Consider the following 72,089-nt stretch of genomic DNA (forward strand, 5'->3'; position numbering starts at 1 on the left):
TTATGCAATGTTGAAAGTAAATTGACTATGACAAACTATAGCTGTACATAAGTTAATTTACTCGAATATAAAAGCAAATTTGGAATGAAACCGCTTCACTGAAAATATGTCATCAGCCCTTATGTCCCAAAAGACAAAACTTTTAACAGATGATTGAATATAAATTACAAAACATCGGTAACGAAAAGCCATCTTATTATGTTTTCTGGTCTGTTTGTCCATTTGTCCGTCCGCCTGTCTGTCTGTTCGTTCGTCCGTTCGTGCGTCCGTTCGTCCCGATTCAGGTTGATGTTTTTGGTCAAGGTAGTTTTTGATGAAGGTGAAGTCCAATCAATTTGAAACTTTGTATATATCTTATGATATGATTTTTCTAATTTAAATGCCAAATAAGAGTTCCGACCCCCCAATTTCACGGTCCATTGAACATAGAAAATGATAGTGCGAGTTGTGCATCCGTGTACTGGGGACACATTCTTTTTTTTAACTCTTAATAATGTGAATTATTTCAAGCAACATGATAAATGGAGAAGTTTAGATCGCAAAATTGGTTTCAATTTACGGAGACTCATTTCCATACAAGGGTTCATGGAGTAAAACAACAATTACGTATGCTATCATTCATCGGAAACATAATTTTCTAGCACGTAATGCTTAATGACATGTCCTTCATAATTTTATATGCTTAGGTATTAGATGAAAGCTTCTCACATCTGAGGGGCTTTAACCCGGAAGATACGAGGCAATTACATCTGAATTACAAATATGTGAAACGATCTCTTTTCTTTTGTTCTAAAAATAGAAATTAATTTTAATAAATCAGATACAGGGTCACTGTTCCAGTAGCAAAATTTCTTCATGCAGAAGCACTTTTAGAAGATGTTTTTGAATTATTGATTTGCGTATTTTCCTATCATTAAATTGATACTTAACCATTCCTTTTGTATGTCAATATGAATTGCAAACTTACAATTTAGAAAACTTTTGAATTTTTGAAATGCTAAAGCATTTTCTACCTCAGTAATACATTACCTTAGCTCTATTAGGCAAAAATGTTAGGAATTTTGGTCCTCAATGCTCTTCAACTTCGTACTTTTTTTTTACTTTTGTGGATTCGAGCGTCACTGATTATTATTTTGCAGACGAATCGCACGTCTGATGTGAATATAAAATTTAATCCTGGTATCTATGATGAGTTTATCTATATAACGATACTAGTTGTCTGTAACCCTTATCATAACTCACTCAATGTTTTCATTTTGTCTTAAATACCTACTTCTCTAAAAGAGAGCCAAAAGTTACTAAAAGGACATTGAAACTTGTAAGTAAAACATAAACTTGAAAAAGCCATGTGTACAAAAGGAAAAGAATAACATTCAAACAACAGTTCACAAAGCATAGCATAGGAAATTAAAGACCAAAACTTTGGCAGATCTTAGGTGCTCCTAAAGGGTGATTCCCATTCGCTGCCTTAATTTTATATTATAAAATAGGAACAAAAAGAATATTCGGAATCGATCCATAACGACAAATCATTACTCAGTAGACAATCAAATAAATAGCTTTAATTGCTATTCTATAATAACGTCTTTACAAGAAGAGAAAACATTTCAAAATCTATATTTTGGTTAACACTGTTAAGTGATTAGTTTTTATTGTGCGGAGGTAGACACATTTTAATTAAACTCGATGTCGTATTATTTCACTTAGATCAATTAAATACAAGGAAGTTTCAAATCTGATTAAAAGGGGCTTTATTTTCAATTTCCTATTTATTTTCAGCTATTCAGAAGCCAGATGTATTTGTTATGACATGTATCTTGTTTCCCTTAATTTGAAAGTTAAAAGCCTATGGAGTACAAAAAAACACATAAGAAAAAATAAACAGATACAATTTGAAAAAAAAAAGATTATTAAAACTAGTTAACATTTGTTAACATAAAATAAATATTTGAAGTTTTCCAATTTCTTTAATGTGGTCTAAAATATCAGTGGATAGACAAGAAATTGTTCAGTGTGTCCTCGTTAGCAATCATACAATATATCGTTTTTTTATATTTGAAACGTGAAACACAATTATGATGTGTCAGCTAAGATTTGAAAAAAAAATCTGATTGCAATATATAATTTTTTTTTTATATATAAAAATGACATATTTGCCTTGAATAGATAGACAATTAATCAACTTTAATAAATATCAGAGAGTATATCAATAGGAGATACGATGGAATGACTGAAATCACTTTAATCGTTGTCTTCAATAAAGTTTCTTATCTTTTTCCTCTCTTGTCACTTTAGACTAATTGATTGTTTTAAATATTATTAATGTAATGTTGACGTTCATTGGAGTGCAACAAATAAACCGATAATAAACATATTAAATGAACTTGACAATTTCCTCATTTAAAATTTGTTCTTCAGTAAACCGCTATAAAAACCTGATATAGAGATTCAATAACTAGTTTTAGGTAGTACCTTACACTACAGGGAGATAACTCTGTAAAGTCATCTAAACGTTTTAATTACGTTGTGTTGTTAAAGGAATATTAAGCTTCTCAATGATCAAAATTGGTGTTTGTCAAACTGCTATATAACCAGCGTAATTTTTCTGACAAAACGGTTAGTTCAAAATTTTTGAAATTTTCATATTTTTGTTAAAGGGTCAAAGTAAATATGAAAATTAAACAAGCTGAATTAATTTTAGTGAAAGTGTTCGGTACCACCTCAAAGCAATAACCTTTATATTGTAACATTGTAATAGATTTCGTCGTTATTAAGCCCTTTAGTCACATTTCGACGTGCAATGTCCGTTTTTTTAATTTGTTAGACATCTTTGAAGTGTGTCACTTGATAAGCTGACATTTTTAACGAACTACAAAGTTAAATCCAATTAATTACTTGTTTGAAGTATCACTATTCAAAGGTAGAAAACGATTATAAAAGGAGATGTAACAGGAACTAACATATCATGTTTGTTATACAGATCTTAGATGAAGGAGAAGAGGTATTAAGGCCTGGTTTTGGTCCAAGAAAACAAAATGTTTGATATTTATTTTAAATAAGCACATACAGTTGAGAAATACATAGGGTCAAGAAATATAAGTGAAGAACATAAAGATTTCTATTTGATGACGACACAATAACGTTATAATGAGTACTGTTTAAAAGAAAGATACAAAATGCAGAATTTATGCAGTTTTCCGTCTTAATCATTTTTTATCTCTTTGTGGAAACAGTGTTCGCAGCCAAGAAACAACAAAATAATTTAACAGCTTTATTAAAACTATTGACAAAATCTCATCAAATTGCTTTTTTGGGTGCGAACATACTTCTCCAATCTAAAATATACTAAAAACATTTCATGAGCAAATAAGGAAAATAATGAAATTTTACAAAATATGCAAATGAAGTCATGATTTTTTGCCATGGTATCTCGTTTAATGTGAAACATGTTTTTATTTTACGAAAACCTTTTACCTTAGTGAAGTTTTCAGTGATTAAAGGATATGTATGATATCTTTCTGATTTGCAGTAATATTTGGTCAAAATAAGGTCTTTATTGAGTCTACTCCAAACATGTGTTATAAACTATTGTAAAGGTAGTACACACAATTCTTTTTGGCAGATCGTGATTGTTGTTGTACATTTTGATTTTTTAACAACGCTTTAAACAACCAGTAAAGAATAGTACAAAGTCGACAATTATGGAACAGTTTCCACATATAGTTTGCAGCGTTCATTTGTAAATTTAATATCTATTTAACTTGTAAATCTCGAAACCAATAGTATAATAAGTTACACATCCATCACTTTTTCTCATCCTTTTTTTATATTGTTTATTTTCTTTAAAACATGAATTTTATTTTCTACTATGTTTAGAATAACATTTGTTATCACCATAACGATCTTTGCTAATTTCGTTAATTGCTATTACGTGCAATGACATAATCTAACATAACATATCAAACGAATGTTTGAAAATCAATGACAAAACAGATAATATTGATAATATTAAGCTTGTTTCTACATTCTACAGTTGATAACCACTTTTTCAATGAAACACTTCATAAATTCATGAATCTGTTTGTATACAAACTGGCAAACATTGTCAACATTAGGTGCATCCATCAAATGTTTATTACATGAACTAAGAGCATTAAGGATGTACAACTCTGAGGAGCCAATCATTTCTAGAATTAAACTTTTTTTCTAAACATGATTTTGAGGTTTATAAGAGTGAAAAAAGTAATTGTTGAAATAAAAACATGCAGTTGAAAGACGCCTCCGGATGCGGGAATTTCTCGCTACATTGAAGACCTGTTGGTGACCTTCTGCTGTTGTTTTTTTCTATGGTCGATTTGTTGTCTCTTTGGCACATTCCCCATTTCCATTCTCAATTTTATGTATGGTGTGCACTTCTTTTTTTGCTACGACTCTTTAAAAATACCAAATTTTGGTGATTTTTCAATTTTTCATCACTTTTTACCTATTTTGGGGCTATTATCGTGAAAGAAATCACAGTTCCAAATTAAACTTTTTTTTCATACTTTTAATAAAAAAAAATGATAAAGATGAAGTAGAGCAATCTGAATAAATTTAACTTAAAAAACTATAGGAAGGTGTTAATATAAGAAAGTTTTATCATATTTTGATGCTTGTTCGTGTCAAATTTACAATTCTGTCAAATTTGTAAATTTGTAATTTTTCTCTGTTTTAAGAACAAAATGCAAATTATCTTTTTTGTTATAAATTATTGAAAAAAAATACATATCGAAGAATTTGGATAGAAAAAAAGGGTTTTAGATGTTCATGTACCTGGTAAAATCATTTATTGCTTCTTTACCCTTTTTCTCAAAATTTTGGCTAAAAAGAATGACTTGTTTGGTAATAATACTTAAAATATTTAACACTTAAAAAATGCTTATTGTAAATGCACAATTTTTTCACATAGTTAAGTTTGAATATGACATTTTTTAAATTCATTGCCTTTTTTTCCATTTGTATCACATGTTTTGAAAATAATTCAAGACCGAGATTTCAACGAGACTGAAACGTCAGAAGAATACATCAAGAGACTTCCTCAAGAAAAGTGGAAATTATTGTTTGTATGTTTAAATCTTTTTTTTTGCTACACATTTAAGTTTCAACGTTCATATTTAGCTTTGAAAGGAGTTGGTATTCAGTTCATCAGATGAATTTTATTTCAGTTACATATTTTACACGGTGGGTAAAGTGTCCGGCTAGGATCGTGGTTTTTCGAGTGATTTGATCGGGCTTTTTCAAGTGGGATCACTTTTTACGAGTGATTAAGATAAAAAATGTATACACACAGACTTCCTTCCTTTCTGACAAGATGTGAAATAGACGCTTGAGTTTAACATACACAGATATACAAGGTGTGTTAGTTTTTAAGATAAAAAAAAAATATAATATCAATCCAATATTATTTTTTGTTAAAAAAAGTTGAATTTAGACTTACAATTCGTATATTCCTAAAACAAAAACCAGAATATAGTAAATGTTATAAACACATGAAACATAACAATGCAAATTTCAATAAAAAACTACCCAGCGAAGCCTTATATCCTTAAATATACAGTCACTTTACAAAAATTCTTGTTATTGCATTGAAAATGACATTTTGAGACTAAATTCTGTTCTATGCATCCGTTTATTTTCGAGAGCAGTCCGGGCTTTTTTGAGTGCGTCTGTATTTTAATGAGTGATTATACAAATTTTATAGCTTTAAATGTTAAATGTCACTGTATTTACGTTTTTAAAAAAACAATATAACAAAGTTCAAGTAATGTACTTTTTAAGGCATACCTTTTTTTTAAATAAAGTTTTCCACTGGCCATGTGTGAAATAGTTGTTACAAGAAATTACAGAAAAAAACACTCATTGAGCTTTATTCGGGGACCTAATTTAAAATTTATTCTTTAATTGATTATCTCTCATTGTACACAGGACGTGTCTCTATTATATAGATAATTAAGATCTGTAATCGAAACTTTAGCACATTAGAAAAGTTTGCATTTTACTTTTACATATAAGTTTTTAAGTCGTCTACACTTATGGATTTTACATACGATTGAATGCAACGTAAGAAAAACTTTCTTCTTCTTCTTCTTTCGTTAATCAGCAGCGGAAAATACCATCACGCTGATACTGTGTCATCAAGTGCATGTGCTGTATAAGTTTTGATCAACAAAACCTGAAAAGTAAATAAATATATATATACAAGTTTAAAATTGTGATAGGTGTAGGATAACAACAAGGATGATCTTCACAGCATCACAGAGGCTCTCCTTGAAAGTGTAAGAGCCGGTGTCAGTTGCAATGTTTCCTGGTAGATGGTTCCAGTCTCGGATTGTTCTCGGGTAGAAGCTGTATTATGGTGTGTTGCATTGTGGCTGCATGATGCTGACTGTGTGGCTATGATGTGTTTTCCTGTTGTTGATGAGATAGTCTTTGTGAATTTCAGTGGCTACTTGATGGTACAGTATTTTCTGAAATAATAATAAGCGATTTGCTGTTCTTCTCGTTTCAACGGTAGGCCAAATCAAAGATTGTATAATTGCGGTCATAGAGCCGGGTTGTAAGTTGTAGTTCTTGGTTACAAATCTTGCCGCTCTGTGTTGTACCATTTCTATACGTTTATGTCATTTTTCCAATGGGGGTTCCATACTGAACTTGCAATTGTTTTGTTCAATTTCTTGAGGGCATCTACATGTATATAAATTTCTTCATACACAATTCAGTTGTTGGGAAGTTTTGTTAACTTTTGAGGTTATGTTATGGTTTCAATTGAGCTTGCTGTCCAGCTCCAACCTTATAAATGGGTTATGTTCTTTTAGTTCCAGCTTTGTAGAATGTAAGAAGAAGTAGTATAGTCTTATAATTCTATAACGGATGTTATGTGTTGTCTGTAGAACGTGGCATTTATTTGGATTGAATGACATTTTCCAATCAATAGACCATTTTTTTAATTCATTAATTCTTTCTGTAATGTTTCTGTATCATTATGAGTTTTAATGTCTCTGTATAGTAAGCAATCATCTGCAAAGAGTCTTATGCTGGCACCAGTTGTTAAATTATCCCCAATGCCATTGATGTAATGGATAAATAGAAGTGGACCAGGTACGGTACCTTGTGGAACTCCGGATCTTACGGTTGCTGGTTGTGATTTACAGCCATCTAGGAGTACTGTCTGTTTTCTATTTCGGAGCCAGTTATCTATCCAGTTCACTGTGAACTTATCAATACCCTTATTCCTAAGTTTGTGTACAAGATGGCGATGTGGCACGGTATCGAAGGCCTTACTGATGTCCAGTATCAGTACATCTGCTTGGCTTTTATTATCTCTTATTCTAGCTGATCTTCTGCGGTGTGTATGAGCTGTTGTTCGCAAGAGTGTTTTTTCCTGAATCCATACTAGTATGATGACAGGAAATTGTTGTTATCCAGATAGTTCATAATACTACTAAAGATGATAATTTTGCAAGGGACAGATGTAAAGGAGACAGGACGGTAAGTTGCTGATTCTGTTGTATCGCCCTTTTTTAAGATCGGGATGACATTACCGATGAGCCAGTCTGATGGTACTGTTCCTAATTTGATGGATTTATTGAATATTACCTCTAAGTATGGTGCTATTTGTTCTGCTGTCTCTTTCATGACTCTGCAAGGTATCAGATATTGTCCTGTTGCTTTGTTCGGATTTATATTTTTCAGCTGTTTGATAATATCAGGTAACGATATATTTATTGGTTTCATGTGTACAATAGGTCTTGGTAATTTTGGTAGCCTAACTTACATTTGTGAATCAAAACAACCGTCTTGTACTCAAATCAGTTTAAATATGTTTCAATAGTCATTTCACAGTCAGGTTGTGACTTTAATTCATTCACATTTGGTTTTTACGTTAATATTCATATTCGAAAATATAGATGAAAAGGCGTCCAACGACTTAAAGGTTGACTGATTAATATTAGATGTTTACTTCCTAGTGATAGAATCATACTGAATATGTATTCGTGTTTCCTTCTGGAGCAAACATTTTTTTAAATTTTATCTATAGATTTATTCGTGTAAATGCCAGCTGGGTTCTCCTTTATATGTTTGCTTGAAGTGTTATTATTTATTTTGTAATTGTTGTCATCTGTATTGTTTGGGTTTTGTATTTACCTTTCGGAAAACAACTTGTTCACCTCGCATGTTAAATTAAAATAAAGTTGTAAAGAATGTAGGAATTGAAAAACATAACGTTTTGTTTATGACAGTGTCCAAGCGTCTTTCCTCTCATTTATGAACAAAATCACTGCTGAAGGCAATAAATGGACAATTATAGAGTCGTCTTTACCTAGTTTTCAGGTTAACAATTATGTATGCTTCAGATTTTTAAGTGTCAATAAACAAAGAAAAAAAATTACCGGATAAGCTCAAACAATCACTGACTATATTTTTGTCTGTAGTTTGATATATACACATGTGAATGGCTACAACTATTTAGTTGAGTTCACAATATTCTTCTTAATTATCTTGATTGACCAAGTGCATGTTGTAAGAATATGCGAATACTGAAAAAGAAACAAGGTACTTTAGGAAGTGACATACTGTACCGTGTGTTAAAAATGGGACTCCCATGATAGGCATTTTATAAAAATTACGATATGGGCTTTGCTTATTCTTGAAGGTCGTACGGGTGACATATAGTTGGTGATTTTGTGTGTCATTTTGGTCTCTTGTGGACAGCTGTCTCATTGGCAATCATACCACATCTTCTTTTTGATATTTATCAGTATATATTTCTTTCAAAAAACATAGGTACTTAGTTTCAAGTAAAAGAGGTTGTCAGCACTTCGTTTCCTGCCCGAATTCTTTTTCAAAATAATAACTTAAAGGTTGATTCGTTAATTACCTATCCAGATGGTTAACGTTTTGTTTTTCGTGAAACAGCTGTTCATTGTTTTTTTCTTATTGATAGACAGCATGCACGCGTGTCGATTTATACAATAACAATAATACTTTTTCTTAAATCCTAATATATTAAATCAATTATTTGTTTGAAGTAACAATACTCGCAGAAACGAGCACAAATGCTTAATAATTATATAACCTTATGACAGGTTGACTCGTAGACTGTTTACAATTACGCAAAAGAATACAATTGATAAAAGGACGTATAAATCTATTTTAAGAACATTAATTAACAATTTTTGTAGTTATACATAGTTCTAAGGTACATTCTAGAAATCGTGACATAACAAAGAAAGACAGAAAAGTGCACCTATTAATTAATGATTATATAACCTGCTGACAGTTTGAAATTATCTGATTACAAACGTCATGTCAATGTCATGTTTAAGAATGAAAAGCTATTGTTCACCAAATGATATCAGACGCTGGCCTTATATGTTACGTTAACAGATTTTGTTGTATTTCAAGTCAAATAGTTTGCCGGAAGTCCGTTTCCTTTCCGAGCTCTTTTTCAAAACAATAACTTAAATCTGGTAAAGGTTGTTTGGTTAATACCACATCCACATGATAAACGTTTTGTTTTTCGTGGAACATTTGCTCGTTATTCGTGTAACATCTTTATAATGTCTTGAAATCGATAGTATGTGCGATTTTGAACACATCTTGATTATCGCGATTGATGTCGCCGAGGGTATTGGTGAATTTTACAGTTAAACAATATCTGTCAAAATGTTTCCTAATTGCATTGACAACGCTGTACAGCGACAACCACAAAGTCATTTTGTCCTTGTCTATCAGTGTCATAGTTATATACACGAAGGGTCACCCAAAATTTCGAATAAAATAGAATCGACTTGTTTAATATTCATGAAATTTTGACAAAATGTTTACTTGAATAAGTTGACAAAAGTTTAAAAATTTCAAGTAATTTAAACCATCCAGTTGAGTTAAACTGTAAATTTGATCTTTGAAAAGCTTGAAATCTCCTTGCTACAGGTGATAGAATATTATTGTTCAAAGAATTAACAATATTCTGTGTTTTGATCCCAATTGCCTCAATATCCAATCCCTTATTCTATTCATTCGTTTTGTAATCGATATTTTATTTAATATTTTGATAAGAACGCTTCTGTGACAAAAAAAATAAATTCAAAATATAGTACGAAGTAAATGACAGATAAGAATACAATCATCATTTACAATAATTCGTTTTGCGCTGTACTATTTTTGTTATATTTGCCAGTATTCCATATCTTGTTTTGTGGTATCGTATCGCTTTTACGTCAAAATACGTTATGACATTATACTCATGCACATTTTAAGTCAATTTGGCATATTCTCTTATTATAAAGACAATGAATCAATTGTTCAGAGAATATCAATTTGATCGGTTTGATGAAATGAATGAAACACTATTATTATTGTCTTCAATGACAATGGTTTATTCTCCATTTCCGCAATTAACACTTTATTGTTCAATCTATTATAAATGAAATGTCAATGCGCAGACACTGTACCGGAAATGTAAATCTAAATTGACAATTTCCTTTTAAAAATGTGTTACTGAGTCAACCGGTATGAAAACATGGTATACAGATTTTCAACAGGTTCATATATTGGTTTGAAGCTGTGATTTTATTTTCTAGTCATTATAGAAAAATGTTTAGCGTGATTCCACCATTTAGTTCATTAATTTTATATTTGTTTTTTCGTTTTGATAGACATCTTGGAAGCATATCGTTTTGTCTGTTAATATCAATATTATTTTCTTAATCCAAAATCTAATCAATTATTTGTTTGAAGTAACATTACTCGTACATATCGTAGACTATTATCAATTAATCAAAAGATCAACTAAGCAGACTTAAAAATATATATGATGTAAAATATATATTTCTTAGATACTAGTAACTTGATCGTTATAAAATAACTGTTTCGCAGAGGATATCGGATATGTTCCTTACGTCGTAACTACAATCCTCTTCCCTTTCATGAATGTGTCCTACCGAATAAGACTATTTATCGGATTTGTTTAAACATCAGCAACACGACCGTTCCCACATGTGGATCAGGATCTGCTAAAGACCTATGTCTTTCTTTTTAGAATTTCTGCGGAAACACATTAACCGTTACACATGTATGGAAATGGAAGCAGTTAACATACTATTGATCAGGGTCTCCGTGGTTATTATAAAACATGTTATTGTCTGGCAAACAAAAAATGACGTTTCTACATGCACATAAGCAATAAAAAGCGTCTTTTCAAACGCAGAAAACCAGTTATTAAATGTTCTATATCACCACTGACTACTGACATAAGTATTGTGCACTTGTTGCTTCGAGGAAAACAGTTTTATTATTCAATTCAATAAATAGTATTCTATTAAGCTTTGTCATCCCTAAATGAAACTGAAAAGGCATCTAAGACGTAAAACTTTGCGGTAAGGATGAACTTTTATAATCACTAAAAGGCCAACACAAGATTATTGAATGTCACTTCAGATTTAACAATTAAGCAGCCTATATGCACTGATCGAACATTTTAAAGTTCTTATCCCATCACTCTCAAATTTGCGAAGCAACACTTTTATACAGATTATCTATCCATGCATATGCATTTAACAGTCTGTAAAATGCTGAAATCTTTCCTATCAGGCGAAATTAATGAACATTAAAAGCGTATATTGCACTTGCTCGACTAAGCTGTTTTCAAATAATCTTAGAATTTTCAATTGATTCATAAGTTCAATTAAAGGGAATGTGTTGCTAAAACGTAAAATAAGGCCATAATAGAGGCAGTAGAAGTTAACGGCTGTTCAAATGTACCCAATAGGCTAAAAGAAAACATAATATAATTCACCACTAGTAATAACTGATGTAAGGATTACAAGGGTATGTTGCATGGTGATTTAATTGGGAACACAATATAACACATATCTACATCATTCTCAACTGTGATTGGAAATCCCTGACAAAAAACATCCTTAAAGATTTTTGAGTGTCTATAAACAAAGAAAAAACATTACCGGATGAGCTCAAACAATCACTGACTATATGTTTGTCTGTAGTTTGATATAAACACTTGTGAATGGCTACAACTGTTTAGTTGAGTTCACAATATTCTTCTTAATTATCTTGATTGACCAAGTCCATGTTGTAAGTATATGCGAATACTGAAAAAGAAACAAGGTACTGTAAGAAGTGACATACTGTACCGTGTGTTAAAAATGGGACTCCCATGATAGGCATTTTATAAAAATTAAGATATGGGCTTTGCTTATTCTTGAAGGTCGTACGGGTGACATATAGTTGGTGATTTTGTGTGTCATTTTGGTCTCTTGTGGACAACTGTCTCATTGGCAATCATACCACATCTTCTTTTTGATATTTATCAGTATATATTTCTTTCAAAAAACATAGGTACTTAGTTTCAAGTAAAAGAGGTTGTCAGCACTTCGTTTTCTGCCCGAACTCTTTTACAAAATAATAACTTAAAGGTTGATTTGTTAATTACCTATCCAGATGGTTAACGTTTTGTCTTTCGTGAAACAGCTGTTCATGGTTTTTTTTCCCTTATTGATAGACATAATGCACGCGTGTCGATTTATACAATAACAATAATATTTTTTCTTAAATCCTAATATATTCAATCAATTATTTGTTTGAAGTAACAATACTCGCAGAAACGAGTACAAATGATTAATAATTATATAACCTAATGACGGGATGACTCGTAGACTGTTTACAATTACGCAAAAAAAACACAATTGATAAAAGGACGTATAAATCTATTTTTAGAACATGAATTAACAATTTTTGTAGTTATACATAGTTCTAAGATACATTCTAGAAATCGTGACATTACAAAAGAAAGACAGAAAAGTGCACCTATTAATAAATGATTATACCATTTAGTTCATTAAGTTTATATTTGTTGTGAAATGTTTGCTTTTTCGTTTTGATAGACATCTGTTAAAATCAATATTATTTTCTAAATCCTAAATCTAATCAATTATTTGTTTGAAGTAACATTACTCGTACATATCGTAGACTATTATCAATTAATTAAATGATCAACAAAGCAGAATTAAAAATACATATGATGTAAAATATATATTTCTTAGATACTAGTAACTTGATCGTTATAAAATAACCGTTTCACAGATGATATCGGATATGTTCCTTACGTCGTAACTACAATCCCCTTCCCTTTCATGAATGTGTCCTACCGATTAAGACTATCGGATTTGTTGAAACATCAGCAACACGACCGTTCCCACATGTGGAGCAGGATCTGCTAAAGACCTATCTATGTCTTTCTTTTGAGAATTTCTGCGAAAACACGTTAAACGTTACACATGTATGGAAATGGAAGCAGTTAACATACTATTGATCAAAGTCTCCTTGGTTATTATAAAACATGTTATTGTCTGGCAAACAAAATGACGTTTCTACATGGACATAAGCAATAAAAAGCGTCTTTTCAAACGCAGAAAACCAGTTATTAAATGTTCTATATCACCACTGACTACTGACATAAGTATTGTGCACTTGTTGCTTCGAGGAAAACAGTTTTATTATTCAATTCAATAAATAGTATTCTATTAAGCTTTGTCATCCCTAAATGAAACTGAAAAGGCATCTAAGACGTAAAACTTTGCGGTAAGGATGAACTTTTATAATCACTAAAAGGCCAACACAAGGTTATTGAATGTCACTTCAGATTTAACAATTAAGCAGCCTATATGCACTGATCGAACATTTTAAAGTTCTTATCCCATCACTCTCAAATTTGCGAAGCAACACTTTTATACAGATTATCTATCCATGCATATGCATTTAACAGTCTGTAAAATGCTGAAATCTTTCCTATCAGGCGAAATTAATGAACATTAAAAGCGTATATTGCACTTGCTCGACTAAGCTGTTTTCAAATAATCTTAGAATTTTCAATTGATTCATAAGTTCAATTAAAGGGAATGTGTTGCTAAAACGTAAAATAAGGCCATAATAGAGGCAGTAGAAGTTAACGGCTGTTCAAATGTACCCAATAGGTTAAAAGAAAACATAATATAATTCACCACTAGTAATAACTGATGTAAGGATTACAAGGGTATGTTGCATGGTGATTTAATTGGGAACACAATATAACACATATCTACATCATTCTCAACTGTGATTGGAAATCCCTGACAAAAAACATCCTTAAAGATTTTTGAGTGTCTATAAACAAAGAAAAAACATTACCGGATGAGCTCAAACAATCACTGACTATATGTTTGTCTGTAGTTTGATATAAACACTTGTGAATGGCTACAACTGTTTAGTTGAGTTCACAATATTCTTCTTAATTATCTTGATTGACCAAGTCCATGTTGTAAGTATATGCGAATACTGAAAAAGAAACAAGGTACTGTAAGAAGTGACATACTGTACCGTGTGTTAAAAATGGGACTCCCATGATAGGCATTTTATAAAAATTAAGATATGGGCTTTGCTTATTCTTGAAGGTCGTACGGGTGACATATAGTTGGTGATTTTGTGTGTCATTTTGGTCTCTTGTGGACAGCTGTCTCATTGGCAATCATACCACATCTTCTTTTTGATATTTATCAGTATATATTTCTTTCAAAAAACATAGGTACTTAGTTTCAAGTAAAAGAGGTTGTCAGCACTTCGTTTTCTGCCCGAACTCTTTTACAAAATAATAACTTAAAGGTTGATTTGTTAATTACCTATCCAGATGGTTAACGTTTTGTCTTTCGTGAAACAGCTGTTCATGGTTTTTTTTTCCTTATTGATAGACATAATGCACGCGTGTCGATTTATACAATAACAATAATATTTTTTCTTAAATCCTAATATATTCAATCAATAATTTGTTTGAAGTAACAATACTCGCAGAAACGAGTACAAATGATTAATAATTATATAACCTTATGACGGGATGACTCGTAGACTGTTTACAATTACGCAAAAAAAACACAATTGATAAAAGGACGTATAAATCTATTTTTAGAACATGAATTAACAATTTTTGTAGTTATACATAGTTCTAAGATACATTCTAGAAATCGTGACATTACAAAAGAAAGACAGAAAAGTGCACCTTTTAATAAATGATTATACCATTTAGTTCATTAAGTTTATATTTGTTGTGAAATGTTTGCTTTTTCGTTTTGATAGACATCTGTTAAAATCAATATTATTTTCTAAATCCTAAATCTAATCAATTATTTGTTTGAAGTAACATTACTGGTACATATCGTAGACTATTATCAATTAATTAAATGATCAACAAAGCAGAATTAAAAATACATATGATGTAAAATATATATTTCTTAGATACTAGTAACTTGATCGTTATAAAATAACCGTTTCACAGATGATATCGGATATGTTCCTTACGTCGTAACTACAATCCCCTTCCCTTTCATGAATGTGTCCTACCGATTAAGACTATCGGATTTGTTGAAACATCAGCAACACGACCGTTCCCACATGTGGAGCAGGATCTGCTAAAGACCTATCTATGTCTTTCTTTTGAGAATTTCTGCGGAAACACGTTAAACGTTACACATGTATGAAAATGGAAGCAGTTAACATACTATTGATCAAAGTCTCCTTGGTTATTATAAAACATGTTATTGTCTGGCAAACAAAATGACGTTTCTACATGGACATAAGCAATAAAAAGCGTCTTTTCAAACGCAGAAAACCAGTTATTAAATGTTCTATATCACCACTGGCTACTGACATAAGTATTGTGCACTTGTTGCTTCGAGGAAAACAGTTTTATTATTCACTTTAATACATAGTATTCTATTAAGCTTGTCATATCTAAATGAAACTGAAAAGGCATCTAAGACGTAAAACTTTGCGGTAAGAATGAACTTTTATAATCACTAAAAGGCAAACACAAGGTTATTAAATGTCACTTCAGATTTAACAATTGAGCAGCCTATATGCACCGATCGAACATTTTAAAGTTCTTATCCCATCACTCTCAAATTCGCGAAGCAACACTTTTATACAGATTATCTCTCCATGCATATGCATCTTACAGTCTGTAAAATCCTGAAATCTTTCCCATCAGGGAAAAGTAATGGACGTTAAAAGCGTATATTGTACTTGCTCGACCAAGCTGTTTTCAAATAATCTTAGAATTTTCAATTGATTTATAAGTTCAAAGAATATAAGAAATACTCGATTATATTAAAGGGAATGTGTTGATAAAACGTAAAATAAGGCCCTAATAGATGCAGTAGAAGTTAAGGGCTGTTCAAATGTACCCAATAGGTTAAAAGAAAACAAAACTTATATTGAAACTAAAACCGAGGGCAACACGTCACCCATAAGAGGAAAATCCGAAATAACTGAAACGGTTAACTGCAACAAAACACAAAGATAAATAAAGATTTATAAAAAGCTTACATACATTGAAACAGACTATTGGTAATTGCCTTATGCCAGACTTTGTGCAAGACATTTTAACAAAGAAATTGGTGATCGAACTATAACCAAACCTCCCGCTTATATGGTAATGTTAAATATATATTGCGCTAAAATGAAAATACTATGTGAAAGGACTATAGTATAATTAGACAGACAAACATTCAGCACAGAAAAACAAGTTCACTATATTCGGCTAGTTAGATTGCAAGCAGGAGATGACTTCAATGCATCCTGACAATTAGATTTTCAGCAAATTTACACATCCAGAATGAAAGATATAGAAGGATGGAATGACGAACTCTGACTTAAACGTCGGCTAATTATTATTCGATATTTAAAACCCATTTGTGTACTCACGATACCGACATTGTTTCAAAGCGGATTTTTAATTTATACTACTGTTTTATGTTTGATCACACATATTTTAGCCCATAGATTTGTAAATTATCTTGTAAAAGGATAAAAGCTACCTTTTAAGGTCTCGCAATTAAGCAACACAATAATATCTATCATGGCTTCTTTTACAAACTGGGACTCTGATGAAGAGTTGTGTCATTGCCACTCATACCACATCTTCATACATCTATATTTATGTAATTATATAATTTTGGAAGTAAGATAACTTTAGACTATCTACAGATGTACATATCTGTATAAGTGTCTCCGAATCCTAACAAAAAGTAATCAAAAAAGCTTCTCATACAATTTATGCAATACACACAAATATTTGAAAGGACATCACATTTAGAGATAAACAAATAAAATAGGAGCATTGAAAAGCCAACATCTTCTTTAATTCCTTTTAAAAAATTGATATAATGTATGTTTGTATGTGTTTGCGATTAATTCATTGAACTTATATGATTTCCGCTAGACAAACTGTTAGTCACAGAGTTAGTTAGTAAGATAAACACACTAAACAAATTAGAACAAAACATAATTTTAGAAAATACCCTACCGGTATCTCAAATCCAAGTTGTTGTTTTTAAATTCTGTATTTGTAGTCTTTCAGTATCTGATCTCTTTATCATGACGCTAATTCAAACCTTGTTTGTTTTCAAAAACATGTCCTATTCCGGGACAGCTGGTAAATGTCTTGGTAATGGTTTGCTGAAATTTCAATAGTTTATACCGTATGTATATCGATAAATGTTGCCAAGGTAATTGATTGCTTTTACATACAAACAATATACCGTTTGCTTTCTCTCATAACCTGGAGGGAAAAACTCTATACAATGACAATAACCCAAGGATAAACATATTCAATATGTATTGTACAGTGTTTTTTCTCTCGCGGTTTTCCTTTGGTGATTATCATTGTTATAGGAAAAAGCAAATGACATATTTTGTTCATCAGTTATAATCATCAGTTACCCCGACAACAGATGTGTTATTGGTGTCTGCTAAAATCATAGTTATAAGCAACCCAGCATCAAACGGGAACTAAAAGATCGATGCTAGTAATCTATACTGCAAGCGCAGTCTACAACACAGTCAGTGATGGATTCATTAGTTGCCCTTCTTATTGTATTCGTTCCTTATGCAGTCATGTATGATATTGTCATCAATATTTTAAACTATGGAACGCCTAAGCTGCCTTACGATAACAATAACCATATCATTACGAGTACAGATATATCATGAAGCAAATGTTCTATACTATAACGACATTTAACTATTATACTCTGTCAATTTGCTATATCGCTAAGATAAATTTATATACTATAAAGAAACCTTGATACAAAATGGAGCTACCTTTTCATACTATTCTGTCATTTCACTTTGTTATGAAGATAATATATCATACTATGAAGACATCTTGATATAACATGAGCTACATTTTCATACTGATTTGTCATTTTACTATACTGTTATGTGATATTATTATGTCATAAAGATACATTTTATACTATAAAAATATCTTAATACAACATGAAGTAACGTGTTCATATTATTTTGTCACCACAGTATATATCTTAACGATAAATTTGTATACAAAACAATCATCTCGATACAACATGGAACAATTTTGTCAACCTATAAGGTCATATATCTATCTTATAAAGACATATTTTAATATCATGCTAACAGTTCTTATATCACGAGGTGTCATCTATATACCAGTAGACTATTTGATAACACTATAAGACCATTTGGTCATACCTTATTATCATTTCACCATATCATGAGACCATTTCACCATATCATAAGACCATTTCATCATACCATTATACCATTTCATCATGCATATCAAATGGCCGTTTTATCATATCATAATACCAGTACATCATATCACAAGACCATTTAATCCTACCATAAGACAAATCCATTAATATGTATGTGCCTGTCCCAAGTCAGAAGCCTGTTATTCAGTGATTGTCGTTTGTTTATGTGTTACATATTTATTTTTTGGACATAAATTAAGCCGTTAGTTCTCTCGTTTGAATTGTTTTACATTGTCAGTTCGTAGCCTTTTATAGCTGACTATTGTGTATGGACTTTGCTCATTGTTGAAGGCCGTATGTTGACCCATAGTTGTAAATTTCTGAGTCATTTGGTCTCTTCTGGAGAGTTCTCATTGACACTCATGCCACATTTTTTTTTTTATATTGTGTATAAGTTTTGTAGTATTTCCAAATATTGGTCGAGGCAAACTAAAGTTAGGAGAACGGAACTCATTTTTGGGATGTTCGGGAAGGACGGACTAGGGTAACACCTTATGCCTCTCCACTATGGCACCAACACTGAGGTTCTGACTATTGTGCTGGTAATACTCATCCCACTGGCACTGGCATTAACACACACACACACATACTTTTATTATAAAATATTTAATATTAATTTTGATTTCTTAGTTTGGGGGGCCGAATGATTATAAGCATCCCCTTCACAAGAAGTCTCAATTTTGACAAATTTATTGTACATATACATTTTTGTAATATATTATAGCTTATTTTTTAACTAAGTAAAGCTTACAAACTTAAATTGATCATCTCTTTATTTTTATATGTCTTTTAACATTTTGTTTTGAACAAAATGATTTGTTACACATACTTCACATGTATTTCTATCAAATCTGGCAATATTACAAAGCCAATTAAATAAAATTCATTCGAACTTGAAAATAAATATGCAATCATTCAAATATATATGCAAGTCGTTAACTGGTCAAGTGGCTATAGATGCACATATCGTCGGAAAATTGAACGACATGTCGTTTTAAAACTTCTAGAAATATTAACGGAAATAAGGGATGATTAAAGAAAAATAAATGGAAACAGAAAGAATGAATTAAATAAAAGGATGTTCGATATACTGTATATTCTGGTTTATTTCTAAAATCTATACGATGCTTTATTTTTATCTAGTTTTCTAATGAAAATAATTAAAAGAGAAGATAAATACCTTACAGCTTCCTTTACCGCTGATGCTGAAATGTTTAATGTTATAAAACAATTTTAGCGTCTTTGACCTACTTTATCTTTTTATTCGGATACTTGCGATTATCTTCTCCAAGTTCAACGGGAACATTAGAATGATCTAGAATAGAACCCAGATGGAACCAAGAAGTTGGGTTGATATAACCAAACAACCCGGATGTTGAACCAGTTACCATGGTTTCGAACCAAAGAACCAAGGTTCAGAACAAAAAAACCCAGATGGAACCAAGGTTTAGAACCAGAGTGCCCGGATAGAACCTAATTTCATTCAGAATTATCTTGACTTTTTATACCTTCAACGTATTTTCCAAATCATTTATTTATTTAGTATATTTATATATAATTTTATTTTCAATAATGATACGCAACGCAGTGCATCATAAGCCTATTTGGCTTGCTGAAAATAACTTGTCTATATGAACGTCATTGTTTGTTATAAATCAGGTTGCACTTTAATATTGAAATATTCATTCATTCATATACGAAAAGGATAGCGCACAAGAACCCCAGCGGCACCCCCTTCTGTCGATAAATTAATTCATCTTGAAAGCGATACCATAAGGCCCGCAAAAAAGATTTCCTTCATGGACAATTTTTTCTATAACAATCAATGTTGCGAATGAATTTCGCGGGAAAGTTCGCCACTATTTATATATATGTCTTATGTTATGATGAAAATGGTCTAATGATATGGTATACAAATTTATCGTTATAATATACTGTGGTGACAAAATAATATGAACAAGTTGCTTCGTGTAATATTAAGATATCTTTATAGTATAAAATGTATCTTTATGACATAGCAATATCACACAATAGTTTAGTTAAATGACAAATAAGTATGAAAATGTAGCTCCATGTTATACCAAGATGTCTCCATAGTATGAAATGTTATCTTCATAACAAAGTGAATTGACAGAATAGTATGAAAAGCTAGCTCCATGTTGTATCAAAGTTTCTTTATATCATATGAATTTATCTTAGTGATATAGCAAATTGGCATAGTATTATAGTCAAATGTCGGTATAGTATAGTATGATATACCTTTACCCATAATGATATGGTTATTGTTATCATAAGGCAGCTGTGGCGTTCCATATTAAGAGGCAATGTCAGAGAGCACCAGGCAGGACTGTTCAACTAAAAAAATTAATTTGGTCAAACATATATTTTACCCTTTCAGTATAACATACTGACTGGGAATATATATTTTGTTTTACAATTTTTTGTGAATTTGACATTTTTTTTTAATGAAATTCAATATAAGCACTCAAACTGCGAATTTTCATTGAAATGAATGGGGAAAAAGCCAGTTTCTAACTGTTTTCAATTATCCCTCATCGGCGAAAAACAACACTTATGACTAAACTACCTATATGGAAGTCTTGTAATATGTTGATGTAAAAAATAATGAAAATAAAATTTTTGGTATCTTTTTATTTAAAAAAAAAATAAGGTAAAAAATGCTAAAATAGGGAAAATTGAGAAAATTGAGAAAAGCCAGTTCCTTGCTGTTTTCAATTATCAACCACCAGAGAAAAACAACAGTTATGACTAAACTACTTATATGGAAGTCTAGTACTATGTTAGTGTACAAAATAATGAAAATACAATTTTTGGTATCTTTTTATTTTTTTTCAAAAAATTTGGTTAAAAAAATGCTAAAATAGGGAAAAATTGAGAAAAGCCAGTTTCTTACCGTTTTCATTTATCAACCATAAGAGAAAAACGACAGTTATGACTAAACTACGTATACGGAAGTCTAGTACTATGTTGGTGTAAAAGATAATGAACATAAAATTTCTGGTACATGTATCTACATGTATTTTTTTTATTTTTTTCAAAAATTAAGTATGAAATTGCAAAAACAATTGAGAAAATTATAAAATTGAGAAAATTATTCTTGGCAAACCAAAATAGTATTACATGGATTAAGTTGCAAAATGCCATATACTTTTGCATCTTTATCATGCTTATTGTATTTATCATGTTTAAGTGATAAGTTTTGATGAAACAAAATAAAAGGAAAAAAGGTGTAGTCATTTCTTCTTTTGTACACATTTTCACCATGAAATTACTTAGTTGGGAGATGTAAGAAAATTCACTTGAATTAGCCAGTAGATCATAAGTCAATGCCACAAATACATACAATACAATTTTTGCTGTACCTTGACCTTTGACCTCAAAGTCAAAAGATGATTTTTGTTTACAAAAAGTGTCAGGAGCAGATCTGTTTGTTCTGTGACAAAATCTTTTAATATTTGGCATATGTGTGCAACACCTCAAGACAATGTGTTGTTTTCCATGGATGATTACCTATGACTGATGTTTATCCTTTAACAATTTTTAAGGTATATGTATATGAAAGAGGTTTATAAGTCCATTTCAAAATCATATACTTTGACATAACGTATTGCAGCTGTTTGACAATCAACACACTTGCTACTTTTGTGATTGCAATTTCCTATAATGCTGCGTATAGATAATGCTTTCAAATTGTATGATGATTTTTTTCACTTCCCCTACCTATTTGCAATTTTTTGCAATAACAACATTGCACACATTTCTGAATAAACAGTATTATTTTGATTGACAACATCTTCTTAATGCAAATGTGTACCTTCAGATCATGCCATGCAGGAACCTCACATAAACAAATGAGACAGATCTCATTCCCAAACCATCATAATTTAATACTCAATGACATGCTCTGCTCTCCCCATACAATAACCTAATATATTCTGAACTGCCAAGTGGCATGACCATAATGATCATAAATCTTGTCCATTTTTTTGTAATTTCTGTGTATGTGTGTGTGTGGGGGGGGGGGGGGGTAGGATTTCTTATTATTTTTCTAAATGCAACTTTATGTAATGGAACTGACACCACGCGAATACATTAGTACATGCACCTATATACTTGATAGTGACAAAATCTACAAATAAGCATGCCCTTGGTTGTTGCAAAATCAAATATGATATGCAGATTGGTTTTATAATAGTTCTTCATTGACGGCGCTGTACCTATTGCTATAAACTTTTACATCGTTTGGTCTCTTAAAAAATGGAGAGTTGTCTAATTACAATCATACTTCATTTTCTGATTTGTTTGGTGTTCCAAAGCAATTTCTTAAAAACCTTTGGAAATAGAAGCACTGTTTATCTTCATCACTTGGTTTGTATAAAAGTCAGATTATGACAACAAAGAATTATTCCAATATGTCACAATGATTATAGCGTAAAAAGAACTGTGATATTTACATGTAGCTGTGAAATTAGCAATCATATCATATCTCCTTTTTAATAAGACGGATTGACCTGATTAAATGTTACATATACTTAGCTGCAGTGTGAACATATCAATTAGTTTATCATGTTTATTCAATCGAAAAATTTTGAACAAATGCATGTACTGCACAAAACAAAAAATAACAAGGGCATGTCACATTGATACTTATCAGAAGTTTAATTCTTTTTGGTGCACATATTTCTGAATAACACAGAAATATTAACACTATTATTTTGAAAAATACAACTTTTGACTTTTTTTCCCTTTAATAGATTTTTTTTATATAAATTGATTCGTGACAGTAATAAGTTTGATTTTTTTTATCAACACGGGTGCGGGAGTTTCTCTCTACATTGAAGACCCATTTGGTGGCCTTCGGCTGTTGTCTGCTATATGGTCGGGTTGTTGTCGTTTTGACACATTCCCCATTTCTTTTCTCAATTTTACATACACAACTTTTTTTAATTTATAAATACCCTTGCTTAAAATAAAAAAATAAAACATTAATGAATATTTGCATATAAACACATGAAACATAATAAATATCTATATAGATTCAGAAAAAAATGAAATATTCTTTCAGATACCCAGTACGCTTTTAAAAGATATAGATACATGAACAATAAAATTAAAATTTTAAAATTGTGCTCTATCAAAATTGACATTTTCAACATTGAGGTCTCTCAGTTACTGTAGTAACTGCCTAAATATCACCAAAAGTCAAATATATACATAAAAAACTAAAAAGGTATTGAATTGTTCTTTTGGTCACTTTGAGGGTCCTAAACTGGTTAAAGTTTCATGTGTGTTTTTCTTTTAGCTCAGTCATGTCAGTCACCTGAAATAAATTAAAGGAATAGTCAAGCTATACATTTATACATCAGTTTTTTCAGAATGTTTTCAATTAATTATATTAAATAAGATGCATTTGAATATTATATACATGAATATCATGTATGTAGTATAACATTATTCAAGTACACATATTTGAAGTTTAAAATAATTTTTTAGAGGATTTCACATTCAGGACTCTGAGGACTTAATAAACATTTGTAGTGGGAGATTAAAACCCTTCTGGCATATCTGTAGTACATGGTCTCATTAATATTTTTGTGCGGTTATTTTTTTTTTTTAAACTAGTTAATATCTAATAATGTTTAAAGGTTCAATTGCTATGTGTTCTTATTCTGATTTGCATTATGTATGTACAAAATTATGTACTGATGTAATGTCTAGTATACTGGATTTAAGATTTCACATACTTTATCTTATACATGTTATATGGTACTTAATACAATACTTAATAAAGATAAACATTCCCCATTTCCATTTTCAATTTTATGTAAAAAAAATGTACTTTAAGAGATACCGGTACTCACTTTTGAATTTTCATATCCATGCAGTAAATGTATGTTAACTTCAAAATCAAGTTGATCCATTTCTCTAACTATAGGCTCCTCTACATTTTGTGTACATGTAAGTCTGTCATCTGATGTGTCTTTTATCTGTCTAAAAGAAATAACAGATTATAAGGTGATCAATTATTCTTTGAATTAAATTCTGAAAATTGTATTTAAAATCAAATTAGTTATTCTCTTATCCTAAGAACCCATGGAAAATATAAAATGATCTGTTTAATAGCATCTTACTACATTAAAACATAGAAAACTTATTCAACCTTTCAAAGTTTCATGACTTTTTTGTATGATTAGTTCTTTTGTTAAATGGACAGGTTAAAATATAAAATGATCTACATTAAATTAACACTTTAGTGCAGAAAGGTCAATTGTGATTTACTAAACAAGTTTACTTCATATATTTGAGTCCAATTAACCTTATATGCTCATCATGATCATATATGTTCATGTACAAATGTATCGAAATACTAATGACAAGATCTCAAAATGAGCTACTAGTATTTTGGTTTTTTTTTGCAGTTTTGTATTAAATGTAAAAAGTTTGAAATCCTTATATCATAGACATTTTGTTGTACATGTCTAAATTTAGTTTCTAAAGACATAAAGGACAATAAACAACAAACTTAAGAAACAAAAAGTATTGCCGTCCATAAAGATCCCATCTAAATAGTGAGTTAAGGATCTAATAGTCTTGAGATTTGATTTACAAGTTTTATTCTTTTAAACATGTTAAATATGCAGTAACCAATTTACAATGTATCTTTCATACATGTATGTAATATTAAAGGTCATGTAAAATATAGGTATATGTTCATGTACATGTACGTAGCAATCAAAATTACAGAAAATTTAAATTTGACTCTCATACATGTCATAAATTAAAAAACAATGATTTACTCCTGCTTTTTCACAAATTAAGATTACTGTTTACATGTACAAAGTACAACACATATCTGACATAAATATATATGACTATCCTGATAACTGTAGGATTGTCTTTACTTTTATAAATTGTGACTTGGATGGAGAGTTATCTCATTGACTTTCATACCACATCTTCTTATACATGTATCTATTCTACAAGTATATACAAAAGGTATTCATTTGTAGTTGCTAACATTCATTTTTGTACATGTACTATACATTATGTACATGAACATATTAAGGATAAACATGATAAGGTGACAGACATGTATGGTCTATTATGTATATGGCGATAGTGGTACATGTGATTTTCTCATTGGCAATTATCATAATCATACTACAATAACTACATTTATCGGTAATTTGTATATTTTTCCTTTGATGTGTACTCGCTGATAATTTCAGTATCAGTGGACTGGCCGTGATATAAGAATTATTGGGTTAGTACGCAAATGACATGCGCGAATGCTACGCGTAAGGATCTACTTTCCCCTTTCATTCAAAAATTGTGCGTGATTTTTATCGCGTTTAGCCGTTTTTGTTGAAAATGCATGAAAAAGCTGACAGACGGAGAAAAAAAATGCGTTATCTATAATTGATATATGAAGACTGAAGTACAACTAACACATCGTCCATGGTGTTCCAATCTGAGTTTTTAACCGGATTTTTGTGACAAAAATGTCGGTTATTGATTTGGGGATGTACGGCGGGCTGTCGGGCGGGCGGCAACCAAATGTTGTCCGTGCATTTACTCATGAACCGTTCATCCAAAGCATTTAAAATTTTAATATGATGTTACTGACAACAAAATGAAGGTCAACTTCAAGAATGACGATTTTGACTTTTACCGTTCAGGAGTTATTGTTCTTGACAGATTGAAAAATGGCGTTTCCAGTCGTGTCCGTGCATTTACTCATGAACTGTTCAAACAAAGCTTCCCAAATTTTAATATGTTGTTACTGATGACAAAATGGAGGTCAAGTTAAAGAATGATGATTTTGACTTTTACCGTTCAGGAGTTATTGTTCTTGACAGATTGAAAAATGGCGTTTCCAGTCGTGTCCGTGTATTTACTCATGAACTATTCAAACAAAGCTTCCCAAATTTTAATATGTTGTTACTGATGACAAAATGGAGGTCAAGTTCAAGAATGACGATTTTGACTTTTACCGTTCAGGAGTTATTGTTCTTGAAAGATTGAAAAATGGCGTTTCCAGTCGTGTCCGTGCATTTACTCATGAACTGTTCAACCAAAGCTTTTCAAATTTTGATATGTTGTTACTGATGACAAAAAGGAGGTCAAGTTCAATAATGTCGATTTTGACTTTTACCGTTCATGAGTTATGGTTCTTGAAAGATAAAAATAATGGCGTTTCCATTCATGTTGTTGCATTGACTCATGAACCATTCAACCTAAGCTCTTTAAAATTTTAATATGTTGATACTGATGACAAAATGGAGGTCAAATTTGAAATTGACGATTTTGACTTTTACGGTTCATCAGTTATGGTTCTTGTGATATTGCCAGAACACAAATAAATGTTAATAAATCCGAGTTGCTGTCGTTGTGACAGTTCTTCTTATTCATATAATACAAATACATAGCCTGGTGCCGTTTCAAGTAGTTTTCTTTTTCTTTTTCTTGAGAAGTATTTGTTTTACCTGTTCAGTCACTATAAAGTGTTACAATTCATATTTAAACGCAACACATAAATAGTGACCAAAAAGGTACCGCTATCGCATGAGAGAAGCTAAAAACAAATGAATTTACGCATTTTCGACATTTTTGTGGGACCATCATATACAATTTTAAAAGATGTGGTTTCATTGTCAATTTAAAGACAGATATTCATAGAACAAAGAACAAAAAAGTGAACTTATTCATATGCGTATCTTGGATCAATGTTAAAAAGGGGGTAACCGGAGCACCATCTAATAAAATGTTTGAAATAATTATGCAGTAGACAAGACATGAGCTTGTTCAGAAAATTTACAAATTACAGTCAGCTTTAAGTAAAATATAATTATAACTTGACGTCGTTGAACTTAAAAATGATGATCAATGATGATCGATGAAAAATCTACTGATTCATATCGTATCGTTCTAATGTTCTGACTTACTATGCTCGAGGGGGATAGGACCTTAATGGGGACTCTGGGATCGGACGTCTTGAAGCTAGTGATTTCGGGATATCAGGATTTACTTTATTTAAATCACATGAGTTTGAAATCCTATCAATAAGGGGTAAAAAATATACCAAAGTCGACTATCACAGTAGAGCTTTTCTCGAAGAGGTTAAACATATACCAAAGGTGACTATCACAGTAGAGCTTCTCTCGAAGAGCTCTTTCTTCGAGAGAAGCTCTTCTGTGAAAGTCGACTTTGGTATATTGTTCTCTTCGAGAGAAGCTCTACTGTGATAGTCGACTTTGGTATATTTTTAACCCCTTATTGATAGGATTTCAAACTCCTGTAATTTAAATTCGGGACCTCGTGATTTCGTGTTTCTAAACCAGGGATTTTGGGATCAGGACCCTCCTATCCCCCTCTATGTTGATGCTTTGTGAAAAATAAAGAAATCTGACTTAACGGTATGCTACCATTATATTTGCCATTGTTAGAGTCATTTCCAAAGCAGAATATTAATGAAACACATGCAATATTTCCTTTTTAATACTTTGTGCAAGAGAACGCCATGTTTACTGTACTTTGACAAAATGTCAAATGACGTAATGCAGCCTGTGACGTCAAGTGTGATTCGCCGTGATTCGACGCGAAAAAGAAGTTCGTTTGTTATTTGCTCTATTATTGAAGTAATTTTTATTTTTTTTTAAATTACCGATAAACAGAATAAAGGACTTTTGTTTTTGATTCTGATTTTATCACAGAAAATATCAGGATCGCCCTTCGGGCTCATCTGATATTTTTCTGTGATAAAGTCAGTATCCTATTCAAATAATGTTTGAACATGATGAATTAAAATGTATAAAATTGCGTTCAGCACAGATCATACATATGCAGATAAGAATTTCCCATTATAACTCACAAATGGGAAAGAGGGGGGATTTATTGAAATAATTGAAGAGGCCTCATGATAGTCAGTTGGGAAAATATTGTAATTGGAAAATGATTTCTAATTTCAATCAAACAGAAACAAACAACAATGTGTCTGGAAAATTCTCACAGAAATTTGATTTTGATTCCATTAAAAAGACATTTTGAAAAATGTTTATTAAATTCATTTAATCTTTTGAATACTTTGATCTGGGAGTATAATAGTCCCAGCTTTGATTGATGCCTTTTTTTTCAAACTCCAATAATTTCAACTATTACCTGTTCCAACTGGTATAAATGTGATAAAGAATTATTTTATACACTATAACTATCATCTGCTTCAAAGTGACCTCCTTTCCAGTTTTCAAGATGCCCAAAATTATGGCATTTGGATCTTTCCTTGGTGTCCATGATATACTGTTTTAAGATGGGAGCAAACTGTATGATTTCCAGCTGAATCATCAAAAACTACTCACGGATGGCTTTACATTCCTAATATTCCACATTTCCAGCAAACAAACAAATTGTTTCAGTCTTTTGTTAAATCCTATCAAAATGTTCAATTATGTATACAAATATACAACAGAAGTTCATTTTTTCATCACAACATTACAACCTTATCGGTTTTGAAATTGAAGAATATCACTTTTGGTATGTCTAAACACCAAAAAGTTGAAAATAAACCGCTGTTTCCAGACATTTTACTGCATTAAACCATTTACATATCAACAAATACCAGAGATATTATTATCATTTCCTGTTGTATTCATGGTCATCTCATGGAATATATATCAATTGTTATATTGTAGGCTGTTTTTATTGAGAAATTAATATCCGTATTTCCCTATATACGCAGTCAAATTTACTGAAAAATCAAATTCATTTTTTTAAACATAATAGCCCAATATGACTTTAAAAAGTGTCATTTCCCAACTAAACAAGGTGCATACAATACAAAAACACATTTATCTCAAAAAGGTTGTTAAACAAAATTTCCAAGTTCTGCCTGGTTTTCTCTGGCATTGCCTCTTAAACAGTTGTTAGACAGAACATATTAGTAAAAATGTAACAAGACTAATAGCAAACGATAGTACAATCTGTCAATAATTTACAATAATTCGTGCAGTTCTGCCTTTTTTTCATTTCTTTCGATATTTTATATCTCATTTTTTGTTTTTAGTACCGTTTCTTACTGACATCAAAATACGTAACATTTTTAAACATCAGTACATTAGACGTCAGTTTGCCTCACTGACAAAAACTTTCTAATTTTGTTCAAACAATATATAAATAACAGTGTTGAGTTCTTTCATTATGTAAAAATAAGCGCAGCTTTCAAAGCTTAATATGGTAATTGTTTCGTATGACACTCTAAGAAGAATTTCAAATCATGACAATGATTTGCAAATAGAGGAAAACATATAACTTTACAACGCTGAAAGTCTGCATTTTGTAATATATACAATGTGATATGTATAGGTTTCATAATAGAGTGATAATGAGATATCGTTTGATATCAACTCGAGTCATTTAATTTCAATATAATTTAAAAACGAACCTTCGGCGAGTTTATTATAACTATTTACAAAATAACGTTTGTTGATATCAAGCGAATTTCAATTTTCAAAAGTTGATACTGTAGATTCTACCACTGCATCGAGTGTGATACGATATCTATTAACTCGTGACAGTGAATATTTTCCTGTTATGTGTCCGTCCGTTGTGTTCGTTGTCATCTCGATACTTGATTAGATGTAGTCTAGACTTTAATACACCCAAAGCGAAGCTTAATATATAATGTTGCCGCTTTGACACATTCCCCATTTCCTTTTTCAATTTTATTAAAATGTTATATAGTTCTATATAAATATAATCGTTGGGTTTAAACACAGAAGGACTGACATATCACGCACAACCAAAACTTTTCCTTTTTAATGATTAATTCATTGTTCTTCTCCAACCTGATGTCGTTGACATGAATTTAATTACCAGATAATTTCAGATATAACATTAGTGCAAACTTTTAATCATTAAAAAGGAAAATTACACAACATTCATATAACGTTCGAGTTCTTTTTGTCTAGAAGATCGATTATAATTGTTAAAACTACTGCACGTGATCTAAGCATACATCAGTAATATAATTTGCCTTTTTTTTACTACATCTACATGTATGTTACAATCTGTAAAAATATATAAGATGATGTAGTAAGAATGTCCAGGTGACACCTCTCCATCCAAGTCACATTTTGTAGAAATAACCATTACAGGTCAAAGAACGGCTTTCAACACGGGGTCTTGTTTCACACCGAACAGCAAGCTTTAAAGGGCCCTACAAGTTATAAGTGTAAAACCATTGAGACAGGAAAACAACGGCCTTATCTATATTATACACGAGAAACGAGAAATACTTATGAACAACATTAACAAACGACAACCACTGATAAAAAATTCCTGACATCAGACAGATACAAACACATGCAGCGGGTTGAACGTTTAAACAGGCATCAATCGTAAATGTATAACATTGTGCAGTTTATTGGCCACCTTTTATCATTGGTTTACACATTTTTTCCCACTATTTTACAGGTACGGCACGTAATGATTATTAGTATCTAGTTGTTGATATACATTCTGGAGTATTGTTCATGAGGCAACACAAGGTGCATATATTTTGGGGGAGCTGTTTACAAGAGCGACCTTTTAAACATTACCACCAAAAATATTTCCCAAAAGTCAGCATTCAAATGCGTCAAAATTGTTTCCCAACTACGCCAGTTCATTTTTACAATCCTAAAAATGGGCAACCATTGTAGGGATGAGGCGCTGCCAATTTAGCTCCTGAAACCCGATAGCTTTATCCACATAGCACCTTTTCGATCCTTATATGCCAGTCGTTTTTTAAAAGACAAATGTATCTACTAGCGAACAAGCATCTCCTAATGAACTTGTCTGCATTCAGTCAACTTAAAACTATTATCTGATCGGTTGTCAAGGGGAAAATTTTGAAAATTCATAAACATTTAAAAAAAATCTTATTTAATATTTCGTGAAAGGGCAGACCAAAGATTTTTCAATGGTTTAAAACAATAAACCCTAATTATCACTAACACACATTGATTTTTGTTTGGAAGATATGCATTTTTAAGATCCAACTTTAAAATCTGTCGTCAAGTAGAAATCTGATGTACAGTAGTTGTCGTTTGTTTATGTAATTTATATGTGTTTCTCGTTTCTCGTTTTGTATATAGATTAGACCGTTGGTTTTCCCGTTTGAATGGTTCTACACTAGTAATTTTTGGGCCCTTTATAGCTTTTTGTTCGGTGTGAGCCAAGGCCACGTGTTGAAGCCCGTATATTGACCTCTAATGGTTTACTTTTATAAATTGTTATTTGGGTGGAGAGTTATCTCATTGGCACTCATACCACATCTTCCTATATCTATTAGTAAAAAATTGCTATTCGAACACAACTACTCTGGTATTGTGATTCATTGGAAAGTTATTTTTCTTGTACCAATTTCATATATTAGTATCACCAGCCCAGTAGTCAACACTTCGGTGTTGACATTAATATCAATAATGTAGTCATTCTTATACATTTCCTGTTGACAAAACTTTATATTTTTCGAAAAACTAAGGATTTTCTTATCCCAGGCATAGATTACCTTAGCCGTATTTGGCACAACTTTTTGGAATTTTGGATCCTCAATGCTCTTCAACTTTTTACTTGTTTGGCTTTATAAATATTTTGATTTGAACGTCACTGATGAGTCTTATGTAGACGAAACGCGCGTCTGGCGTACTAAATTATAATCCTGGTAGCTTTGATAACTATTAGTACTGTGAATTTTTGCAGTTACAAAGACATCCTGTAGCTTGGATATATAAAAATTTGAAGCGAGATGATGTATCAAATACTCTTGCTTTATACGTTTTCAAGACAAATATTCAACTGAAACACGCCTTAAAATTAAAAGATGCACTCGATTTTGTGTTTACGATGCTATTGTCACCCATTTTATCGACTTTGTTTCTTGAGTCACATAATGAAAGAGCAGAAAAAAAAATTTAAGGAACAAATACATTAATATGTTCTTCGTCCGTGGCATTTTTTTTTATAGATCCAACTGAATAGACAGTAGTCGTCGACTTGATATTAATTGTTCTACTTAATTTAATTATGTAATGGATAAATTAAAAACGTATGCAAACGGTGTTTTAATGATAAAATACTTCGTAATTTAGTCGAAAACTGTCATTTTATTTGTGTTTATTAACTTTTAAAGATTTTGTTACTATAGTAAACATTTCAGTAAGCAGTAAGTTATTGGGTTATATATCCATCAGTTTTTGTCATCCCGTTTTGAGATTTTATTGCATTTTGAAATACACGACCATAATTTATACCAAGTATGGAGGGATACTGTTGATAACAAAAAGTGTCTTTGCAAATTTCTGACTACAATGAAATAAATGTAATACTATATATCAACCAGAAATTGAAAATCAATATTAAACTGTTACTTGATCTTACTGTTAATTTTGTAAATGAAGTTATCTATAAATATATGAATTAACTTGGATACAAATTGGCATGTTCTCTCACTAATAGATGAACTTTATTTCAGTAACATTTTTACACAACAATATCTGTGCAATTTGTTAACACATATGTACATCACTTGTTCCGCTTTTTATAATTAAAATTTAAAATATTTTTGAGACATAGTAAAATCCAACTAATTTTGTTTTGAAGTCGTCATATAATTTTATAATACCCATTCATTGAAGTGTGTCAGCTAATACTAACTTTTCTTTTTTTATTATATATGTGTCATTACCATTCAGATTATTAGATCTGTAATCTCAGTCAAGGTCTACTGACTTTGAAACTGGTGTTTTTTACATTTTTAAATGTCGGTTTAAAGGGATATATTTATATTGGGTTGATTGTATTTAGTATGCAGTTGGACTGGTAGGTTGTTTTGCATTGTATGGTGCATTGAATATTAATGTTCAGCATAGTTTAGGTGTTATTCTCTTGGTGTTTTGTCTGATGCTTGGTCCGTTTCTGTGTGTGTTACGTTTCGGTGTTATGTCGTTGTTCTCCTCTTATATTTAATGCGTTTCCCTCGGTTTTAGTTTGTTACCCCGATTTTGTTTTTTGTCCATGGATTTATGAGTTTTGAACAGCGGTATACTACTGTTGCCTTTATTTAAAGGATCGCCATTGTTTTTTTTTATGACAATGTTGTATTTGAGAATTACATGAGAAACCTGTTACTTTTGCAAAGGTATAGAAAACCAGACAACACTCAATATATCAAGATTTAAATGGTTATTACTACACGTCCTATGTCTGGCATATATAACTAATGGCATTTATGCATGAAAGTGAAGGATTTAAGTTCTTAACACAACTCGGAATTTAAGTAATTGATTTTTCCCTATCATGACTAGCTTTTTACATAAATGATGATTATTTTCACTTGCAGTTTTTTGCCCTAATACATGATCTTCTGTAAAGCTGCTTCTTTTTGAAAAGAAACAGAAAATAGTATTTGACGTAAGGTATTTGTGTAAGGAAACATTGGATTGATAAACCCTATATTGCACAATCAACACCAAACATATCAATACTTAGGATTTCTCATCTGAGGAAACATATAAAAAAAGACAACAGTAGTATACCGCTGTTCAAAACTCATAAATCCATGGACAAAAAACAAAATCGGGCTATAAAACTAAAACTGAGGTAAACGCATTAAATATAAGAGGAGAACAACGACACAACTTTAAAATGTAACAAACACAGAAACGGACTAAGATACTAGGAATGGATTACCTTAGCCTTAGTAAGCACAACTTTTTGGAATTTTGGGTCCCCAATGCTCTTCAACCCTGTATTGTTTTGGCCTTATAACTATTTAGATCTGAGCGTCACTGATGAGTCTTATGAAGACGAAACGCGCGTATGACGTATTAAATTGTAATCCTGGTACCTTTGATAACTAGTTACACCACGGGGTCGATGTCACTGCTGGTGGACGTTTTGTCCCCGAGGGCATCACCAGCCTAGTAGTCAGCACTTCGGTGTTGGCATGAATATCAATTATATGGGCATTTTAGTAAATTTTCTGTTGACAAAACTTAAAATTTTTCGTAAAACTAAGAATTTTCTCATCCCAGGAATGGATACCTTAGTCGTACGATTTGGCACAACTTTTTGGAGTTTTGGGTCCTCACTGCTCTTCAACTTTGTATTTGTTTGGCCTTATAACTATTTAGATATGAGCGTCACCGATGAGTCTGATGAGGACGAAACGCGCGTCTGGTTTATTTAATTTTAATCCTGGTACATTTGACAACTATTAGCATTAATCAAAATAATTTCTGTCCGTATTCCATCAACATCAAATAAACGAAGCAACACTTTTCATACAGATTATCTACCAACGCATATGCATTTTATTATCTTGTTACGATCAGAATATTGTTGTATAAGGGAAAACACACGTATTACACTTGTGACACTCATCATGTCAATGCATTGACATCATTGAAGTTTCAATTGATCCAAAGACTTTGAAAACTAAATGACTTGGCTTTAAAATAACAAATGGGTTGATAAATTGTAAAATAAGGTCGAATTACCAGGTTGATAATCTGATTGGTCAAAGATTACCCAATTCCGATGTAAATTCACAAATGATGAAGACCATGAAAGCTGAAAAAATCAGACGTTACACTCTGTCATTTATCGTAACGATGGACAAAAGTGGCATATTCCTGGCTCAGTACAGGCGTTTGTAGTAAAACATTGTGAGAGAAACAACCTGGTTTTCAGCAAGCTTAACCTTCCTCGTCTATGACTTTTTTTTTATGTAAACCAGTTCAAAAACATGAACATCACCGCCTCAATAGGTTTATATACAAAATAATAACATAATATCATAAGATACTTCTACGGATCCATGATTACTGTTTTCTGTCTGTATACCACAATATTCTATTTATAAAGAAGTGGCTTTCATAGATTTTCTTAAGGTAATAGTCATTAATAAACTTCATTCTAGCAAAACATACGTCATACGTTCTGCCTCATTTGAACGTACGTTTTGTCAATAGATAACCTTCGAAAAACTTTAAAAGAACAATGTGTTAGTTTATTTTAAATGATAATTTTCCCCTGGACATCTGTGAACTAGTTGCTACAAGAAATTACAGAAAAAAGACGCATTTTGGCTAAATCCGGTGACCTAATATGAGATTTTATTCTTTAATTGCTTATTTTTCATTGTGGTCAGGATGTTTCTCTATTATATAGTTGATAAAGATATGTAATCAAAACTGTAGCACATTAGGAAAGTTTGCATTTGTCTTTTACATATAAGTTTTTTAAGTCGTCTTCACTTGTGGATTCTTCATCGATTGAATGCAACTTAAGAAAAACTTTAATTTGTGAATCTTAAATTTGCACTTATCAGTTTAAATATGATTCATTAGTCATTTCACGTTCAGATGGTGACTTTTATTCATTAACATTTGGTTTTTACGTTAATATTTAAATTCTAAAAGACAAAGATGAAATAGCGTCCAACGACTGAAAGGTTGTCTGATTATTATTAGATGTTCAAGTCCTAGTGATAGAATCATACTGAATATTTATTTTTGTTTCCTCCTAGAGCAAATATATTCTCTTTTGAATTTTATCAATTATAGATTTATTCATATGTAAATGCAGCTGGTTGTTGCTTTATATGTTTGCTCGTATAATTGTTTATTTTTGTAATTTTCGTCTGATGTATTGTTTGGTTTTTGTATTAAACCTTTCGGAAAACAACTTTTCACCTCTCATGCCAAACTAGAATAAAGTTGTAAAGAATGTAGGCATTATAAAACATATTAACGTTTTGTTTATGAGAGTATGCAGGAGTCTTTCCTCTGATATATGAACAATTTAATTGCTGAAGGCAATACATGAACAATTATAAAGTAGTCTATACCTAGTTTTTAGGTTAACAATTATGCATGCTGCAGAGAAAAAGTAATGATGTTTAATGATTATAAAAAATATTAATTGGTTTTATTAGAAATTAAGAATATATCTGTTGGTTATATACACTAATTGGTAGACTAACTAGTAATAACTGATATAAGGATTACAGAGGTATGTGGCATGGTGATTAAACTGGGAAAACAATATAGTACATCTCGACATCATTCTTCACTGTGATTGGAACTCAACGACAAACAAAATATCCTTAAAGATTTGTTAGTGTCTATAAACAAGGAAAAAACATTATCGGATGAGCTCAAACAATCACCGACTAATTACAAGTAATAACTGATATAAGAGGTATGTGTTATATTAAATGTATCTGGGAAACAAACACAATAAATCTCCACACCATTCGTTACTGTGATTGAACTCAATGACAAAATAACAGTGTCATTGTATTGAATTTATTTTTCCTGACGAACCAAATCTCTAAATCAATGTCCAAAAGGATAAAACATTATTGGATGAGCTCAAACAATCACTGACTCTATTATTGTCTGTTGTTCGGTATATATACATGTGAATGGCTAAAACTAGTTAGTTGAGTTCACAATGTTAATCTTAATGCTCTTGATTGACCAACTGCATGCTGTACGTATAAGAAAATAATATAATAGAATCAGGGTACTTTAGGAATTGACATGCTGTACAATGCGTTAAATAATTGGACTAAAATGATTGACATTTTTGAAAATTAATATGTAGTTACATTAAAAAAGAAATTTAAAAGAAATGTTTTTAAAGGAAATGCTATATCAGTATTTAGTTTTTTTCAAAAAACTTAAAATACTTCGTTTCAAGTAAAATATTTTGTCGGCAGTTCGTTTTCTGTCCGAACCTTTTTTAAAAAAAATACTTTTTAGGTTGATTTGTTAATAACAAATCCACATGATAAACGTTTTGTTTTTTCGTGTAAAAACTGTTCGTGTTTTTTTTATTGATATACATCATGGAAGCCTGTCTTCCTAAATCCTATATCCAATCAATTATTTGTTTGAAGTAACAATTCTCGTAGACTTTTATCAATTAAGCCAAAGATCATCAAAGCAGACTTACAAATATAAAAGTACGTAAGAACATAATTCTTAGATAACTTCAAGCAATCTTGACACAACATAAAAAAGACAGAAAAGAGCTAGTTCAAACAATGCTTATTAATTATATAACCTTATGACGGTTTGACTAGTAGACTGTTATCAATTACGTAAAGGAAACAATAGATAAAAGGACGTATAAATCTATTTGCAGAACTAAAATTAACAATCTTTATAGTTATACATAGTTCTAAGATACATTTTAGAAATCGTGACATAACAAAAGACAGACAGAAAAGTGCACCATTATTAATGATTATTTCACCTTAAGACAGTTGGACATCATCTAGTTACAAATATCATGTCAATGACATGTTTGAGAATGGAAAGCTATGTTTACCAGCTCAAATTAGAAGCTGGCTTTATTTTATATAACGTTAACTTTTGTTGAACTTTTATACGAATATTTGTAACGGCTAAAGCATTTGATCTCATCTGACATCAGTGGCATAGGCTGCCGTCTCATTGGTCAGGGTCTTAATTGTTATTATAACATGTATTATTGTCCGGCCAAAATAAATACATTGATACATAAAAAAGGCATATACATTATCATTACAAACGCAGGAAATCAGTAATTAATTGTCTTTATCATATGTTTAGTAGTAAATACAGTAGTTTTGCATATTTGATAAATTGCCTGCTGTTTAATCCATATCGCGCAACTTTGATGCGCACCCTTTATCGCATACCCTTTATCACAACCCTACGCTTTATCACACCCCTACTTTTTTTTTTAACATAACGTCAGTTTTTTTTTGTTTTTTTTTTGCTAAAGAAAAATTTTATGAATGACGTCATTGTTTGGTATGCGACGTCACGAACGTCAAGTTTTCATATTATATGTGACGTCACGAACGTCAAGTTTTCATATTTTTTGGCACACTAAATGCAACTATAAAAAATACAAAACACATAAATAAATACAATAATAAACACAATATTTTTAAAACAAAAGCACGCAAATTGTAAGGCAACCCAGGTGCTTCGGATAAGTAATTGAGCAGTGTTAAGGCCTTTTAAACAAGACAAAAGTAGAACTGAAGGTAACCCAGTGCTATGGATCAGAAAACAGTTCATATTATATAATACTCTTCTGTTGAAATATATTATAAAGCGTATCATACATGTATTATTCTCTATATATCACGACTAGCTTCTGACATACATGTAAGTATTTTGCACTGATTGCTTCGAGGTTTAAATTTTTATTATTCACTTTAACATGTTTAATAAATGGTCTTCTGTAACACTTAAGCTGTTCATACCTAAAAAGAAACAGAAAAGGAATCTTAAACGTGTAACCTTACTGTTAGGATGAAGTAATTCTATAAGTTTCCCCAAACATATTTGTGATACAGCCATTACAAAAAATTAGAAGTGACTTGTAGAATGAACTAGTATTTCTCATTCATATAACAAATACTAAAAAAATTATAATACTTTTTATATTACAATCAGTTGCCTTAACTATGATTTTTCTTCGATGTACTGATTATTTGAAGAGAAGGGGTTAAAGAGTTTATGAATCAAAACAAATTTACAGTTTATAAATTTGTTTAAAAAAATCTTTATTTTTATATTCCTCGAAGCCCCACTAGCTACGAGATCCACACAAACTTTAAATTATATTGTATTTTGTTAAATCATTTAAGAAAGTGAAAAAGTGAAATGATAATTCGACTTTATCAGCCAGTATTGTTGAATTTTGTCAAACTAAGCTTACATCGATGATGGATTAGTCACTAACAAGTGAATTATTCGACCTCATTGAATCCGTATTCATGATAACTTCAATTTAACCCTTTAACTAGATATGGAGTATGCATGATTGATGCGTGTTATGCTATTAAAAGAAAAGTATGTCAACATTGAAAGTGACTCAAAGGTAAATTGTTTGATTGTCTGATTCGATCCACAAAAAAAATCATTCTAATACAGGTAAAATTGATAATTAATTTAATTTTTCTTACCTTAAAATTGAAATCAAACAGACATAGAAAAATGGATTTAAACGTGGTTCATAAATTTATTTATATTAATGTTTATGTTTATGTCGTGTTGTGTCCATCCGTTGTTTTCGGTGTCATCTCTATAATTAATTAGATGGCGTCTAGACTAAACCATACACGAAACGAAGCTTAATACATTTAATCTATTTTAGACTTTTTATAATTTAAATAGATATTTTACATTGTTATAAATCTAATATGAGAATTTGTGTCAATTCGGTGAACCTGATTTCAACAGCTAATGCTTCTTTAAAGACTGCAAAAATGTTAGTGTGAGTCACTAATGACACAACAATCAAGCAGTCTGTGTGAACTTATCGAATCACTTTCAAATTAACGAAGCAACACTTTTATACAGATTATCTATCCATGCCTATGCATTTTACAGCCTGCAAATTTTTTGAATTATACCTATCAGGCAAAATCATTGAAGATTAAAACTACATACTGTACTAGCTTAAACGATCTAATGTCAAATAATCATTGAATTTTCATTTGATCCCAAAAGTTCAATGAATTTGAACAATACTTTTTGTTGTTGCACATCTGCGTTTCAGTTATTCCGTTGTTTTCCTCCTATAGTTGTTGTGTTTACCTCAGTTTTAGTTTAATTCCATGTTGTGTTGTCTCTTATCCGATTGGTGACCTTTGAGCAACCGTATACATGTACATTTATTTTACATGTTAAAGACAAAATCCCTCAATATGATTAAAAAAGGGAACATACATAGAAACAGACTATTGGATAACTGCAATATTCCTGACTTGGTACATGACATATTAAGTTAAGATAGTGAGTCGAACCTGGTTTACGGCTATTAAGACTCCCAGCTAATATGGGTATGTTAACAATTGAAAACACTATGTGAAAGGAATACAGTACAAACAAACGGAATAACGCTTAGTATAGAAAAATAACTGCACTGTATTCGGGTAGTTAGTTGCATGCAGGTTCATTCTCACAATTTTGATTTTCATTAACAGTTAACATCCAGAATATGGCAGGGTTTAATGAAGTTCTCTTAATTACACGTTGGCTGACTAGTATTCGATGTTTAAAACCCATCGATGTATTTATAATACTGAAATGGTTTCAAGAAAGAGCATTTGTTTATGAATATTTGTTCCCTCAGTTTTTTCCCCAAGAACAAACAGATTTGTTTTTGCATTTAGATTAATAATGTTTGATGTATACGATTTGTATGAATTCCAGCTTGGGAATCAATTTTGTTTTGGCGTATGCTGGGCAGGTTTAGATGTTTCTTTCGAGGATACCAGCGTATTCACTTGTAATGCTAGAAAAAAAGGATATGTTTAAATTGTTGTAAGAATTAAAAACATTTGAATGTTTAGGTTATAAAAAATGAAATTGTCCTTCAAACTTTTTTGACAAAAGTAACTGCTGACGGCAACACTTGAACCATTGTATACAAGTCTTAAGCAGAATATATCATTTATTTGCCACAGACAGGTCGTAAAATGCTTGGTGATTATCAAAATTTACAATTAATACTATTAGAAGGTACGACATCAACATATTTCTCTTGGGTAAATACCAGATATAGCTCAGATAAACTTTTCATAAAAGAAAACTGATCAATGACGTATGTATTATGCACGTCGGAGGTTCAGCTTGCTATGAACCTAGGTTTAATCCTCCATTTTTTACATTCGGAAATGTCTGTACCATTTTGTTGTTGTTCAAGTCAAATATTTTGCCGTCAGTCCGTTTTCTGTTCGAACTCTATTTTCAAAATAATAACTTGAAGGTTGATCGGTTAACTATTCACATGATAAACGTTTTGTTTTTCGTGGAACAACTGCTTGTTATTCGTGTGACAACTGCATAATGTCTTGAAATCGATGGTATGTGCGATTTTTAATTGAGCATGTCTTGTCCATCGCGATTTATGTCGCTAGGGTATTGGTGTTTTTTACAGTTAAACAATATATAACACTTTTCCCTATTGCATTGACAACCATGAACTCGTTTTCCCCTGTCTATAAGTATCATAGTTATATACACGCAAGTTCTAAATTTGCTATTGTCAATAATGTGTTTAGCGAGGTATTATTTGTTTCATTATTTTCAATATTTCATATCTTGTATTACGGTGCCGTAACATTTTGACATAAAAACACGTCCAACCATTCAACTCCACTACATCAGACGTCAATTTAACTTACTGACATCTTCTTCAATATACAGACAATAAATCAATTGTTCAGAGTAGACCTTTTTGAAAGCTACGATTAAATAAATGTAACCACTATAATTGTTGTCTTCAATGACAATGGTTGATTCAATTTCCTAATTTGACATTTATTATTTAATTTATTATGAATATAATGTTGGTGCCATTTTTATGCGGGGACATTGTATAGGAAATATTAAATTAAATGGAAAATTTTCTATTTTAAAATTTGTTACTGGAAAAAACCGCTATGAAATCATCATTTGCAGAGTTTCAAAAGGTAATTAGAAAACGTTTTTTACAAAAAAAAGTTTGAAAATATTGTACGATGAAATTGACAAGGAAAAGAACATTTCGTTTTTAATTCATAATAATTCGTTAAGTTCTGTACCATTTCTTTCTTTCTTCAATATTTTGTTTTTACAATAATTTTTTGGCATCAACATACGTCATAACAGTAGACTCCAGCACACGAGACGTCCATCTTTAATTACTAACATATTATTTTAATATACAGACAGTGAATCATTTGTACGGAGTAGATCCGTTTGAACACTTCGATGAAATGAGTGCAACCACTATAAATATTGTCTTCAATAACAATGATTTATTCTCCATTTCCTCATTTGACACTTTACTGTACAGTCTATTATGAGTGGAATGCTAAATGTCATTTTAATGCGAAGATACTGAATCAGAAATATAAAACGAAATTGACAATATTTCCTGTTTTCAAATTTGTTCCTGAGGAAACGGCTACGAAAACATTATATGAAGTTTTTAAAAGGTTCATATATTGGTTTACATCTGTGATCTGTGTTGTTTTAATCATAATAGAAAAACGTTAATTGTGATCTAACCAGTCAGTTCATTGAGGTCATATTTGTTGTGTAATGTTTGTTGCTAATTATTGATAGATATCTTGGAAGTGTGTTGTTTAATCTACAAACATTAACATCATTTCCTAAATTCTTAATCCAATCAATTATTTGTTTGAAATAACAATAACAAGATAATCAAAGCAGACTAAAAAAAATATGACGTAAAACATATTTCTTACACAACTTCTACATGTCCTAGCATTCGTAACATAACATTGATGGTTATATAACAGTAGGACAGATTTTCTCAAAAGTAATGTCGATGTCAAGTTTGAGAATGAACACCTATTGATCACAAATGCAAATTAAAATCTAGCTTTATTTTATATTACGTTTGTTTGTGTTGTTGTATTTAAGATAAATGAATCATTGTGATGGATACACGCAAAGCATTCGATCTTAGTTGACATCAGTAGGATAGGCTGCCTTCTCTTTCAGGAAATGTTGACTTCTCCTTTTCATATTTTATGTATACCACGTTTATACATCTCAACATAGCGTTGTGTTCATAATTGTTCCTCTATTTTGTATGGGTTTCTTGCAATTGTTGTTTAGTTTATTCAAATTATAATCGAAGTTTCTGGTACATGTGGTAGTTGTAGGAGTATATAATGGATTTTAGTTCATCCCATCTTTCTAAATCAATTAGGCCAACATTATTTGTTCGTCAGGTTTTAGAAGTTATAAAGATATATGTCCATCGGTTGAAGATTTTGTTTTATTATATCTGACCTTTTTAATATTTTATCATTTCTTGTATTCCAATATTATGTTCTACCACTTATATGACATTAATGATTAGGCAAACGATCCTCGAATGTTTCTTTATTTGCTCTTGCAACAGTAAACAAATGTTATATTCAAAAATAAATATTCCATATCTCGTTTTGTGAGGCATTACTTTTTGATATAAAAAAGTCCTACTATTATACTTCAGCTATCAGAGGAGAATTCAACTTACTGGCATATTCTTTTGGTATACAGACCATGATTCAATTGTTCAGAGCAGATATAATTGAACGCTACGATTGAATGAACATGATGAATGAAACCACTATAATTGTCGTCTTCAATGATTTATAGTATAACTAATCGCCGTATTTGAATATCAAAAATAAGACAACGGCGTTCGGTCACAAGTTGTCTTATTTTTAATAATTTAATAATTCGTTTAGTTCTGTACCATTTCTTTCTTTCTTCAATATTTTGTTTTTACAATATTTTTTTGGCATCAACATACGTCATAACAGTAGACTCCAGCACACGAGACGTCCATCTTTAATTACTTACATATTATTTTAATATACAGACAGTGAATCATTTGTACGGAGAAGATCCATTTGAACACTTCGGTGAAATGAATGCAACCACTATAAATATTGTCTTCAATAACAATAGTTTATTCTCCATTTCCTGTACAGTCTATTATGAATGGAATGCTAATGTCATTTTTATGCGAAGATACTGAATCAGAAATATAAAACGAAATCGACAATATTTCCTGTTTTGAAATTTGTTCCCGAGGAAACCGCTATGAAAACATTATATGAAGTTTTTAAAAGGTTCATATATTGGTTTACATCTGTGGTTAATATTGTTTTAATCATAATAGAAAAAAGTTTATTGTGATCTAACCAGTCAGTTCATTGAGGTCATATTTGTTGTGTAGTGTTTGTTGCTAATTATTGATAGATATCTTGGAAGTGTGTCGTTTAATCTACAAACATTAATATCATTTCCTAAATTCTTAATCCAATCAATTATTTGTTTGAAATAACAATACTTGTAGACTGTTATCAATTGAGATCAAGATCATCAAAGCAGACTAAAAAATATATATGACGTAAAACATATTTTCTTACACAACTTCTACATGTCCTAGCATTCGTAACATAACATTGATGGTTATATAACAGTAGGACAGATTTTTTTTATCTTTTCTCAAAAGTAATGTCGATGTCAAGTTTGAGAATGAACACCTATTGATCACAAATTCAAATTAAAATCTAGCTTTATTTTATATTACGTTTGGTTGTGTTGTTATATTTAAGATAGATGAATCATTGTGATGGATACACGCAAAGCATTCGATCTTAGTTGACACCAGTAGGATAGGCTGCCTTCTCTTTCAGGAAATGTTGACTTCCCCTTTTCATATTTTATGTATACCACGTTTATACATCTCAACATAGCATTGTGTTCATAATTGTTCCTCTATTTATTATGGGTTTCTTGCAATTGTTGTTTAGCTTATTCAAATTACAATCGAGGTTTCTGGTACATGTGGTAGTTGTAGGAGTATATAATGGATTTTAATTCATCCAATCTTTCTAAATCAATTAGGCCAACATTATTTGTTCGTCAGGTTTTAGAAGTTATAAAGATATATGTCCATCGGTTGAAGATTTTTTTTATTATATCTGACCTTTTTGATATTTTATCATTTCTTTTTTTTCCAATATTATGTTCTACCACTTATAAAATGACATTAATGATTAGCCAAAAATTCCTCGAATGTTTCTTTATTTGCTCTTGCAACAGTAAACATATGTTATATTCAAAAATAAATATTCCATATCTCGTTTTGTGAGGCATTACTTTTTGATATAAAAAAGTTCTACTATTATACTTCAGCTATCAGAGGTGAATTCAACTTACTGGCATATTCTTTTGGTATACAGACCATGATTCAATTGTTCAGAGCAGATATAATTGGCCGTTTCAGAATCTAAAGCATCATGGGTAATTTCATTGTTCGTACCCCAAAGTGAAAATAACGTTACGTCAATGGTTGAATTTCCATTGTTTATAACGTTTTAAACCAATCAAAACGCTTTGGTGTACGCTTTTGAAAATATTACCCAGGATGCATTAGATTCTGAAACGGCGAATTGAACGCTATGATTGAATGAACATGATGAATGAAACTACTATAATTGTCGTCTTCAATGATAATGATTTATTCTTTGTTTCCTCATTTGACATTTTATTGTTCAATCTATAACGAATGGAGTGTTGATATGCACAGACATTTTATCGGAAATATAAAATTGAAATTAACAATTTCCTATTTCAACGTTTTTTCTGAGAAAACCGCTATTAAAACATCATATGACTATTTTCAAACATATATTGGTTAATATTGTTTTAATCATAATAGAACAACGAATATCGTGATTCAACCATTTAGTTCATTAAGTTTATATTTATGGTATAATGCTTGCTTTTGTCTTATTGATAGACATCATGAAAGCGTGTCATTTTATCTTATAAAATTAATATTTTTTTCTTAAATTCTAAATCCAATTTATTTGTTGTTTGAAGTAACAATACTCGTAGATTTTTATCAACTAAGCCAAGTATCATCAAAGCAGACTTAAAAATATATAAGGACGTACAAATACATTTCTTAAATAATCTTAGCATTCGTGACACAACCTAAAAAAAAGAAAAGAGCACGTACAACCAATGATTGATAATTATATAACCTCATGACGGTTTGACTCGCATCCTGTTATCAATACATTCTAGAAATCGTGATATAACAAAGAAAGACAGAAAAGTGCACCTATTAATTAATGACTATATAACCATATGACAGATTGGCATTATCTAATTACAAACGTCATGTCAATGTAATATTTGAGAATGGAAAGCTATTGTTTACTGAATCAGATCAGAAGCTGGCTTTATTATTTTTGCAAACGTTAACTTTTGTTGTTGTACTTTAAAACGAATATTTGTAACGGCTAAAGCATTTTATCTCATTTGACATCAGTAGCATAGACTGCTGACGCATTGGTCAGGGTCTTAATGGTTATTTTAACACGTGTTATTGTCTGGCATTTATGCATGCAGAAAAGGAATATACATTATCATTACATACGTAGGAAATCAAATTAACGTAGAAACACTTATATACAGATTATCTATCCATGCATATGCATTTTACAGTCTGCAAAATTCTTAAATTAATCCTGTCAGTACAAATCATTGCAGATTAAAACCACATAATCAGTCTATGGAAGAAGCGTATCGATAAAAACTTTTCTTATATCACATAGCGATATTGTCTAATATCAATTGTAAATATGCAGACATTCCTTGCGGAAAATGTTGTTTTCGGTAACGAAAAATTAAGAAAATACTAATTTTAAATTTTATTTTAAAAATCTAAAATTTATTGTTCAAATATAAACAACAATTGAGTCTAAATATCCATGCAGAAGTTAGTTAGAAGCTTAAGTTTATGTCAGTGTAAAATTTGAAGTGCTGTGTTTTTCTTAAATACATAAATAAACAATGCGATACTTTTAAAATATCAATGCGATACTTTTAAAATATCATAGCGTTGTTTTTGTTATATCAATATTAGTACCGATTAGTATTAATATTCGACTGTTGTACCCATATTTTGACAATTTTACCTATTATGTCTGTTTTGTTCACGCATCGTTGTAAATATGACAGAATTTGATGAGACTGTCATACACGTGAGAGGTGAAGTGCTATAAAACCAGGTTCAATCCACCATTTTCAAAATTTGAAAATGCCAGTACCGAGTCAGAAATATGACAGTTGTTATCCATTCGTTTGGTGTGTTTTATCATTTGATTATACCATTTAATAAGGGAATTTCTGATTTGAATTTTCCTCGGAGTTCAGTATTTTTTTAAATTTTACTTCTTAGTAGTATTGTATGTAAATAAGCAGTTTTAGGACCATTGCTTAAATTCAAATTGTTTTTGGTAACATCTTACAAATTTCTCAATTGGTTTTGGAAGCAAATCTAATCAAATAAGAGTTTAATAAACACTGCCGTGATCAAATAATCAAATAGCTAAGTATCAAAATGATTGACCTGTACTTTTGAATCTCCTTTTTTTTTTTTAAATTAGACCGTTGGTTTTCCTGTTTGAATGGTTTAACACTAGCAATGTTCTTGTTCCTATATAGCGTGGTGTTCGCTGTGAGCCAAGGCTCCGTGTTTAAGGACCTACTTTGATCTATAATGGTTTACTTTTAACAAATTTTTACTTTGATGGAAAGTTGTTTCATTCGAACTCATGCACCATCTTCTTATATCTATAAATCTTTAAAATTTCCCCTTATAAATAACTGCTTTCCAGTCCTCTAACTGAACAATCTAAATTTATGAATACAGAAAAGATATATAGATATAGGAAGATGTAGTGTGAGTGCCAATGAAACAACTCTCCATCCAAAAAACAATTTAAAAAAAAGTAAACCATGATTATAGGTCAACGTACGGCCTTCAACACGGAGCCTTGGCTCACACCGAACAACGAGCTATAAAGGGCCCCAAAATTACTAGTGTAAAACCATTCCAACGGGAAAACCAACGATCTAATCTTTATAAAAAAAACGAGAAACGAGAAACACGTATATATTACATAAACAAACGACAACTACTGTATATCAGATTCCTGACTTTGGACAGGTGCAAACATTTGCAGCGGGATTAAACGTTTTAATGGATCCAAACCTTTTCCCTTTTTCTGAAACAATAGCATAACATCTAAACATAGAAAAACACACGATAAAATATCAATTGGCAGACTTAACTCAATCAAAAAACGTAAATTAATACACAATGAACGAATGAACGAATATACACATTTCTAACGTCAAAAGACATTTACATCTTATTGATTTGTGTTCTAAACATTTTTTTTAGTACTCATTGAAGAAATGAATTTATAACAGGCGATACGGATTGTTATTTTGCACTAAGAAAAGTTCGCGTTTTTATACGATTGGTTACTAGCCAAAAACGAAAGTCAAATATCTGTGGCAACAATACATCGGAATACCCTCACGGTCATCGCGATGTAAAAGAGCATCCACGCGGCGAGCTGTTTATGTTCATAGAGATATCGACTACCAACGGGGAAAGTCTTTGATATCCAAAAAGTACTGTCTTCCTTCTCAATATCTTTTGCTATGTTAATAATGAATATATTTTCTGTTTGACAAGATTTTTAATTTTCGTTGTATCTGAAATTTTTATAGTCTGGGGCTACTCAGTTGGTATTTTCAAAGAGCGAGACATCAGCATTTGTACATTTTAATTTGTTTGGATTATTGATTTTACCATTTATATATTCATTGTAATTTGGAGCTGTCTTGGATTGGATTGTTTGAATGAATGTTTCTTTTAAGTAATGATATTTTTTGTCTGTTTCGATATTACCAAGGTGGGTAGACTATAGCAATGTGACCAGTAAATTAGAATCTAATAGGTCGGTAGACGTATTTGCAACCGCTTTTAAATTCCGCCATTTCATCATCACTTCAAGTATAAAAAAGACGATGTGGTAAGATTGCAAATGAGACAAATATCCACAAGAGACCAAAATAACGCAGACATTAACAATTATAGGTCGCCGTACGACCTTCAACAATGAGCAAAGCCCATACCGCATAGTCAGCTATAAAAGGCCCCGATAAGACAATATAAAACAATTCAAACGAGAAAATAACGGCCTTATTATATAAAAGAAAAATGAACGAAAAACAAATATGTAACACATAATCAAACGAAAACCACTGAATAACAGGCTCCTGACTTGGGAAAGGCACATACATAAATAATGTGGAGGGGTTAAACCATGTGATTGAAAACAATAGACTGAACAGGTTGTTAACACTTTCAACTATCAATAGGGTCAAGCTACATTTTCGGAATGATAAGTTCATGTAAGCGTTAATTGTGTTACAGTTACTAAATTTTAGTGATGTTGATCCTAAAACATTGAACTGGTCATGATCTAAGTTTGTGAATTATGTTTGCAGTTTTTGTTGAAATGCATTGTGACGTGTCATCGTATTAATTCTATATTAGAAAACTATAGCAGTTATATTAGAAAAGTATCGCATTCATAAATTTTTGATATTAAAAAATCATTGCTATGATATAAGACAAATATCGCATTGATATTTTAAAATAAAGCAGTATCGTTGACTTATAAGTGATTTTGGCGTAGCAAACAATTGAATTCATCTCAATTGCATTCCTCTGAATTTGCTACATGATATTTATAGAATGTGTACATCTACAAATGATAAATCGTGCATTTATGTTTCATTTATTCAATAATTCAATTTTCTCGTTTAAATACACCTTGCTTGTTGTTACATAAAATAACTCATGAAAATTATACGCCAGACATATGTCATGTTAAATTTCACCCTGTTTTAAGAAAAGAGTCATTACTTTATACCGAGAAATTTGCCTTTCTTCGTACAAATGCTAATAGTTATCAAAGGTACCAGGATTATAATTTAGTACGCCAGACGCGCGTTTCGTCTACATAAGACTCATCAGTGACGCTCATATCAAAATATTTATAAAGCCAAACAATGACAAAGTTGAAGACCATTGAGGATCCAAAATTCCAAAAAGTTGTACCAAATACGGCTAAGGAAAGCTATGCCTGGAATAAGAAAATCCTTAGTTTTTCGAAATGTTTTAACTTCTGTTAACAGGAAATTTATAAAAAAATGACCACAGTATTGATATTCATGTCAACACCGAAGTGTTGACTACTGGGCTGGTGATACCCTCGGGGACGAAACGTCCACCAGCAGTGGCATTGACCCAGTGGTGTATATAGTTATCAAAGGTACCAGGATTATAATTTAGTACGCCAGACGCTAACATTCGTCTGAAATTTCCAACAATGCAATTCGTTGATATAAGACAATATCGCTCGTTGATATAAGAAAAGCTTTTATCGAATCGCTTCTTCCATAGACTGATAATGTACTAGCTTACACGATATAATATCAAATAATCTTTGAATTGTCAATTGATCTCAAAAGTTGTAAGAATGTGAACAATACTATATTATATTAAAATATTGTGCCTATAACATGTAGAAAAGGTCTTCTCATAAAAGACTCAGCATACGTACGTGTATACGGCTGATTAAAGATCACCAATCGGTCACGAGAAAACAAAACATGGGTTTAAACTAAAACTTAGGGAAACTATAAGAGGAGAACAATTGAATAACTGAAAAAATGGTAACATACATATAAATAGACTATTGGATAACTGCATCATTCCTGACTTGATATATGACATTTTAACTAATGATGTTGGGTCGAACCTGGTTCAAGGCTTATAACCCCTCCCGCTAATATGGATACATTAACAAATGTATTTCTAAAATGACAACACTCTGTGAAAGGAATACAGTACAAACAAACGGTAAAACGGTATAGAGAAACAAGTTCATTTGTTTCGGGTAGTTAATTTGCATGCAGGGGATGACTTTAATTTATTTTCATAATTGAATTTTAATTAAAAATAAACATCCAGAATATGGGAGGGTTTTAAGAAGTTCTCTCACTTACAACTTGGCTGATCAGTATTCAATGTTTAAAACTCATCGATGTAATTATGATACTGAAATTGTTTCAAGACAGAGCATTTTTTTGACAAACGTAACTGCTGACGGCATCACATGAAACATTACATACAAGTCTAAACCAGAGAATATCATTTATTAGCCGCAAAGAAGTCGTAAAATGCTTGATAATTATCAAAATTTATAATTGATACTATCAAGAGTACGACTTCAACATGTTTCTTTTGGCTACATACACTAATTAACAGATATAGCTTAAATATATTATAAAAGTAAAAACTGATCTGACGATAAATGTCATACGTATCATACACGTTTGAGGTTTAGTTAGCTATAAAACCAGGTTTTGTCCACCAGTTTTTGCATAAGGAAATGCATGTACAAAGTCAGAATTATTAAAGTTGTTCTTCATTCGTTGTATTGAATGTGTTTGGACTTTTCTTTTTGTATTGTTAAGAGAACTGTCCGTTTTAAATCTCCTTTTAAGTTCGGTATTTTTATAATTTACATTTTTTAAACATGACAGTTACACAGGAAAAATTGCAACATATGATTTTCATATGTTTTATAAAACATATGAAAAACATATGATTTTTATATGTTTTTCATATGTTTTGTTCAACATATGATAATCATATGTTGATAGCAAGTTGTCTTTATACAATCTACAGATGTTCATATATGTATTATTGTATACAAATCTAAAAAACAAATGGAAATTAAAATGCTAGTGTGGATCTCAAATGTCTCATTTAGTTAGATAAACTAAAACAAAAAATGAAACCGAACATAATTTTAGGGACTACCCTTTCAGTAAATACAAATGTATCTATATATTTCCTTTCTATGAACCCAAGATAATTGTTTGTAATGCTGAGTTGTCAGTCTTTTACTATCTGGTCTATTTATCATGACCCTGACTAAAACCTTGTTTTTTTTTTTAAATTTCCTATTCCGGGAACAACTAGGAAATGTTTTGACATCAATGTGATGTAAGAATTTCAATTGTATCTACCGTATGTCTCGCGATAAAGGTTGCCAGGGTATTTGATTGCTTTTACATATGAACAATTTATCATTTGCTTTTCTTAATAACAATAAGAAAAACTCTATACAAGGACAATCATATTATATTTAGGAGATTTTCAGTGTTCAAATATTAAAGCCACATATTACTTTGGCAACATTTTGTTTTTGTGTTGGCTAATATCATAGTAATACACAACCCGAATCAAGCGGGATTTAAAAAGGGGATGTTTGTATTTTATACTGTAAGTGATGTCAATAACGCAGTTAGAGTTCATTAAGTATTTGCCCAAATTTTTATTGATGTTTGAGATAATGTAAAGACACACAAAAAAAACAAGTTAAAATGTAACAAGGCTGATGACAGAAGATACTTCATTTCGTCAAAAATATAAAATGATTCGTTTAGGGCTGTCATTTTGTTTCATATATTTGATATTCCATATCCCGTTAATCACCAGTACATCAGACGTCAATTCGGCTTAATGTCAATAAATCTACATTATATTTGTACATTTTTTGCACAAAAAGTAAAATCACAAAAATACTGAACTCCGACGAAAATTTAAAACGGAAAGTCACAAATCAAATGGCAAAATCAAATTATTTAAACACATCGAACGAATGAACAACAACTGTCATATTCCTGACTTGGTAGGGATTTTCAAATGTAGAAAATGGTGGATTGAACCTGGTGTTATAACGTTAAACCTCTCACTTATATGACAGTCAACATGTGACACCAGAAGAAGACGTTTAGATTTGTAATGTTAAAGATGAACCTGCATGTTTTTTACTATGATTGATCCAGTTATTAGTTTTAACTTAGATACCCGTTTACATGAATTACTGCATAGGGTAAATGACTTCTTTACTACTCATCAAAAATGTCAAAATTCGTCGAAAACGATGTTTTGTAATAATGGATTTGCGTTTTTTTTTTCTGTCATCAAACTGAACCTATCACTGCTTTTGCATGTCAATATGAATCGCTTTACTGGTTTATCTCTTCGTTGATTATTAGTCAAAATATGAATTTCTGCTCATAATCAATACATATTAATGTAGTTTTATACTTTTTATATCATTTTTTAAATTTAAACCACTGATAAGCCACTTGTGTCAGGAAATTTCTGTTGTTTAATATGTGCAATAGAACCAAGTAAATTGCGAAACACAGTATGAATGGACTTTTCCGTCTAAAATATTTTTCATTTAGGTCTTTATTATGTATGTTACAATTAAGTACTTTTTTTAGGTATTGCGGACGAAGCATTCCCCTCTAAAAATGATACTATCTACAACAAAAAGCAACATACGTATGTAAAAATCATGAAGACATTCATCTGTTTTTTCTGCGTCAAGACTCACATAATGAGTTTGTTTCAAAAGTCACTCTAAATACATTTGTTTAGAAAAGAAGGACTCGATCATGTATATCAGACAAATATGGCCTTGATGTGTTTCTTATGTTCATCTGTTAAATTAGTTTCGAATGTGTCTCGTTTATTTCTACAAGCTAACTTGGCATATCAGGAAAAGCGTCTTGGACTTTCGAGGTATATTGTAATGACAGAAACTAAGAAATCTGCGAAAAGAAGGACAATTTCAGTTGTGGTTTGATTCAAAATTTGCCGTTTCTTATTTTATTTTGTCCTTTTGTAATCGTTAGTATTATTTGTATTTTGCTAATAAGAAAACGTGTATCACAAAAAGGTTAAAATATCAAACGATAATTAGGACAAAAGAATGGTATAATTAGTCTATAATTTACAATAATTCGTCTATTAGCGCTGTATTCTTTGTTTCAATATTTTCAATATTCCATATCTCGTTTGTGGTGCCGTATCGTGTTGACACCCAAATACGTCCTAAAATTACATTTCAGCACATCAGATATCAGTCAAGCTTGCTGGTATATTCTATTTTGACCCATTTGAACACTTCGATGAAATAAATGGACCCATTATAATTATTGTGTACAATGATAATGATTTCCATTTCCATATTTGACACTTTATTGTTCAATCAATTATAAAAAGAATGTAGATGTCATTTCTATTTTAAGACATGGGAAATATAATACAAAATTGACAATTTCATATTGAGTGAACCGCTATGAAAACATCATATGATCTTTTTTAAAAGGTTCATTTATTGGTTTAAAACTGTGCTCTGAATGCTTAAAACATAATTATAAAAACGTCTATTGCGACTTAATCATTTAGTTCATTTCGTTCATATTTCTTGTGTAATGTTTGCTGTTTCTTATTGATAGACATCTTGAAAGCCTGTTGTTTAATCCACAAATATTAATATTGTTTCTCAAATCCTAAATCCAATCAATTATTTGTTTGAAGTAATATACATCGTAGACATGTTTTCAAATATAAAAAGATCATCAAAGCAGACTAAATCAAAGGACGTAAACATATTTCTTAGATATCGTCTAGAATTGGTGACACACACAACATAGAACGACAGAAAAGAGCACTTATTAATAATTATTTAACCTTAAGACAGTTTGACATTATCTGGTTACAAACTTCATGTCAATGTCATGTTTGATAATGGAAAGCTATTGTTTACCAATTCAAATTAGAAGTCGGCCTTATTTTATATCACAATTAACTTTGTTGTTGTACTTTAAGACGAATTATTGAAACAGCTACCGCATTCGATCTCAGTGGACATCAGTAGCATGAACAATGATGAATTGCCTTACATTTAGCACAGCTACATTTAATGTTGACTAACCCTACTAGGTTTAATGAAATCATGTTTAAAATATATGTAAAATAAAGGTTTTTATTTGACGTTGTTTTTTGGGGGTTGGGTTTTGTTGCTAAATTTTGTTGGATTTTATTAGGTGACAATTAATTTTGAATTAAAACGTTATGTGTAACATATACACAAATAACACCTATGAGTAATTTCTTTGTTAACAGAAATGAAATTCACTTTTTAAACCATTATTACCATAATGTGTACCTTTGCTTATTATTTTCATGTATCATAATCTGAAGTTTGGTAATACATTTAGTAGCGACATAATTAAATATAACCATATTTATAAAGACAGATGTTTCAAAATAATGTTTTCATGTCTTTAGCATTTTTTTACTTTATGCATTTGAAGTTTTGATCAAACTTCTTCTAAAAGTATTATACGAAAATAATACCATGCTATGGTCTGAAATCTGCGCTGGTTATAAAAAACTGAAAGAAATCAATATAGTAATTTATGCATAAAATGAACGAACAAAATGTAAAAGTTCTTGACGTCTGGTGTACTGGAGGTTAATGATGTTCCGTATTTTATGCCAGAAAGTAACTGCAGAAATTACAGCAATAAAAACGTGATTTGGAAAATGTCTGTCCCAAGTTAGGAATATAACAGTTATTATTTCTTTTGTTTTACAACTCGTCTAAACATCAACCCAACAATGTTAGATCTGTATATTTGCTTTCCCAAATTTTTTGTTCTCTCCTCGCCTAGATTCGAACCCATGCTACTGAGATATCGTAACACCAAATCGCCTGCTAGACCATACGACCACCTGCGCTTCATAAAAAAGAAGCTTTTTTCGGTCCTTTACTATATATATATATATATATATATATATATATATATATATATATATATATATATATATATATAAATATGTTATTTTTATCGTCTATATCTTCTATTTTTACTTTAAATATGGTATTAACTGGGAGATACATGTGTATACTCCATATGCATGCACTATAAAATGCTGAACATTATGGACTTGCGCATAAATCCAAATGTATTTTATGGTCGAAGATGGTTGTTGCACAATTTGTATCGAATTCAATTAAATGTCTAATGTTTTGCACCGATCGATTAAAATCTATATTCAGAACATCATTTGTCTATAATCTGTAGTTTAATCATGTTCCCTCTTATTTTGGTGATAAGACATAAATAAAATACACGTACATATATTCTTCTCTCTAAATCTGTCGACATATGCTTTATATATCCAAATTGGTTTCAATCATATTATACAGAAAATACGTAGCAAATATATGAAACAATATCAGTCAGTTTCTTTAATTGCTATCAACATCAAAACAAGCAATCGAACAAAATATTTGAAATAATATTCTTTCCAACGACAGAAATGTGGAATATAAACTCCATGGTAGCAATGTGATAATAACCAGTGCTTTCGGAAATTGATTTAATTGACCAATAAGTTGTGTCTGTAAATTTTCATTTTACAGAGAATGTAGTTATACAAAACAACTAAGGAAAAACCAATTTAGGTTGATGTATTGTTGTCACTTGTTTTGTTGTCAGACTAATATCATGAATATTTCCCTGTGAGGTCAATTTGAGTTTTGTCATCTTAAAATATTGGTTATGTAAATTTTTGACAGAAATTCCAAGATATTGTATTTTTATAGAATTGATGTCAGACTTAACAATTATATCTACTTGACAGAAGTTATTCACAGAGGAAGGGTGCATTCAGTCCTTATCCTATTATCATGCAATTATTGACGTACTACTTTTAATGTAAATTATATTTCAACGTTCGTGCATAACATTTTATAATTCATTCATGACTATTAGAGAAATTAAAAAGAAAATGTGTTTATGGTAATACTCTATCAGTATACATTGCTTTACAAAAAGCACGAGATACTTCTTTTCAAATACTTCGGAGGTAGTTCGTTTCGTATCCACTAATAATAATAAATTATATCTTGATGTGTTGATAGAAAATTAACATTTTGATTTCTTGGAACAACTGCAAAATTTATTGAAATAGATAATTAGTGATTTTCAATTAAACATCTCTTATGCATTGCAATTGATATCACCGGGGGATTGATCGCTTTTACAGCTGAACAATATATGTCAGAATTTTGATTTACGATTGCATCGACGAAATTTCCCCACAACGACAACCACTGACTCGTTTCATTTTCCACAAGTATCATAGTTATATACATATGCCAGTATTAAGGGAAACCTAACATTTTGACTAAAAAAGATTTGACGCTTTTAATATCAAATAAATTTTGACCAATTTCTATTGTAATTTATTAACAAAAGTTTTAAAATATTAAGATTTGTTTTTTAACCGCACAATTTAAAGGAATATAATATATAGCATTTAGATTATAGATTTCATCACTGACAGACTTGTTTAACCCCGTCGCATGTTTGCGCCTGTCCCAAGTCAGGAGCATTTAGCCTTTGTTAGTCTTGTATTATTTTAATTTTAGTTTCTTGTGTACAATTTGGAAATTAGTATGGCGTTCATTATCACTGAACTAGTATATATTTGTTTAGAGGTCAGCAGAAGGACGCCTCCGGGTGCGGGAATGTCTCGTTACATTGAAGACCTGTTGGTGACCTTCTATGGTCGGGTTGTTGTCTCTTTGGCACATTCCCCATTTCCATTCCCAATTTTATTGATATCTCATACTACATATGTGTTCTAATACCCATTTAGTGGGATTTAAAAATGCGATGCTGGTAATTCATATTGCACGAAATCTCAGAAATACACTTTTTAATCATTGAAGTTTGCTTCAATATTAGCCATTTGTTATTTTATTCCTTCCTTTTGTAATCGTTATTGTTATATTTATACAATTAGAAAACTTACATTTCAAAAGAAATGTACGATAATCATAACAGAAGAAAAGCACAATCCGTAAATGAAATTGACCATAATGCGTTAAGAGCTATACTACATGTACTGTTTTCATTATTTTCAATCTTCCATATTAAGTATGTTTTTGTGCCGTAACTTTTTGGCATACAAATACGTCTTAACATTTAACTCCAGCACGATAGACGTCAATATAACTTACTGGCATATTCTACATGTATACAGACAATGAATCAGTTGTTCAGATTAGACCCATTTAAACACTTCGATGAAATGAATAAAACCACTATAATTATTGTGTTCAATGACAACGGTTTATTCGTCAATTCCTTGTTTGACACTTTATTGGTTAATCAATTATGAATGGACTATTGATGTCAGTTCATGGTAAGACGCAGAAACGGAAATATAAAACACCTTGAAAATGTCCGGTTTTTTTTAAAATTTACTGAGTAAACCGCTTTAAAACATCATATGAAGATTTTCAAAAGGATCATGCATTGGTTTGAAACTGTGATCAATAAGCTTTAATACTAATATAAAAACGTTTATCTTGACTTAATCATTCTGTTCATTAAGTTCATATTTGTTGTGTTATGTTTGCTGCTTCTTAAAGATAGACATCTTGGGAGCGTGTTGTTTAATCAACAACCATTAATATTATTTTTCAAAACCTAAATTCAATCAATTATTTGTTTGAAGTAACAAAAATCGTAGACTGTTTTCAATTAAAAAAAGATCATCAAAGTAGACTTAAAATAATCAAAGGACGTAAATATATTTATTAGATAACGTGTAGTATTCGTGACACAACATAGACCGACATAAAAGAGCAATTATTAATAATTATTAAACCTTAAGACAGTTTGCCACCATCTGGTTATAAAATTCATGTCAATGTCATGTTTTTGAATGGAAAGCTATTGTTTACTAAATCAAATTAGAAGCTAGCTTTACTTTATATTACGATTAATTTTGTTGTTGTACTCTAAGACGAATTATTGAAACAACTACCGCATTTGATCTCAGCTGACATCAGTAGCATGAATTGCCTTCAATTCATCACATCTACATTTAATGTTGACTACCCCTATCAGGTTTGATAAAATCATGTTTAAAATATATGCTTAAAAAAGTATTTGTTAATCTATATATTGCTGGTGTATAGCTTATTGAAATTATAGTCTCAAGTTAATGCTAGCTCGATGTTGGTGTAAATTTTAGTTCACCAGAAAGTTTATGAGTCAATTCGACCAGCATCGTTGTTTTTAACATATTTTTAAGGAAGAAGATTTTTATCCATCCGTATACAATGTAAGACTCTATCCGCTCTTTTCAATATTTTATTATTTGTTTTATTCACAAAAATATTTCATATCACTTATTTAGTTACATTGCTGATTAGCTAACATATCCATGCAATCTTCTTTATTTTGAAATCACCAAAATAAACCAAATGATATCATATCAACGAAACAGTTCTATAAGCATGTGTCTTCTTATAACAGTAAATTACGATGTCCTTGTTATAGATGTTTATTGAATGCATGCAAAACTATGTACTCATAAAACTTGAATGCCAATATTAGAATATGTGTCATCTTTCAGGACATATCTAAAGGCAATTAAAATGTGTTTTTTCACAATATTTTCAATATCTATGTGTAATTAATGTAAGCCAGCGTTTATTTTAATTTTAACTTTAATTGTCTCATTTTGTTTGTGCTTCCCTCTCAGTCTTGGTTTATTTTCCATTATACTTTAATCAGTTAACATGTTAAATATTGTGTAATGGTCAGTTTTATTAGAACCAATTATAATAAGTTGGTGGTATCCAGAATGCAGTTGGATTGGTATATACTGTTTCAATGTTTAGCCCTGAATGGTTCATCGATTTTTAATGTACTGTATAAATGACATTAATTTTTCAACATTTTCATTATATATTGAACTACCAAAAATCATAAAGGGAAGACAAATGTATGTCTTTCATTTGAGAATTTGCTCGGAAACACGTAAGCCGTTACACAGGTACTAAAATTGAAGCTTGCGTGTTTATTATAAAACGTGTTATTGCCTGGCATACACAATGGCGTTTAAAGATGCTTATAAGCGATTAAAATCATCACTACAAACGCGCTTCCAAGTTTTAATTTTGATTATTCATTTTAATAAATAATATTCAATTAAGCTGTTTGTACCTATAAAGAAACAGTAAAGGCATCTAAGACGTAATACCTTGCTGTTAAGATGAAGTAATTATATAAATTTGTCCATGCATGTTTGTGATACAGCCATGACAACACATAAACAGTGACTTGTAGAATGAAATAGTATGCTTTTAATACTAAAAACGATTGTCTTAACATATGTGCCGATTTGTTAATGTGTTTAAAAAATATTGAATTTTAATAATCACTTAAAGACCGACATAAAGGCTATTGTGTGACACGTATGACTCAACAATTAATTAGTATTTGTGCACTTATCCAACGACTCTCTGTTCTTATCACCCCTCTAAAATAAACGAAGCAACACTTTTATACCAATTATCTATCCATGCATATGCCTTTTATAGTCTGTAAAAGACTGGAGATTTTCCTATGAGGCAAAATCAATGAACATGTATAATACATATTGCACTATCTCGACCGATCTGTTCTTAAAAAATAAAAAAAAAATAACAAAATAAGATATTCAATTTTTCTGCTTCGAGACTCACATGATAAATTTGTTTTTAACAATTACTCTTAGAAACAAAAATTAGGAAAACAACGGACTAGCTCATGTCAATCAGGCAAAGATGGCCTTGGTGTTTCTCTATTGAATTTCTTATTTCCATCAGTTCAATTAGTTAGAATGTGTCTATATATTTCTACAAGCTAATTTGGCAATCAAGAAAAGCGCCTTGGACACTTTAGTGTTATTCTAATGAAGAAAATAAGATATATGCGGTGACAGAAAGACAACTTCAGTTGAGTTATTTTGACAATAGCACACATGTCAATGATCTGCAAGTAGCGAAAAAATATAGTCATAAAACACTGAAAGCCAGCATTTTGTAATATATGCAATATGATATTTTCATTTTATAGAATACGAAGTTGATAGTTGTCTATAACACGTATCATTACTCACTAATTTAACCAATGATTTTCTTTTTTTTTTATATAAAATCATAAAACACGACCTTCAAAAATCAAAATGTTTATTATTAGTTAATAAATCAGGCCGATGTTTTCTCATTTTAATATAGTCAACTTTCATTGACATGACATGCATGACGTGCTCAGACAAGAGTCCATGTTTTCTTCTACTCATGCAGTCTTTTGTGGTAGTTTAAATTGTCATCTCGATGGAGCCCTATTGCACTGATACTGTTCGATAAGACAATCAATCAATCTAAGGTGTTAGTTTTTTGAAACTTCAAATATATAATGTAATTATGGTGAAGAAATCAGAGAGTAAAAACAATATGCAAAGATACACAATTTATCTTACCTCCTATACATTTCTAGGAATGTGATTGGTTAAAAGCGCCCTCGTGGAGACCGTGTATATTTGATATTAGGTTAGTAGGGAGGCGGGGCTTATCTCATACACGGTTAGTAGTGGGGTTACGTCCCTTTACATTCCATATAAGGTAGTAGGGAGGCGGGGCTTATTTCATACACGGTTAGTAGTGGTGTTACGTCCCTTTATAAAAACAAAACGGTACTGAGAAAAAAAATCGTAAAGGTTTCAACAGACGAAAAAATTGATGATTAAGATTGAAATAAATTCATATAACACATTTAACCCTCACAAGTTGTTATTGTTAGTATCTGTTTTTGTTGGATCAATGGAAGTAGTTTCTTAATGCTAACAGTATTGAGGACTTGCTCATTTTGATAGGTCTAAATTTCACACGTAAAGATAGTCGGTAAGATAAATTCGTTACATAGTGTGCTAGTAACCTAATACGGTATATATGGGGTCAGTAAATTCCATATGGGGATTCGAGCTTCGCTCTCACCCCATATGGAATTTACTGACCCCATATATACCGTATTAGGTCACTGGCACACTATGTAACTAATAATATTTAGAATAGTTTGATATTTAAATTAGAAATTACTAGTCGGTGGTGTAGGTGTTTTAACTTTGTTTGTTTTATAAAACATTCTAATTGTTTTCCTAAATTATTTTTTTTAATATATTAGTTATACAATGGTCCTTTATAGCTTGCTACGCGCTATGTGTTAATTTCATATTTAAAGGCAATACAGTTTTTAATTGCTAAATCTCAAATCATTGGGTCTAAGATAGATTTCAATCGATTACAGTCACATCATATTATTTTTAAACAAGTCATATACAAACAATTTCAAAACAAGGTAAGGTTAGATATATACAAAATATACATGCAATGTTTATATCTGTGTCTAAAATTATTTGGTCAAAGGTAAATTGGTATCGATTACAGTCGCATCACATTTTTGTATATATATAAAAACATATTTTAAACTAGGTGAGGTAAGATAAACAAAATATAAATATAAATGAGATTTTTTTCTTTAAAACTATTCTTTTTTTATTTGGATAATACATCAATTCAATATCTTAGAGTGTATATCAATAATAAAGATAAGATGCAATGAATGTAATCACTATTTGTCTTTCATTATAATAAAACCTTCTCTTTTTCGTCTTATCCACTTTGGATTAATTTATTATTTAATGATATTATGAATTGAGTATTGCTGTCATGTTAGTGCGAAGAAATAATATCAGATGTAAAAAAAGACCGAAATTTGACCATTTCCTATTTTAACATTTGTTCTTGAATAAACCACTATGGAAACATACGAAGATTTTCAAAAGGTTCGATTATCAGTTTGAAGCTGTGATTTATACTTTATTAATTTATAAAATTAAGTAATCACTCTACATTGTGGCGTGATTTAGTTTATATGTTGACTTGCGATGTTTGTCTTTTAATTTAATACATATGTTTAAAGTGTGCCATTGTATTTGTTTATATTGATATATCTAATCAATTATTTGTTTCAAGAATCAGCACTCATAGTTGTTCTCAATTCAGAAAAGAGTCATAAACCCGGACTTAAATACAAAAGGGCATATACATCCATTTTCAAAAACTAGAATAAAAAGAAATACAGTTCTAAAATAAATTAAGCATTTGTTACAAAACAAAAAGAGGCTTACATGTTTACTCGACCAACAATTAATATTAAGCATGCTTATGTAACGCTAGGACACAATAAGTATGACATTGTGAAAATTGATAACTGAAATAAGAAATTAAAATTAAATAAGCTCTTACATTTTCATATTATGTTTAATTTCCATTGGGATCAGAAATTGTAACAGCTACAAAATGTACCGGAAATGACCTCAATAGACATCAGAAATTTGATTTCCGTTCATTTCCAGGACATCTATTTCACTCCTATTTTCATTCATATTAAAGATCATGAGTTGTGGTACTCAAATTATACCATCATGAATCACTAATGGGGTATGGTACACAAATGTTACCCTCATGAACCACCAGTAGGGAATGGTTTAAATGATACCTTCATGACCCGCCAGTGGGGATTGGTATAAATGATACTCACAGGTTATACGTTTGGTTCTGTTATGTGTTACAGTTAATGAAAAAACTATTAAATTATCGAGCAGGTACATGTATAGAAATAAGATATTTGAGTATTGAAGGATTATGTGCAACAATTATAAGCCCCCAAATTAACCATCACAAAGGCGACTAAGTCAATGATTTCTATACTAAAAGTTGTATGCCGCAAATACGTTATAATAGTGTTCTGCCTTATAATTATAATGAACTCACGTCGAAATGTAACTCTTGGCTATATACGCTAAATGACAGGCATTATTCAGCCTTATGTCATTAGTGAGAGCTAATATAAGGATCACATAACTATGTATTAACCACAATAGATGTCATACTGTGTAACAAAGACAATAATTCTTTACATTATCTATTAATTTTGTGATGTCTCTAAGAAGATTTTGACTCAACAAACTTATTGGGCCATTCCAGTTAATTTCTGACAGGTGGGGATGGATTGGGAGATTTTTTTTTTATAGGTATCAGAAAAAAACATCATGAAAAACTACCTATCAGATCTAAAAATTTAGACCTATCAGATGTAGAGTGTCTGTTCATATTGGGCGGATGGGCTTTCATGGGAAAAATTACCTACTGCTGCAAGACACTCAGGAGTTTTTTTGCCTATAATTGTACGTGTCAGATGATAAAAAAAAACCCAAATAACACCCCTCAGAAAGGACCATCCATCCCCCTTTACCAGACATTAACTGGAATGGCCCATTATCATTTCGACTTCAAAATGTAGTCATGTAATGGACACGCAGATGCCGATAGATCACAAAACCTATGCTTTGAACATTGGTTCATGTTTGATTATATATCATAATTTCAGATATCAACTGGGAACCAGTACATTTACAAAATTTATTATCTATAAAAATTATATATCTACCCTAAAAAGCGCAGTATTTACAAAGTGCAACATAAACCAACATTTATTTAAATAAAGATAACTCTCTAAATCTCTTTTTATCACAATAATACGATTACTGTAAGGTTTATACTCACACCCCAATTTCGATTCTTTAATGAATTTGAAACAAGAAACTGTTTGGAACTATTCTGATTTCAAATTGAAAGCATTTCAGAAGACTATGTTTAGCAGTTAATGTTTTTAACGTTCAAGATTATATAAAGTATCCAGTCCTGCCTCTGTCTTCTGTCTCCAGTCTGTCTACAGACTATTGTGTGTTTTTGTAGTTATACGGCTTTTAACAATTATCAAATCTCATACAGCTATACAAGTTTCCGAGAAGAAATGTAAAGCAATCCAAACGAGAATAATAATGGCCTGATTATCATACAAAAAAATGAACGAAAAACAAATATAACATACAGCAACAAACGACAACTAATAAATAACATGCTATAATTGTAGACAGTCATATACAGTATTAGGTGGATTTATACTATTTTGAAGGGAAAAGAGTATGAATTGAGTCTTGAAATTGGCTATCATATTTCTTTATTTCCTTAATAAATGATAGTTTGTTTTTACCTTTGCGTTCATGGAGAGGCCGTTAAGTCTAAAGGGAACCAACATTGAAATATTAAAAACGAAATGAGACGAGGTAGAAAAACATTAATTATTGAATTCAAACAAGCGTTTTAAAAAAATAAAAATGTCATGTTCAGATTTCTACAGTATTCCGACCGACGAGACTGTAACGTTTTTGTGGTTCACGAATTTCTCCTCTAGCTGTTTCAATTAAAAATTGATCATTCGCGGAACAGTCACTTAAACTTATGTACCTCACATATCCCTTTTGTGAATATGACCTACCATTACCCATTCCCATTTGCGCTGGCTCTCGATAAATATCTCTTCATTTCAATTACAAATATTCGCTCCGATCGTTACAGGTCACCGTAGCGAACGTTACTCACATATTCTTCTATTTTCTGTAATTTTACCTAACAATTATCATGGGTAGCTTTATAAAGGTGAACTGAGGATATTTGTTTAAAGCAAGGTTGGGTTCAATAAAAAATTGCATTCTTAAATTTCCTCAAACCTTTTTAACTTTGTCATTTTTTTGTCGCTTGCACCGCAATTATACGATATACTTTAAATTTCGCGTCAACTGATATTCCACAAAAAAACCATATTTAAACTGATTTGTAATGCTTATTACACCTGTATTTCAATGACCCAGTTATCGATTACAACCACATGACATTAGCGAGTCTCTTAAACCCACAGGACTGTTCGCGTTAACCATGTTTACAGCCTGGCACATTAGAGGGTCATATCAATTCGTTAATAAATATGTCGGTTTCTTTATATCTTTATCATTTTCTTCTAATCTAATTGCTATCCTGGGGATGCTAATTTTATATCAAGGAGAGTGTTCACTCTTCGTTTCATATAAGCGCCTTGATCGTACTAACAAGGACTGTTTATATTTTGTCGTTACAATTTTCTACATAAATAACATTTTTTTATCTGTCTGCATTAGTTGACCTTGGTATATTTCCTAAAGAACGAGTGTTATTTTTGTACAAAACTCTAGTTTACAAAGAAGTTCAGATCGCAATATAATTGTCTCAGACTGATCTTGTTAACTTTAATTGTCAGAGACGTATTTAGAATACAAGCGTTCATGCAGTGAAATTATAAAAAATAGATTCTGAACAAACCCTCAGTTAGTTTAAGTCATCAAGAAGCCGTATACAATTTCAAGTTTTAAAACACATTTCCCTCTGTTTGTTTCAACAGTACAAAAATTTCAAATTAAAAGCTTGGGTTTTAGTCAAATCACCCACTCTTAAATTTCTCATTCCGAACATTTTCAATATTGAATTTGAAAAAAAGTTCTATCAAATAAAAGAGGTTTGTAATTGCTAAATAATTTCAATCACATCTTTAACCAATTTAGCTGACTTGATGTATTAAAATATGACCAATACGCACAGTTTTGATAAATATTAGTGTCTCTTTAAAACTGTCAGATAAATTCATTTAAGACACAAGGATTTATTATGTACATGTATACACTAGCGTACGATTCGTTAATGAAAAAATGATCGGGTACGGATGGGTCAAAAAGTTAGAGATGACAAAGAAAGTATGAGAGAAAAACATGATATGTCATATAATTATTGTAAAGATAGATTCTACCACTGCATCGATTGTAATACGATTTTCATCTACGGCTCGCCGAGAGGGCATATATCACGTGCATTACGATATTTGGTGGTGGAATCTGCTTCTCTGATGATTTTTAAATAATACGCAGGCAAATTTTTTTATTCTTTTCAAATGATTTGCAAACGATGTTCTTTTTATGTAACTTCATCAGTCATCAGGGCAATGCAAGTAAATTCGACGTCATAATCAATTTTTTCTCAATGGAGAACTGAGATCAAATGACACATGCGTTGTTTAAATAAAAATAATCATCAATTCAGGAAAAGGATAAATCGTGTAAGAATAAGAGAAACTGTACTAAAACTGTTCATAACTACTTTTTCCTGTTATAATTTACCTCGGCCAGAATATTTTCTCTTTGTAACTGTCATGAGGTATAACTGTCTTCAGGAAAGTCATACATAGTTAACTGAATTAGCCTTGCTGAACATATTTCAGGAAATCTTTTAGAAAACAGTAGTTCGACTTTGAAGATACAACTCATAGAGTGGAATTCTACAATTCCGAACAGCAGTAAGATCAGCACAATTGGCCGGGTTTATTGTCTGCGCTATGCATCAAAACCTGCATTGCAAATCATTTGTCACGATGTCACATTTTATGTTAGGCTAATCCTGATCCCAACTAGTTTTGCGAGACTTCACATTCTCATACACTCAGATAAATGCGATATATATTAAAAACTAAATCATCCATCCCACAAATGTTTAGATATATGAAGCTATCCAATCAAAACATAGTGTAAATATTAGGCAACATGGATTTCAAAACTCCAATATAGAGAGCAAACGTACACTAAGGTATGTTTACTAGAGCAATATTACACCATTAAAACTGAGAATGGAATTGGGGAAAATGTGAGAAAAAACAACCTGACCAAAGAGCAGATGACAGCCGTAGACCACCGATGGGTCTTCTAGAAAAAAAAATGTAAATTCTAGTAAACAGATAGTTAATAGGTTTCCGATAGGTATATTCGCGTATGTTTTTTTAAGGTTTTATTTTTTAAAATGTCAGTTTTGTCATCAATTGTTCCAGTTCTGAACAACATTAGTGCAGAGGATACCATTAATGGCGACCAATGATATATTGTAGGTAGTCGTATAAGCAAAAAATTATATTGTTTTAGTTACACCTGACCGATATCGTCTCCTGTTTTTCACCTTAGAAAACTGATAGTTAAGTATCACATTCTTTCAATCTTATATCATTTGTTTTAAGCCTTGATTTATCTTTAGAAAAGAAAAACAAAATATTAATCACAAAAGACCAATAAAACATAATTATTCCACTTAGGCTTATACATCCTTTGTTAGATACCATTGAAGTCTTGACATTTGATCTACTCATGTTAGAACATTTTTTCTCAATCCAATTAATTATTTCTTTGAAGCTGATAACAATTCAGAGAATTGACTTTCAAAGGAAAACAATGTTATAAGAACAGGCGTATTCATCAATTTAAAGTACTGTAAGTATAAGTTAATAATACTTAATTTGAATTGAAGATCCTATAAAACACAAGCAATAAAAAGTAAAATCACAAATATACTCCGAGGAAAATTCAAAAAAAAAATCCCCGTATCAAAATCGTATGAATTACAACCATCATATTTCTGACTTGGTACAGGCATTTTATTTTGTAGAAAAATGAGGATTACACTTAGTTTTAAAGTTATCTACACCTCTGACTTGTGACATGCAAGCGACTTTATTTATACATGTATAATTGATCTTAACAGTAGTCATTGGAATAGGTTGGCAACATAAAATAAGCCGTTAGATATCTCGTTTAAATTGTTTTACATTTGTCAATTTGGGGCCGTTTATTGATGACTTTGCAGTATATGATCATTGTCCAAGGCCGTACAGTGACCTACAGTTGTAAATGTATGTGTCATGTTGTGAGTTTTTGGGACCTTGTTTAATTTTCAATGACAAACAATACAATGACAAACAATAAATGGAAAACACTACATATAAACTGAAGGACAGAACCACCTTAATCCAAAATAGATCGCAGGTTTGTACCGCGTTCGAGTAAGACCTATCGCCAGAACATAACATTACTTGTTTATTATTGTTCCCTTTTTTCGCTGATAAGTGGTTTGATAAACATTAATGTATTCTTTTCTGTTAACCCGTCAAATCATGTTATAAATGATTATAAACGGGTTCCAAATATATGTACGGAAATTACGCAACACCTTTAAGGAATGGTATATGCTATTTTCTTCAATTGCTATCAATAATGTGAACAACAAACCGAACAATGTATTTTAAACCATACCTTTTTTTTACGACAGAAATGTGCAAATTAAGAAGCCAGTGCTTTCGGTTATACATTAAGTTGACCAATACATTTTGTCTGTACATTTTCATTGCACATGTATGAAAATTCGACCTCATTCATATTATATGGAAACTACCAAAGAAAAACAATTTAAGTTGCTGTTCTATATTCTTTTGTTTTGCTCTTTGCCTATTATTATGAATTTTTCTTGTGAGGTCAACTTGACTTTTCCTGAAATATTGGTTGTGTCAATAATGACAGAAATTATATGATATGGTCTCTTCAATAGAATTTATATTATGTCTGCATAACTGCAGACTTGACAGTCATATACATGTGACACAATATCATCAAAGACAAAACTTATTATTCTGTCCTTATCCTTTTACCATCCAATTACTGACAAAATACATTTTAGGTAGATTATATCTTCCTACGTTCGTGCATAAAACTATATAATAACTCCCAGATTATAACTGTTGACAACAAACATGCATCAAGGAAAAATGTATGTATTAACAAACAGTGACAGAATATCAGCAATATACATATGAAATTAAAATTTAAGTTTGCAAGACTAGATGATTTTCTTTTCGTCTTAAAAATTGTTCTGCATAAAAATGGCCATGAGTTCACAAATTAGTCGGGTTATAATATATATTGATCAAATGGAAAACCGACTGTGGTGATTGGTGTGATATAAAGCAAACAAAAATAAAGTTAAAGTCAGGTAATAACTGATTAATAATGCAGTAGTTGAAAGATTTTTTTTTAAGTTATAGGCATATACAATGCATTATTTTCACGTTATTCTGGTCGTATAGCATATCGAAAAATATATAAAATTAAAGAATGACTGTATCAATTAATTTTTTTCAAATGTAGTGTTCTGCTGCAATAATCTGTTAGGTATGATTAGATTACAAATTAAACCCTACAAATGTGTAAAATACATGCAAACTAAAATTGAAAATGGAAATGGGGAATGTTTCAAAGAGACAATAACCAGATCAAAGAGCAAACAACAGCAGAAGGCCCCCAATGGGTCTTAAATACAGCGAAAAACTCGCCCACCGGAAGCGTACTTCAACTGGTCATACATAAACATGTATATTAGTTCAGTGATAATGAACGTCATACTAAACTCCAAAATGTACACAGGAAACTAAATTTTAAAATGATACAAGACTACCAAAGGTCAGAGGCTCCCGACATTGGACTAGTTTATCAAAGAAAACATTTTTTAAATGCAACCATGGTGCTCAACACCATATATATTTTTAAAGGATGGTATCGTCTGCAAAAAAATCCTGTATAGACTGTAAATGTCGTCTGTTTATTTTCCAGCACTAAATCATCGCCGCCTTAAATCTATTGCAATACATTTTTTACAAGATATTACTTTTTTTTAAATTAGTTAGCATCTTTTCCAATAATTTCTTAAAATAATCATGATAATGTTTGATATATAAATTTTTTAATTTTACCACATGGAAACGCAATGGTTTTTTTTATAAAGCAAATACATATCTTTGATGGATACTGAAAACTTGTAATTAAAATTAAGACCTTAATAATCGGATGAACAGTACTTTTTAAATATATCTCTTTTATATAAAATTTATAAAATAAGCACGGGACGGCTGTCACAAGGGAAGCAGAATATTTCCTTCTTTTGTTACCGCCTCCAATTATATGGGCGGTTAGTGTTGCTTTGTTTGTTTATCTCTCTGTAGCGTTTTGTAAACATATACTCACGTAAACCTGAGTATATTTTTAATGTTTTTATTGTTATCTTAGATATTTTATTATCCTTTTGGTTTCTTGGCTATTTACTTCAAATTAATTATTGCTTTGTAAAATTAGGACGGGTGTTATTCAATATATCTGTTAATCTTTCGATTGTAAAATGAAATTATATTTGGCCGTATCATAACCTGCTGCTGCTATTTACAACACGAAATTAAAATCAACATGCCAAAAGGTCATACATCTTTGTACATTATGCATTACTTGTGTAAAAATTTGATTAGAAATGACTGCCATCACGATTAATTTCAATTATTAGAAATCCTCTCACGTGAATGGCAGATAAACATAGCACATTCAAAAGGCGACCATTGTGAGTGTGGTATCTTATTCATGTTATTGATAGTATATGCTGTACATCAATGCATAAGTTATTCTATTAAAAAAGTTACTGAATTTTAATAAACTTTCCCTAGATTGTATGCTTCTTGTCACAAATAGTTTGCATATGACCCTGATGACCTGCATATCTTAAAACAATTTGCATCCTTGTCCAATTTGCACATATTAACTTATAAACCTTAATCAGCTGCAATGGGTACAAATTTTCACGGAAACTACTGTATAATAAAACAAAAATGTCACTGTTAAATAAGTATTGAGGGAAAACAATTTCGTATAACCGACAAAGTAGTTACATAAGAATACAAATAATGAATTATCTAATCAATAATGATAGACGAACAATCGTGTCTGACCAATTCAGTGTCGGCAATGCCAATGTTCTTTATAATATATAATCCGTTACGGTATATCACTACCGACAGCAAAATACACCTCCAGATGCTAGAGCAGTTCTAAGACTATTAATGTTTGGGATATAACAGATATAGTTATAACAAACTAACACAAAAAAATGCACTAACCAGGTTTATTTTTCTCTTACAAATTAAATGTATCCAATGAAAAATTTAACAATACCGATATCAATAAGGTCTATAAAATATATAATAAATTGAAACAGGAAATATGACCACGTGCCATATGTTATACAACTATTCCAGACATGTGGTATGTTTAATACGTGATCTCAATACATCTATAAAAATATACATTTTCAGTTTAGACATAACCTAAATATCCCATATGTATAGAACAAAACACGTTTTTAATAACTAGATTAAGCCAGACGCATTATTTGGTTTTATAACACTTAACAATGACGCTCCTATTAGAGTAATCGATCATGTTGACATTTAAATGAAAGAAAAAGAAAAAAAAAAACAGTTAGATGTTACATTTTTTTATTCGTCTTTACTTTTGTCATTAGTGTGCTTACGCTATTGTCAACTCCGTTTTATAATTACCTTGGATAAA

Source organism: Mytilus galloprovincialis, chromosome 11 (assembly GCF_965363235.1).
Source record: "Mytilus galloprovincialis chromosome 11, xbMytGall1.hap1.1, whole genome shotgun sequence".
In the NCBI taxonomy this organism is placed as follows: domain Eukaryota; kingdom Metazoa; phylum Mollusca; class Bivalvia; order Mytilida; family Mytilidae; genus Mytilus; species Mytilus galloprovincialis.